Raw genomic sequence first — 72,089 nt, forward strand, 5'->3', positions numbered from 1 at the left:
CATGTAGCTCCATTGTTATTTCTACTATGTTGTTTAGATCCAATTATGTGGATCTTGTGTGTGTTTCACTTCTGTGATATTGTACACTGGGGTATGCCCTAGTTTGTGTTCTATACAAATGTTTTCTTTCTATCTATTCATATATTTCTTACTTAAATATATATATATATATAGTGGTTTGGCTAACCAAGCCTAATCCATTCCCTTAGCTCCTCATTAAGGATTTGAAGCAATTCACTAAAACCTCCTACCACACTTGGTAGACCCTCTAGCAATAAAAGCTAGGAAAACAGAGAAAGATACAATAAAGATGATCTAAAAGTAGACACTCTTATTTACAAGATCTTTCAAAATAAACACAAAAATTAAACAAAATGATAATCAAAGCCTTTAGAGAGAAAAATGAAGAACAAATGAGTATATGAAAGATAGAGCACTTGGAAGCTTGTAATGAATTCTCTTACCTACTTGAATGAACTTTCATCTCTCTATTTATAGAGCTTCACGAGAGCTTTCAAAAATATAACCGTTTATAGCCATTAGAGCTTGCAAAACTAGCCGTTGGAAGTCTCTGCCAGAGAAACAATTGACAAATTCAAAGAATCAGTTTACAGGTTAGTTCAAATTTGAAAAACGGTAAACATCCTAAGAAGAACGGTAAACATTTCTTGATGCAAGCTTTCTGTCAATCGACAGATTATAAAAATTAGTCGACAATTTGCTAAAGGAAAAAAAACTATTGTAGTAATAGTCAAAAAAAATTTGAAAAAGATATTTTTATATAATTTTTTTAATCAAATAAAAAGCATAATATTCCAAATTCCATCAAAAAAATTTATCATAAGATATTGTTAGTATTGGATTGTATGATGAAATTAATTTTCATTTTTGTGTTTAATAAAACATATAAAAGTAATATGGAGCACCAAATTAATAACAATTAACAAAATAATTTCATCATCAAAATACAATTATTTTTCATCATCAAAACCATATCAAAGGCAAAACATCAATCTCCCACTTTTTGATGATGACAAAATTACTATCAAAAACCCAAAAAATCTCCCCTTTTGTCATTAATCAAAAAGGATATATTTGAAAGAATTTTACAAACTCCCCCTTAATAGCATATATCAAAGATTTGAAAATCATTTTGACACTATAACTCCCCTTAATTTTTAGAGACAAATATGATTGAAATTTTGGATAGAAATTTGCATCAAAATCATAAAGGCAAACTTATAGCTCAAAAACATCAAAACTTGTAAACATATAGAGTTTAGGGAATATACCACCAAGGATCAAATTTAAAGATCTTTTACTCTTGGTTGGTAAAATGAGGGATGATATTTTTCTTCACCTTCCTCTTTTCTTCATGCTTGATACATCCATAAAAATTTTGACTTTGAAATCTCATTTGGATGTCAAGCACAACCTACAAAAATAAATTATTCACAAGCTTTTAGTGCCCAAACCACTTTGGGTTCACCATTGTTAGCATAGATATCCTCCTTAGGAACCCAAATTTACTTAAAACCTAAGTGGATTGTTTCATTTAAAACATTTGTTTATAGAATGCCCATATTAACCACAATAATAACACATGATTCTAGAATGTGAGACAAAATTTTGTTTTCTTTTCACAAAGCCACCTTGCCCTTTTCTTTTATGAAAATATTTTCTTTGTATTTCAAGGGCATTTTTTAAATCTTTTTTTCTTTTTTTTTTCTTTTTCATGATATAGTTTTAAACATTTGTTTTTCTCCAGAAGATCATCATTTTGAGATTTTAAAATTTTCTTCTCCTTATTCCAACAATCTTTTTCTTCTTTTGATGACCTCACTTTTTCTTCTAAAGATTTTAATTTATTTTTCAAAACAATATTGTTTTTCAAACGTACTTTTTCAAAGTCACTCATCACATCATTAAATGCTTCATATAATTCATCAAGAGTGAAAAATCACTGTAGCAACGGTCAAACAAAATTTGGAAAAATATTTTTATATAAATCTTTTAATCAAATAAAAAATATAATATTCCAAATGCTATCAAGAAATTTATCACAAGATTTTTGGCATTGGATTGCATGATAAAATTAATTTTTATTTTGGTGCTTAATAGAACATATAAAAGTAATTTGGAACACCAAGTTAATAACTCTTAACAAAATAATTTTATCATCTAAATATAATTTTTTTTCATCATTAAAACCATATCAAAGGCAAAACATCACCCAACAGTCCACCCAGAGCATTTTCCATTACCTGATATTGACTTAAGCATTGGAGAGTCTACATAGGTGAGATATCCCTTCATGCCTTCTAACTTGTTTCAGTGTCCACAATCCATTTAGAGCAATTGAATTTCCTCCTAGAAGCCCTTCTTTCCCGGAACAATCTCATTCCTCCCAGAAGCCCTTTTCTTCCCGGAGTAATCTCATTCCTCCTAGAAGCCATTCTATTCCAAGAGCAAGCATTCCTCCCAAAGCCATATTTCCTTTAGGAGCAAGCTTTCATCTTGGAGGACCTTTTCTCCTAGAGCAACGTCATTCCTCCTGGAGAAATTTCCAATCAAAGCGTTCCTCCCGAAGCAATCTACTAGACACACAGTGAATTGTCAGGTCGAAGCCAAGTGGATACTACACGTCAATGCCACATTACAAATTACAATTGTTATATTTTGGCAACAACACCGATCAAACACCTTGGCTTATTATGAGAAACTCTTCATTTCCTCAAAGTGCCCCAAAATTTCTTGAGTGACATCTAGCATAGTTTTAAAATGATCCTAATGTCATTGAAGTCAAATTTCAAGTGAGTCTTTTAGGGCTTTCGATTACCATGTACTATAATCCTTCCACTGACTAACATCCCGGTCGAGTGAGAGCCATGAACTGATCAAACTCAGAGGACTTGGTAACTATACAAGGATCTAGTTTAGAATGATTGGGATAACACATTGAAACTCCTTTCCATATCAGAAACTCATTTTTGATCATGTATACCTTAGCCAAGGGTTCATATAATCATTATATAACTATGGTTGTAATACCCAGTGTTACCGGTGTTAAGAGAATAAGAAAGGAAGTGTGAAATTTTCAAAAAAAAAAAAAAATACCCTTGAGAAGGTGATGGATCCTTGAGAACGAGGGTGCCCTATGAGAAGGGCATTTTGGTAATTTGGATAGTGAAATCCAATAAAGAGTATTTTGGTAAATTGGAAATAATTCCTATGTGGAATTAGGTAAGTAAGTGAATTAAATCCCACTTTTTTATTTATGTGGAGATATATGGGATTAATAATTCACAAAGGGTATTTTGGCAATTTTGGAATTAATTTCATAAAGGAATTTAATTATGAAAAATAGGGAAAATGATAAATATTCAATTATTTGAGAGAGAGTAATTAATTTTTCCTAAAATAATGGATTAATGTGGTGATGCCACATGGATGGTGGAGATGGAAGCTTGGAAGCCAAGGTTAATGTCTAAAGGTGACACTTGGCAAAGTCTTGTTCAAGTATAAATGGGATGATTTAATTAAATGCAAAAGAAATGCTAATTGGTCTTTCAAGCATTTAATGAGAGGCATGATTATATGGATTAAAGAAAATCCAAAAGAAAATGGTAAATGGTCACCATTAATGCCTTGGAAAATATGAGATTTAATTAAATGTGAAAGGGAATGGAAATTCAAGATGACCCAAGGGTGGAGGATTATTCTTGAAAAATGAAGTAATCTAATGGATGAGATAAAATCCTTCAAGTTAGCATGGATTGCCAACTCAATTATGGAATCTCTCTTTAAAATTGATTTTTGAATGGTGGAGGCCATTAGTTAAAAAGGATGGAAGGCTAGGATTAAATCCTAGCAAAGCACTTAGATTGTACTTTAAATTGAAGGTTGAGATCTTCTCTTGAAAGGAGAAGAAAATCCAAAAAAAAAAAAAAAGAAATGAGAAATTGGGAGATGGTGGTTAGTGACACATGGCATAATCTTGTGAAGCAAGAATAAGCATTTAAATGAAATTCAAATTGGTGAATTAATGGTCTTTCAAGTGTTAAATGCAAGCCATGATGTTGTTGCCTAGAAAGAAAATGAAAAATAAAAGAAATTAGTCATCCATTAATGGTGTGAAATTGGAGAGAATTTCTTTAATGGAAAAGAAAGTGATTATGTCTTTCAAGGCTTGTCTTGAAATTAGTCCAAATTAAATAAATAGAAAAGAAATCTATTTATGGGACTTGATCCAATGGTGGTGGATGGCTCTTGAAAATCCAAAGGCTTGGATTTAAAAAGAAAGGAGCACATGGATTGTGCTTTCTTGTGTTTTCTCCAAGAGAAGGGATCGGTTTATTTGAAATGGATGGTTGAGATTAAGTCTCCCTTAAACACAAGGATTGTGTTTTTTGTGAATGGCCTAGATTTATTCTTGAAATATGGAGGCCTAGTATAAAATGGCAAGTAAGGAAGTCTTGTCTTCCTTTGGCCATTTGGAGAAAGAAATGAAGAAGGAAAGAGAGATAAGAAAGTCTCCCATGGAAGAAAAAGTGAAGAAGAAGAAAAGGAATCAAGGCAAGTTATACTTTCTTCTCTTTATTTTTTTGTATGCTTGTATGCAAAAATTAAGTGGCTTGTTGGAATGCCATCTTAGATAAGAGAAGATGAAGATGGAAGCTCTCTTGAGAAAAGGATTTCAAGCTTCAAAGAGAAGAAAAGAGGTAAGGGATAGCCCCATGGGAGGGTGGCCTTGCAATGTGTTGTAAGTATGTATCATAAATGTATATGTTGCATTTGGCATGTTCTTTTATGTTCATGAGACTTATGGCCATAGGTTAGTTTGGGAACATGGTTGAAATGGTGGGTTGATGCCTCTAACATTGGAGGGTTGTGAGGGTAAAGAAACCTAGCCACACTTGCATGCATTTGGCATCATATAATCTTGTTATGTTCATATTTATTTGGCATTGCACCCTTATTGAGCTTAATAGCTCATGAGGTTTTTACCCTCACATGTAGGTTGTGAAAGCATGGTAAAGTAAAGGCAATGGTGGAATGGCATGTGGAAGCATGGAAAGAAGATTCAAGTGTATATTATGGCTTATGGAAGCTTATGTGTTTAATCTATAAGATGTAAATTTAGTTGGTTGGTAATGGCATGTAAAGCCTAAACCATGGGTGTAATTCCTTTTGTAGTGTTTGATTTTGAATTGAAATGAGATTATGGCTTATGGCATGTTGAAGCCTAAGTGTTGGTGAAGTCTTATTTTTTGAATGTTATGGAAGCATTAAGAGTATGGTTTAAGCCTTAATTTTGGAGAAAAAGAGGCAACAATGGAAGGAAAGTGAAGTATTTTTATTTAATTTATTTTCTGGAAAGTTTGGGTTAGGAAGGCCCAAGAAGAAAAAAAAAAATTGAAGTTGCAGTAGGTGGCAGCAGCCCCGCGCCCGCGGCCAAGCGCACAGGCCGGCACGCAGGCGCACGGCTGCGCGTAACATGCCCTGCCATTCCGCGTGGCCAGCGTACCGCGGGGCCCTACGTGGGCCTTGGGAGCGCCAGCAGGCCCTGCCGGCCAATTTTTTTTTCAAAAATTTGGAAATTTTGGGGATTTTGGGGCATTTCTTAATTGATTTTGGGCCTTGGAGGAATTTTCAAAATAAAGGGATTTTTCGAGCATTTTTGGAGAAAATGTCAAAATTTTGGAAAAATTGAAAATTTGAGTTTTTCCTCCAAATTTGGTAATCAATCAATGGATTGATTTTAATGGTGATTTATGGAGACCGGTAAAATTTTTGGATGGAAAAGAACTAAATATGAATAAGAAAATGCTGGTTGGGCATCTTCATGAGCTTTCTTTTTAACCGAATGCAGTGTGGTTGAAGCCCAATTCTGCTAGTGAATCCTGGAGTTGAGGGAAGGGAAGGATGAGCCTAGATCCCACCTAGGGCGTTTCGTCTTGAAACATGGTCCACCCTTCACTAAAGGCCGAGCATGTAGACAATTCGGGTAATTGTTCACGAGTAACACCCGTAAGTGGGAGCGGGGCGTTACGATGGTCGCATAGGATGTTCACCTCACGTCAACGGTAAATAGATCCCATTAGCAATCACATGTCTCCTTACATTAGCAAAACAAAAACTACCTAAAGAACATTACCACCTCTCAATTGGGCAGTTTTGCTCAACAGTGAATCCCTAACAACAACATACAAGATAACCATGTTGCCTTAAGTCCAAGGATTAGTTACACCATCAAAAACTAGTAACAAATCATTCATCCTCTTAGACATGTGATTTGTTACATGAGTCACATTCAGAAAATGTTTAACCAATACCTACTCACTTGTCTATCATTTACATCTCATGTAAGATGACACGTGACTCATCATCTTTTATCATTAGCATCTCATACTAATAAAAGGTAGTAGTCCATATGCTAGTCCATGATTAATTAATCATAATCCCCTTCTGAGAAATCTTAGGACTAGGAATCACTTTAAGAAATCTCATATTATAGATTTTTGTCACATATTCTTAACAACTTAAAAATAAGACCATCAAAATATCTAGCTAGGGACTCATTCACATACAATTGGAGAGCTATGAATTAAGATATGACCATTTAATTAATTGAAAGATTATTCATATGCCCAATAGATGTCATCCAAATCTAGCATTGGGGCATATCACTAATAGAAACAACATTTTGGAAAACCATGCAGGCTCAAAAGAAATCAATGTTATAGTTGTGGAAAAGGTCACATGTCTAGTGAATGCCTTAAATGGTTGACATGCTACAATTGTAAGTAACCTGGACACATCTGAAGTGATTGCTTAAAATTGAAAGAGGCAAAGCAACCCAAGGAACATAGCGAAAACCAAGAACCTTGGCATGGTTGAATCTTTAACATGACAAAAGAGGATGCTAATTCCAATCTTACAGTCATTCAAGGTACAATGTTTGTTAATAAGATACCTATGTATGCACTAGTAGACCTTGGGTCTATGCATTTGTTCATGTCATATGCATTAGCACTCAACCTAGGATTGAAACTTGAGAACCTTCGATATCAAATGGTTATAGCCATTTCTTAGGGAAAAATGATAAAAACATCATAGGATACAAAGATGGAAAGGTTACTATAGGATTAACCATTCGTCTGGGGTGATAAACAGTTCTAAGATTAAGTTGCATCCTCGATTCTTCTTGCACAATCCTCCAAAATTTTGATAAAAGTCAAGAATTTCGATTAGATACAATACTCACTAGAATTCCATGCAAATGAGCAATCTCTTGAATATAAAGGCAAGTAAGTTTTTCAGCAACCATGTTACTTCTCATAAGTATGAAATGTGATGATTTTGTCAATTAATCTACAACCGCCCAAATAGTAACAGTTTTCTTGGAGTTTAAGGTAGTCCCACGACAAAGTTTACTGTTATATCTTCCCATTTCCATTCAAGAATATCTAAAGGTTGTAGTCTTCCTGGTGGTTTCTGATGTTCTACTTTCACTCCTTGGCAAATATCACATTTTCATACAAATTCATCCATACTTTTTTTCATTCCTAGCCTCAGTACATTTCTCAAAGATCTCGATACATTTTAGTGGCTCAAAAGTGCACCGTATATGGCGTACAATGTGCTTTACTCAGAATTTTCTATTGTAGCTCATCATCATCAAGTATGTACACCGTTCCATTCATTCAGAGTATTCCATTACAAAAATAAAATTCAAGTTCCTTAGGTTGTCTATTCTCGTCCCATAGTTTCAGACTACTATCCTTAGTCATAGCCAGCTTAATTTTTTCCCATAAGTTAACCTACAATCTCATTTGTGTCACTACTGTTGTGTTCTCGCTTGGTTTTACCTTAATAGCTAACTTTGAAAATTCCTGAATTAAGGTTTGCCAATGAGCAACTAGTCAAACTCCTGTCATGACATTCTTTCAACTTAGAGTTTATGCTACAACTTTTTCCCATCTAGGATGGTATTAGATGGAACAATCATAATCCTTTAGAAACTCCATCCACCATTGTTGGCAAAGATTTAAGTCTCATTGGGAGAAAAGATATTTCAAACTCTAATGGTTTGTATATATATATACACACACCCTAGCTACTAGTTCCAAATTGTGCATTGGATAATTCTTTTTATGGGGTTGCAGCTATTGACACTTGTATTTCCCATGCTTCATTAATACACATCCCAAACCTATTCCTAAGGCATCCATATAGACCTTGTATCCATCAGAATTTGTGGGTATCACCAACACTGGAGTCAACAATAATCAATGTTTAAGTTCTTTGAAAACTCCATTCACAAGTGTCGCTCCCAAAAAAAATTGACCCCCTTTCAAGTTAGCTGAGTAACAGGGCCAACAAGCCTTCAAAAACCCTCAACAAATTTCTTGTAATAACCTGTTAATACAAGAAAACTTCTTATCTTTGTAATAGTAGTAGGTCGTGGCCATTCTTTCACCACTTTAATCTTGGTAGGATCCATAGAAATCCCTTGCTCTAAAACTATGTTATTAAGGAAAGTTATTTCTTTCAACCAAAAGTCACATTTACTGAACTTAGCATATAGCCTATAGTCTCTCAATTTTGGACAAGGTTATCCTCAGATGCTCTTAATGAGTCTCTTCACTAGACGGGTATATTAATATATTGCCAATGAAAATGATGATGAATTTGTCCAAGTACGATTGGAATATTCAATTCATAAGATCCATAAATGTAGTTGGTGCATTGGTCAGACCAAAAGGCATCATCAAATACTCACAATGACCATATCATGACCTAAATTCCATCCTGGGAATGTCTTCTTCCCTTATCTTCAATTGATAATATCCTGATCGCAAATTGATTTTGGAAAATATTTGAGTTTTCTGCAGCTAATTGAACAAGTCATCAATCTGAGGTAAGGGATAATTATTCTTTATGGTGACTTTATTTAAAGCACGATAGTATATGCACATTCCTAAACTTCTCTTTTTCTTTTGCTCAAATAATACACGAGCACCCCAAGGTGACACACTAGAGCGAATAAAACATTTATCTAGCAAATCTTACAGTTGCATTTAAGCTCTCGTTACTCAACTAGAGCCATTCTATAAGGTGGAATGGATATAGGATGGAATTGTGCCCCTAGTAAAAGGTCATCGTGATCCTTCAAAGTCTCCCAAGTGATCCTCTCCTCTAAAGTCACACCCTCAGGAATATATATAAGAAGGTTGTAGAACAAGACATTGCCTATATGTTCCATACCGAGCACTATCTTAAGGTTTCGAAACTAGTTAGAAAAGTTTGGGGCAGTGAGCCTATTGGTGTCTAGAATACGAGATAACGGATTAAGACTTGCAATTTTATTTGAATAAAATAAATAGATATATTAGTATTGTATCTTTGTAAAAATACCATTTTATTAAGAACTTTCAACTAATGGCTACTCCCACTAAATTTTTTGAGTCTTGCATTTCCTAAGCAGAAAATGTGATCCTTCTAAAGGATCCAATAGTAGGTGGTCAAATTCTCGATCATACTAATACCCCTCACATTTTAGTTTTTAGAATACTCACATAATTGAGTAGGCAACACTAGCCACCACATCATATGTGGAGTTCGACCATTGGCTTCTAACCCACCATAAACCTCATATTTTAGTTTTTGGCTTGACGAACTAGTTAGATCCCACCTACTGTCTAGCTAAGTGTAATGAGTTAAACATCACCATTCCTCACATTTTAGCTTTTGGTTGGGTGAGACCCGTTGAACACTTCCCCATCACATGGTTAATAAGAGAAATCAAACAATCTTTCATGAAGTGCACCCTCACATTTTAGTTATTGAACACACCTAATCAGATTGATGAACCCCTACAACAATGGAAAGCCAAGATGAATCAAATTCACCTCTTAAATCTAATATTGGTTTGCACATGGGAAGATTTTTGGAGCTTCTATCCTAACGATCTCATTGTTAAACATTCATCTCATCATACATCTCATGCATAATAGAATGAACAACATATAGATAAAATAAGCAATAAATAACCAGATTGACCATAGGCTTGTACACAGAATAAACCTGAGCCTCCAAGATTTAAACCATGCCACACATCACATCCAACTGTTGGTCCCTTAGGGTATGGCTACTCAAGAGGGGGGGTGAATTGAGTAATTAAATTTTTTCTTTCTTTTAATAAATATTCTTGATTAATGATTTTATTTAAGAATATATATTTGATAAATATTATAAATTATGTTTGAGAATAATAATTAATATAAGCCAAAAGATATAACAAAAATTAAATACAATGAGGCACAACACAATTTATAATAGTTCGGTGTCTCCACACACACCTAGTCCACTCTCCCAAGGTCTAACCACCATTTGGGTCCCACTAAATTAAATCACCAAGGTTTTCACACTAACTCACATTGGAAACTAGATACATACCTAGATTACAATAGATTCTAGACAACCACTACACCAAGGTTTCCACCCTAGCTTACCTTTAAAACTAGATACACTTAGATTTTAATGGTTCTAAGAAACCTATACAATCCTTTAAATGTTTACAAATAATTTGTCCACACTTGGACACAAATAAAAAATTAAGCACAAAAATATACAAGGTAATAATAATGATTAAATAAATAAATTTGGTGACCTAGGAGAAATTTGGAGTAGACATGAAAATCTTTTCTCCTCTTGCCTTGTGGCTCTTCGGTTGATGTGCAATAATACTTTGTGAGCCTTGGATTGCTTAGATGAAAGCTTGAGAGCGTTTGGGATCTTTCGACTGCTTTGCATTTGCAATAGAAACAATTAATTATCTCAAAAATGAGATTGAGGGTGTATTTGTAGGCTTTGGGGGCACTATTCCAAATGGTTATATTTCTGACTGTTAGCCAAGGGTCGACCTTTGCTTGAAATTTGCAACGGTAAAAAATATGACCGTTGGGCTAAGGGTCGACCTTCTATGCACCGAGGGTTGGCCTTCAAGGATTCAAAGGTTGACTTTATGACACCCAGAGAGTCAACTTTCAAGACTTCAAGGGTTGAATTTTTGGTCCAGTTTTTGAAAAAAATTATTTTTATGTAAAAAAAAATTTTGAAAATAATTTCAATGTAAAATAATATTTATGCTGATACATGTACTATGAAAAAATATTTTATAAATTAATCAAAAATAATTCAATACTATAAATAGTATTTTCAAGGAAAATACCCTTTTTGTTAATCACCAAAAATACTATAATTTATATATTGAAAATTCTCTTTTTGTTAATCATCAAAACTTAATTAATATGAGTAAGTTGGCTCAACACCAACTTGGCATGACAAATTGCTTTGCTTCACCGCATATTTCTTGAGGAACCATCAACTCCTTGATGTTGTCTTCATTATAACATTTGTAAAACAAAGACTAAAAGAAGCTACTCAAGGCTTATGCCTCAGTACATAACTAAATAAATAAAATATTACATATTTGATTGAACAGTACAAAGCTCCTGTAATAGTCATTCATTCACATCAAACCCATGTTTATCCTGAACATACATTCATTCTACTTTTTCAAAATAATTTTGAAAATATTTTAACTTGCATATTTTAAATAATACAACCGGGCATACGTACATACATACATAACACCCATGTGTGGATGTCCAATGTGAATTACCACACAACCATCTTCATCATGGAATGTAGAGCATGTTGTCTAAGCGTTATAGTCAGCAGGAGTCGACTACACCTTCAGGGGAGTCTATTGCAGTTGCTTGTATGCAGACTCGACTATGTTCTTTTGAGAGTCAACTCCCTTCATGGGGCAGTCGACTCTCTTGAGATGAAAAACAAAAATTAATACCTATGCAACCATTAAATGCCAACCAAATTGCTATATTTGACACATACAACCACGTATATGCATTAAATACTAAGATAAGGCTCTAATACCACTGAAAGAATTCACGTGTGATGGTGCGGGTAAAATTAAAAATTTTATGTGCATTAGACATACACAACGGAAGTATTAAATATACACAGCTTGGATATTTAAGAAATATGTTATTCATCATATGAAATACAATAAATGAATACTTAAAGTCTAATGTCAGGTTGGATACATAAACTGTTTCTATATCGAGACTGAATCTACCTCGTGTTATGGTGGTCCTAGTTTGTCCACACCTAGTATGCTATCCGATATCACTCTGTGCACCTCTTCTCATGCTAGTCGAAGGATTATGTACCACTAGCACTCATGTGTCTATCATGCGTAACAATCATGCACTTGTAATTTTTAAAAAAAGTAGAGCTGCAGAAAATAAAAAAAAGCAAAGGAAGCAGAAAAAGCCAAGTAGCAACCACTATCTGTAATTCTTCAAGTCCATTTTCTCCTATACGACCACCCCCACCTTCTACTCTAATTGGTTGCCATGTGGACCGCACTAAGGAGGCTGAGGCGATACCGGGAGTTGACTGACAACTGTCGGTAGTCTACTGCTGCAACAATCGACTCTCATGCTAAATCTAGAAGATTCTGAAACTTGATTCACTAACTCTTAGCAAACTGGATACCCGAGACACATTGGATACATAGTGTTGATATTAGATGCAACACTATATGGTGTGTGAGTTTCTAGGTTCATTGCTTGCTAGCAAACAAATAACACTGAAACCCGTTTGGCATTGATCAACCCCTTGACCCATCATATGAATCTCTCCATATCCCAGTGTTGATCCGAGAGATACTGAGAAGCGCCTAGTAGCGGTTCAAGACAATGTAGAAGACAATGAATTTTCACTTAAAGTGAACCTATATATTATAGTTAACAATTACCATGTGCTATAATCCTTCCATCACTTAACGTCCCGACCGAGTAACTCATAGAATGATAAACTCACAAACTCGGTAACTATGTGTTAGATCTTATTAGAATGACTAGATGACACCTCGGGAAATACATTTCCTAATAATCAATCTTCCCTAGCCAAGGAATGTCCTATCACACTAGCAGTATACCACATAAGACTTTTACCCTATTAATAACAACGAGGGTGACGAATCTTATCCCTAAACACCTGTCTCCATATACCAGTTATACGAAACCACATAGAGGAGCTTCTCCACCTCGTAATTAGATGGTTCGCTCCATTAGTAAATCCTGCACATTAAAACACAAAACAACTGGGTTAGTTCAAGTATAAGGATCAACTACACTATTATTTGCTATGCCATGTGGTCAGTCATCAACGTCACATTCAGTGCGTTGTTCTCCATCAACCATCCACATGTTTACTAGAGACATCTCTATGTCATATGGCATGTGACTCACCACCCTTACCATCAATAACTCATACTGATCAATATAGTAAACTCTGTGTTAGTTCATACTCGACTAATTCGAGTCCCCATTCGATTAATAGAAGGACCAGAAATTATTTAAGAAGTCCTATCACCAGAAAATCTCATTACATATTCTTAACACTTTAAGAATAAGATTCTCAAACAGAAGATATAGGGACTCATTCATATAACAAACTGGAGAGTTTATAAATGAATATAAACTTGCATTTTTATTAATATCTACAAAGATACAAAGCAATGTATTTATTACAAGCCCACTAGACGCCATTTAAATCTAGCATTAAGGCATACTACACTAACATCATATGTATTGGCAGCTAACCTAGGATTGAAACTTGAGCCACTTCTTTAGGAAAAATGATAAACAAACACAATAGGATACAAAGATGGAAAGGTTATTATAAGCAAGTCTAAATTTACTATTAATTAATATATTTAGAGATTCAAGATTTCAACTTAATTTTGGGGATGAATTTCTTATTTAGTTATGATGCTAAGATTGATTCTCAAGCCAAAACAATAAGCTTACAATGGGATGCAAGAATTTGACAAAATTTTGGAGAGAGGGTAACCTTAGAGAAAGAAAGTGGATAACCACCATCAAAATTGTTAAACCACTAGAGAATGAACCCCATGAGTTTTTGACATGTGTCCAAGAAAAGGAAAAGGCAAAGGTAAGACTCGGTAAAGTACGGGTAGTTAATGAGTTATCTAATGTCTTCCCTAAAGAATTACTCAAACTACACACACATTGAGAGATTGAGTTTCAAATAGAAGCATGTTAGGAACAAGCTCTATTTTGATACCCCTATATAAGACAACTCCATAATCCCTTAGGCTAGTGTAGATGGTCCTCCGCACATGTTCAGGAGTTTGAGTGCTGCAAGGTTGTGGGTTCAAGTTTGGATCCATGTGGGCAGTGTATTATCTGCATCTATCCAATGGGCTAGGGCCCGGGTTTCGACTCAGATTTACTCATCTTACCCATTCTACCCATGGTTTATAGGGACGGTGTGACGATCGAGGCTGAAGGCTGCTATGTATCGAGGACCCCTCAATTTTCACGTTACTAAAAAAAAAAAAAAAAGATGGCTCCAATAAAGCTGCGAGAATTGAAGGGACAATTACAGTACCTACTAGAAAAAGGATTCATCTAACTTATTATTTTTGGGGAGCATCGATGTTATTTGTGAAGAAAAATGATGGAAATCTGAGAATGTGTATCTTATAATTGAATAAAGTTAAAATAAAAAATAAATATCCAATCCCTAGAATTGAGAAATTAATTGGTCAACTATAAGGTGCTAAGGTCTTTTCTAAGACTGATTTGAGGACATACTATCGAATGAGGATTAAGGTGTCTTTTCTAAGACTGATTTGAGGACATACTATCAAATGAGGATTAAGGTTGAAAACGTGCCTAAAATTGCATTTAGGTCTCACTATACATTATGAACATATGGCATTGTAGTTTGGTTAACTAATGCACTTGCAACCTTCACAAATTTAATAAATAGAGTTTTTGATCCACACCTAGCTAGATAGATTTGTAATTGTGTTCATCAATGATATTCTCATATAATCGGTCAACTAAGGAGAACACAAACAACATATAATGAATGCATTAGAGACCCTTCAAAGCAAAGAAACTATAGGCCAAATTTTAAAATGTGAGTTTTGGCTATTTTAAGTAGCTTTTCTAAGTCATGTGATATCTGTTGAGGAGATAGTTGCAATCCTTTTATGGTGGAGCTCGTAAAGAAATTGGAAACAAGCCAAGACAATTACTAGAGATATGAAGTTTTATGGTCTAGCCGGATATTGCAAAATATATAATATCCATAATTGAATATATAATTTCAAATATTCAACAAAAATATATATAGATAATATATATTACACACACATTAGGATACATAATTGATTAAGTAGAAAATGAATAAAAATAAAATAATAAAAACTAATCTTTTAAGTTTGTACAGTTTTTTAAGAATCCTGTCCATTGTAAATTTTTGTGAATGATACAAGATAATCATTTTATTTTTAAATTGTGCAACGAAAAAGATCCATCACAAATATTTTTTGAGAAATTAAATATTATTTTTTAAATTTTACGACAAACAAAATCTATTGCAAAATCTAACACAAATTTTGTTAATCGTTAAAAATAACATTTAGTTTCTTAATTTTTGACTGAAAAAATTAAACCATCGCAAATTTTTTAATGATTTAAAAATAATTATTTATTTAAAAAAAAAATATTTTACTTTGCCACAAATTCTTCAATCTGGAAACCTATGACAAATTGCAATCAATGCATGCCCCTCACATAATCCGTCACACTGTATCATCCTTTGACAATGGACCATCTAGATGAGGACTTTAACCAAATACACATACATATATATCAACCAAATTGAGAGGCCACTAGAATCCAAATATATGATCATATGTCTGCCTATATATATATATATATATATATATGCAGAGCATAACATTTTAGTTGTCTTTGGAGTCTTTTGATACATGATCTGCAGGAATCATTCTCTGAATCATTTCGCTAGTTTCAGCCTCAGACATTCGGCCTTCTTTGGTTTGAGATTGGAAGTAGGCCTGGAAGAACTCCTTGTTCTCTTTCTCCAACTCATTCCACACTGCATGGGGAGAATTCCTTTTTCAAACCCAAAAAAGGTCATTCCAACAGATAATTAGGGCTTTCTTTATTAATTTTCTCGGGTGAGTTTACTTTCTGCACAAGTTTTCTTTGGTTCTAATTAGGTTGAGTATCTGTGCATGTGCATGAATAGTATGTATGTATAGAGGATTGGAAACGAAACCTGTGGAAGTGATGACTGGATCGATACTTGCATGTTTAGAAAGGCTTTCCATGCAATCCTCTTTGCCCATGTGGAAGGTCAGGCACTTCTCTATCAAGTGTTGCACCTGCATACACACACACACACACAGATATATATAATCCAGTTTGTTGTATATATATATAACCAGAAACGGTTAACAGTGTTAAAACCCCAGTAGAAAGAACATTAAGTTCATATATGGCCAACGATGAAAAATAAATTTATTGAATGAATAAAAAAAAACATCAAATTGAGATACTATACACTCGAATTGAGATCTCTTTCAATTACCATATGTATATACGAATTAGCAGAGGAGTCCCCCATGATGCATACACTACCACTGATCGATCTTAGTTAATGAGATACTATACACACAAATTGAGATCAAACGAACTGAGATCCAAAGATCTTGTTGAAGAAGAGTTTGTGCAATAACATACAGAATGGATCACGATTTATAGGGTAGAGAGGATGGGAAAGAACAAACTAGAGTCGGAAAGAAAAGAACCAGTGAAGGGGTGGACCAAAGAGTCCACGTGAGGGATGGAAGATAATTGGTGGAGAAGGGATCAGAGGAGACCTTGTGAATGACCCTGTCTTTACTTGACCAAAAAACAGAAACAAAGAATGACCATGGCTTTGTCTTCTAGGGTATGTTGATTGGCCTGTTCTCCACGTTATGATTCGGGTACCCTTCTAAATAGATAAATGCAAAACAAATTAACAGATACGACACCCTGAATTATAAACCAAATTAACTCCCCAAGAACAAAAGATGTGGAAAAGTAACAAGAAAAAGAGAAGGTAAATTTAGTATAATTTTTCACGTAATTCAACTTTATTATTAGATAATATGCAAATCTATAATTTTGTATTATATTGATGTGTATATGAACTATCAAGGCATAGTCAAATAATTTCAATAGGAGACCTAGAGGGAAATGTTGAGGAAAGGCCAGAGGGAGACCCTAATGGAAAAATTATTTGAGGTAAAAGGATCCACTCAATAAACACTCACTAACCCAATCACAGAGCCCACAAGGACAAGCCTTATAAAGTAAAGCATAAGGGCCAAAAAAAGAGTGTCACATGGAAAGGCCTTGGGAGACCTTTTCGGCTACGGGGTCCTCGGTAGAGTCTTGGCAAACTCTTGAAAAAAAAGTTATGGGAGAGTAATGAGTCCCCCAGAAGAGTTTCCCGAATAAAGATGTTAGTGTTAGGGCCTTAATGTTATATTTAGATGGCATCTAGCAATTGTAATTGTGAGACTAATAATATAATTCTTGCAAATATAATAAAATATATTTTCATATTTTAAGGTCATATCTTCATTCACACCTCTCCAATTTATATATATGAATGAGTGTCTAGATTTCCTGATAAAGCTCTTATTCTTAAATGTTAAGAATATGTGACAATGATTTTTGGATTAAATATATCTTAAGGTCATTCTCAATCCTTAAACTTCTCAGAAGATGACTATAATTAGTCAATTATAAACTAGCACATAGGTTACTAACTTTGATTTTTATAAGATACTAATGATAAATGATGGTGAGTCACATGTCATAATCCATGAGATAGATATAATAGACATGTGAGTAGATGTTAATGGAACATCTCCTAAATGTGACGCAAGTGATAGATCACATGGCTTAGAGAATTTATGATTTGTCACTGCCTTTGATTGTGTAGCTGGTCCCTAGACTGGAGACAACACAATTGTTTTGTATGTTGGTGCCTGAGATTTGCCATTACTAAGAACCATCCGGTTACCGGATGGGAGATGCATTATGTGGTCTTTATGCAGTAACGTATGGAGGCAGGTGATTGCTAATGAGATCGATCGACCTCCAGCATGAGGTGAACATCCTCTTGTTGCCCAAAATACAAAAATTAGAATTTTTTGAAGTGGGAGGTCTACAGATGTCGATAAGGGATGCAACTGATGCTTGGCTACTGAAATAGAGGCTTTCCGAAGGGTCTTCCCAAAGTGTGCTCCCGAAGGGTCTTCCTATAGGACATTTCCGAATGATTCTTTTGAAGGATACTTTCCAAGAGAATGAAGGCACACAAGAGACGATCTTTCCCAAGGAACAAACAAGGTCTTCCCAAAGGAACTTGATCTCCTCCCGCAAGCTGTCTTTTCGAAGGAACAGGTTCGATGTTTCCAAATAAGCTGTAAATGGAAAACAAGGGTTAGAAGGCTTGCGGGGTTTTCTTCTTGCAGAGACCCTCAGATGCTTAAGTCAGTAATGGAAGGAAAATAATCTTATAGAAAAAAAAGTAGGCTAAATTTCGAAAGAAAGGTGGAAGTGGTATACCAATGTCTTGATCCTTTTCTGAGAACTGTAGCTTTTATAGGGCTCAAGCCTCGAGAATGGTCATGGGGGACACATGTCACTGATTTAGAAAGACACATTGCCTTGAAGTGCTTTGTTTCAGAAGACCGAATGGTTGTTTCTGAAGGCTCCTCTCGAAGCCTTTTTTCCGAAGGAGGCTGCTACTCGCGAATGGGAGGAGGATGCCTTGTTGTGCAATGAGGTGTCTGAAGGCTTCTTTCGAATGAGCCTTCCAAAGAGTCCCTCTGAAGTAAGCAGTTGTTCATGATAGTGAGGTTGCTGCTTTGTCACGCGAAGGGACTTCTGAAGCTTCATTTTGAAGATTCCTTCCGAAGCCTTCTTCATTCTCATCTTGCTATGTTTCCTTTTTTCGATTATTGGGGGTATAACGCATCCTTTACAATCAATAGTGGTTGTGATTGCTCGAACCCCTAGCCAGGGTACATATGATTGGAAAGGTGTTTTCAATGTCGGAAGGAGTTCTAATGTGTCATCTTGATCACACTGCACTAGATCTTGGCATAGCTATCAAGTTAGTGAGTTTGATCTATCCATGACTCTCACTCGATTGGGATGTTAGTTGATAGAGGCATTATAGTACATGAGAATCAAGAGCCCAAATAGGTTTTCTTTCAAGTATGACTTTATTACTAGTAGGATCACCTTGACATAATGCTAGTTGTCACTCAGGATTTTTTAGGGTACATCGACGAGTTGGAGAAATCCTATTGTAGACCAAAGTATTTGGTCAATGTCAAAGTGTTTGATGTGTCTCGATTGTTACTTAATAGTGAACCTAAAAGGTCACACTCATATCCGGGTGTAGTGGTTAACTAAGTGATGAAAGTTGTAATTATCATTAAGAGTTAATGATGACACCATTAGGAGTTAACGAATAGGGTTCAATGATTAAATTAATAAGGAGAAATTCTCAAGAGTTGACAGGTATGTCGTTAAGAGTTAACAGAGGCCTTAGTTTCATCATGAGATGATGAAAGGGTTATTAAGAGTTAATAGTGGGCTAGATGCAATTTACAGAAAGTTATTTTAAAGGGACAGAACCAGTCGACCAGCCTTATAGGCATTCGATTGGATCAAGGCTAAAATTGGTCAACAGGTTGAGAACTGGTCAACTGGCTCTTGCCAAACGATCGATAGTTGCTTTAAAATGATCGACCATTTTTGTCATAGAGGGTCGTGATTTGCACTATCATTTTGTCATTTCTATAACGAATTCGTATGGACACTTGGAGGAAGATGATGATAGTGAGAACAACATGCCTGGGGGAAGCCTCTCCCTTCTCAGCCTTATCTCCTCTCTCTCTCTTGGTAGTTTATCCGATTGGGGACAATTTGTAGGCACCTAGGGTTTCTCAAGAGGGATATGTAAGCTGTAATGAAGAAGAAGGAAAAAGGCCTCTCATTTCTCAACCATTATAGTTCTTCTTCTTCCAGAGCTTAGAAACTAATTCCTCCATTGCTCCCATTTGCTCCTCTATTTTATTGTTTCTAGAGTAGCGACTTCAATCCAATAGTGTGACTATTGGAATTTGGAGAATACCTCTTGAACCCAATATCAGTTTACATCTCCCACACTCAATTTAGCAATCACATAGATTGAGTTGTGGGATTCATCCACTTCTAGGAGCGTGGACCGACTAGGACCTTAGTAATTTCAGAGGTCAGATTAGTCATCCAAATGTGTGTTTGGGAGCTGCTCGGGAGCAAGTTGTTGTTGCCATAAGGAGGATTCCAGCCTCTACATCAGCTTTGAAACCACTTGTGAGGTATTTATTCTCACCTCCTATGGCATGGTTTGATTTGTTATACATATGGTCATTTGATAATGAGTTTTGCAAGGTGATTCTCACTTTTATTTTTGCTATGTTTTATTTTTGTTTTCAAAAAGGTTTTGAAAACAGTGAAAACCCTTGCATGATACACCAAATGTTGGTGTTTCTCTTCAAAAGAAAAAGCCAACACTTGGTGGATCATGTAAGGAATGAGACGGGTTTTCAAAATATTTTCAAAAACACAACATACAAGTAGCAAAAGCATAAGGAAAGACCCTTGCAAGACTCAGTATATAGCAACCATATGCATATAAAACACATCCAACCATAGGAGGTTAGGTATCATATACCTCAATGGATGAAAAAGCTACCAGTTGTTTGGGTTGTCTTTAACTTGAATCTCTCATGAACAACCTCGAACAACTCCTGAACCCTACTTACTTGGATAACCAATCCTTCCTCACAAGTGTAAGGCACTAAGTCAGTCCACGCTTACGCTGCACTGGAACCCTTCGTCAAATATGTGCTTACTCTTTTAGATGGAAACTGGTTATCACAAGACCAAGGGTCAACAAAAAGAACAAGAGAGCAAGGAGAAAATGGTAGATGGTTTCTGGAGCAAGAAGAAGGAGAAAAACAAGGGGAAAAAGAAAAAGCTCTGGCTGATAGCTTATGTGAGAGAATGATTCTCTCTTTTCTCTTCCTTTTAATCTCCTTCCCATCTTTCCTCATTTAATGCTCTATAAAAAGCATAATTAAAGTAGAAACATAGTATTAAATACTCTGTTATTGAAAGCAATAGAAAATAGAAGTACACAGATGAAATACCACTCACAAGATTTTTGATCGTTGTAGGAACTGGCTAACCATTTTGGCCCACTTGGGCAAAAAGGTCAACCACCAAAAAGAAATGGTCGACTCTTTTGTGACTTCCATTGTAACTTTTGGTTTATTACTTCAAGGCCCGTCATTAACTTTTAATAATCATTCCAGTACCAACTCTTAATGGAAGCAAGACCTCTTGTTAACTCTTAACGAAATTTCCATTAACTCTTAGCATTTCCATTAACTCTTAACAATGATGGATCACTAATCCAATGCATTGCCTAATATGAATGTGATCTTCTATGTTCACAACCATACAACAATCAGGACACATCAAATTTTTTGATGCCAATCGAACACTTCAATCTACTATCAAGATCTCTCCATTTTCTCAAAGCACCCTAAAAGGTCTTGAGTGTCATCTAGCATAGATTGAGGATGATCCTAATGGCAATGAAGTCCATACTTCTTGTAAACCTATCTAAGCTTTTGATTATTGTGTACTATAATCCTTCCACTAACTAACATCTTGACCGAGTGAAAGCCATGGATTAATTAAACTCATAGTATTAGATAACTATGCCAAGATCTAATGTGGTGTGATTGAGATGATACATCATAACTCCTTCCAACATGGGAAACTCCTTTTCGATCATACACACCTTGGCCAAGTTTAGACAATCACAAGTGAACTATGATCTTATAAGATGCTCATCTCACACCAAAGGTCAATGGATTCCATCAACAACCACCTACCTCTTTACACTATTGCACAAAGACCACACAGAGAGCATTCTCACCTCACTTTGGATGGTTCTGGTTAACAACAAATCTCTGATACCAATATACAAGACAACTATGTTGCCTTTGGTATGAGGACTAGTTACATAATTGAAAACAAGTAACAAATCATTAATCCTCTCAACCATATAATTTATTACAAGTGTCACATTCAATAGACATTCAATTAACATCTACCTACATGTCTACCATCTACATTTCATGTGACTCACCATCCATTATCATTAGCATCTCATACTAATCAATGGTAGTAGCCCATGTGTCAATCTATAATCGATTAATCATATTCCCCTTTTAAAAAATCTAAAGACCAGGAATCACTTTAAGAAATTTATCAACTAAAGATCTTTGTCACATATTTTTAACAACTTAAGAATAAGATCTTTATCAGGATATCTAGGGACTCATTCGTATAAAAAAATGAGAGTTATGAATAAAGATATGACCATTTATTAATTTGTAAGAACACATCATTAGTCCCTATTACACATACTAGATGTCATCTAAATCTAGCATTAAGGCACTAACACTAATAATCTCCCACTTACTCTAATGCTAACTTACAAGCTACTATTGCATTGTTATCTGGTATCTAATATCCATCTTCTTAAGATGGCGATCCAGTTGTGCATGTGTCAGTGCTTTAGACTGTGGGTCCACGATATTCTCCAATGACGCAATCTTCTACAGTTACACGTCTCCACATGCCATAATCTCTCTAATGAGGTGGAAGCGACGTCGATATGTATAGACTTCTGGTGAGAACTGGGTTTCGTGTTTTATGCAATAGCTCCATTGTTGTCGCAATACAAAGGTATCAACAACTCAACAACGGAACCACATTGAGTTTAGCAATGAACTTCTTCATCCAAATAGCTTCTTTTGCAACAACATATTCAACTTCCATGATGGAATCTGTAGTTATTTCCTGCTCAGAACTCTTCTAGCTAATTGCTCCACCATTACAAACAAACATGAACCCTGATGTAGACTTTATATATCATCAATATCAAATTGGAAGTTTGAATTTGTGAACCTGTCAACACGGAGATCACTACCTCTATGAACCAGAACCATATCCTTAGTTCTTTGCAAGTAGTTTAGGATATGTTTCATGGCTATCTAGTGTTCCAAACATGGACTAGACTAATACCTGCTAGTGACACTAACAACATAAGCGATATCAGGCCTAAAACATAGCATTTCATACAACAGACTCCCAATAATTAAAGCACATGGAATCTTCTACATACTCTCTCTCTCTCTCTCTCTCTTGGATTCTTAGGAGACATCTCTTTAGAAAGATGAATTCCATGTCAGATGGGTATAAGGCCCTTCTCGAAATTCTCCATACTAAACTTCTTTAGCATCTTTTCTATGTATAGGCTTTGGGATAAACCTATCAATTTCCTTGCTCCATCTCTATAAAATGTGGATTCCTAAGATGTAGGTCACCTCTCGCAAATCTTTCATGGAGAATTTATTGGACAATCATACTTTAATTGACATCAACATGTTAATGTCGTTCCCCAAAAGGAGAATGTCATCGACATACAAGATAAGAAAGACTCTCACACTTCCACTTATCTTCTTATACACACAGGGTTCATTTAAATTGTAATGAAACCAAACTTTTTTATCTCATTATAAAACTGGATATTCCAAGACCTAGAAGCTTGCTTAAGACCATAAATGGATCTCTTAAGTACACTTTATTACTATCTATGGATTCAAAGCCCCGCAGTTGTTCCATGAAAATATCTTCCTTAAGATATCCATTCAATAATGGAGTCTTGACCTCCATTTACCAAATTTCATAATCGTAGTGTACGGCAATAACTAGCATAATCCTGATAAATTTAAGCATAGTGATCGACAAGAATGTCTCTTCATAATCAACACCTCACTTGTGATGATACCCTTTCACCATAACTCTTGCTTTGAAGGTTTAAACCTTCCCATCAGCATCGGTCTTTCTCTTGTAAATCCATTTACAATCTATAGGAACTAGTTCTTCAAACAAATCCACTAGGTTCCAAACTTAGTTGGAATACATAAATTACATTTCAAACTACATAGCTTATTATCATTTCTTGGAGTCAATATCTAATATCATTTCTTCATAGGTAGTAGGATCAACCAGTTGATCATTATCTCCATATAAGAACACTTCCTATATTGTTTTGGTGGACGAGATTCTCTATTTAACCCATGAAGTTCTAGTAGGATGACATTAGATGGATTGACTAGCTCAATATTAGGTTCTTGACTAGGTTGGATTTGTAACTCTGAGGACACTTCCTCAAATTCTACTTTTATTCCCACACCACCTTCCTAAATAAGTTATTTTTCTAAGAATATGGCATCTTTAGCTATCAATACTCTTTGATCATTGGGAAAGTATAAATAGTACTCGTAACAATCCTTAGGATACCCCACAAATTTTCCTTTGTAAGATCAGGACTCTAAGTTGTTTGTTTTTGAGCTTTTTAACAAAAACAAGGAAACCCCAAATCTTAACATACTGAAGACTAGGTCGTCTCCCAACCTATATCTCATATGGTGTCGTCTCGACAGATTTTTTTGATGCCCTATTTAAGAGATAAATAGCAACGAAAAGAGCATATCCCCATAGTGATATGGGCAAATTAGTATAAGCCATCAAAGAGTTTACCATGTCTAACTAGGCACAATATCTATGCTCAGATACCCCATTCAACTGTGGTGTGGAAGGAGGAGTTAATTGAGATATAATGCCACAAGCCTTAAAGTAATCACTAAATTCAATACTCAAGTATTCACCACCTCGATTTTATTAAAGTACTTTGATACTCTTTCTTGTTTGGTTCTCTACTTTTTCCTTGAACTCTTTGAACTTTTAAAGGCCTCAAACCTGTACTTCATCAAGTACACATAACCATACCTTAAGAGGATAACGATAAAGGTTATGAAGTAGCTATAACCATCTCATGCCATAACGGAAAATGGTCCACAAACATCAACGTGGATCAATCCCAGCAATTCACTAGCCCTCCAACTTTGTTCAATAAAAGGTAGGACTCATAAGTTGGCCTGGGTTTAAAACCCACTGGATCACTTAGTCCATTTTTGGCTAACTCACTAACCCTCATCTCATTAATATGACCGAGTCTTAAGTGCCATAATTTCTTAGGATCAATACTGTCATTCTGAGAATGCTTCCCATTGCTAGTGGCTGTAACATTTATATTTCTTTCTTGCATTGATTCATGCAACTCCAAAATATAAAGACCATTCACAAGAGTATCCTTAAATACACATTCATTACAATAATGAATATAGCACATATTTTCAGCAAAAGAAAACTCATAACTTTCATTTACAAGTCTCAGAATGGACACTATATTCCAAATAGCATCGAGTACAAATAAGTAGTCTTTAAGTTTCAGTACATGCCTGGTAAACAAAAGTACAAAAGATGTCCCTATAGTTAATGGATCAACAGTTGCTCTATTTCCTACTTTAAAGACAACTTCCCGCTTCTAAAATGGTCTACTAGGCTCAAGATCCTGCATGCAAACACATATATGAGATGTAGCACTAGAATCTAAAATACAAGAATTGGGAGATCGACCAATTGTATTGGTTATCTCAATAAAAAAACAAGGAAGAAGTACCTATGCCTTGAGACTTGGACTACTTGACCTTCAAGATCTTCAAGTACTCTAGGCAATTCTTCTTCCAGTGCTTGTCTTGCTTGCAATGAAAACACTTTCCTTTAGTTGCTTTCACTTTTAGCTTATCCTTGGAAATCTCCTTCTTTGGCCCTATCTTCTTTTTCTTCTTAATGAAACCATTCTTTTTAGAAGATTTTGAAGAGGTGGTAATGACAAGAACACTTTCTTTTCTTTTCCCCTTCATCTAGGCCTGAGTCGTCCTCAACATATTGAGTTGAGGACAACATCAAGCTTTGGGAAATGCAATTTTTAGAAATCTCTCGAAAAGATTTGTCATAAGAGATCTTAGAGTAGTCGACACAAACTACACCTGTTGGCCTCCAAATTGTATAAACCTCTAATAGAAAGAATTTGCAATTTTTGTCCAAAAACTTGATAACCTCTTTCTACACTTTGCAAAATTTGTTTTGTTTGCTTCCTAAAAGAAGAATCATTTTCATCATTATCATTTTGAGTCTTCAATCATGGTGTTTTTGTCTTATGATTTACTTAATATTATAGGTAAATGAAGACAATGAAGACAAAGATTGAAGACTCAAATTGATAATGATGAAATTAAGTCTTCCATTATGAAGCGAGTATAACAAGTTTTGTAGATTGTATAAAAGAAATTCCCAAGTTTTAGAAAATATTGTACTTCACTCAAATGCCACTATGAGATTTTAGATTATAAGTACAGATTTTTTATGGTAGAACATTACACAATTTGTAGGGCAGAGAGAGTAGTTGGTTTTAACACCCTAACTTCTCTTGAGGTAGATTTTTTATGAGAGATTTATGAAGTTTGTATTTCCCAAAGCATGACACCCTTGTCACTTTGGTGGCTGAATAGGGGGAAGTGTATAAAACAAGTTATTTAGTAAATAGGCATGGATTGAGTACAAGATGAAAGGCTTTTGCGTTGGCTAATAGATTAGTTCAAGGATATATTTTTGGTATTCTATTTGATGAAACCTTTAAGATTAAAGGTGTTATATTTTTTATAGTTTTTGAGATTCTTGTGATCCTCATACTAATAATATTATTGTTCAAATGTTGCAACTATAATTTTATTGAACAAGAGGAAGACATTTATTTTGTTACAAATGATGATGATGTTGAATTGGTTAGCATCATCAATCACCAACCTGTGGCATAGAAGGAAGATTGTGAAGTTAGAATAATCAATATAGTTAATCAAATAGAATTATTTTCCTTCCTTTAAGGTTATTGCAAGCAATCAACTTGCTTTTCTAAGAATATCTTTTGTCTCCTTTGTTAAAGGTTTGCCTCAAGTAAAGTCTAGGATTCAAGAGAAAGTAATCAAGTGTCAAGCATCTTATACTAGATAGGCGATTTTTTTTTATTCCATTGTAATTTTTATTAAGTTGAGGGATAAAATTGGTAATATCAAACCTGGTCATTTGTATTGGGTTGTCCGCCCACTTAGTCTATAAATAAGGGGCAGGCGGTAGGCGCTTGACACACATATCATTCTATGAGTGCATTCTGTTCAATTGAGAGAAAAGGCTAGAATTTGTGTAATCATTTGTAATCTCGGGTGAAAGGAAAGATTGTACTTGGGTAGGCTGTGTACTGATCATTTTCAATAAAATAAGACTGCTCTTAGTGGGTGTTTGAAGGCTAGATGTAGGCTTATTCCAAGAATGAACTGAATCAGGATAAAGAATTGTGTTCTTGTGTGGTTTGATTTCTGTTCTTATTACTTTCACTTATGCTATTGTTCTTGTAATTTCTGTTTTGCTTATTCATTCGTGTAACGCCCCGCTCCCACTTACGGGTGTTACTCGTGAACAATCACCCGAATTGTCCACCTGCTCGGCCCTTGGCGAAGGGTGGGCCATGTTTCAAGACGAAACACCCTAGGTGGGAACTAGGCTCGACCTTCCCTTCGTGGAATCCCAGGATTCGCTAGCAGAATTGGGCTTTAGCCACACTGCATTGGCTATAAGGAAAATCTCCTTCAGGCGCCCAATCGCCATTTTCTAGTTAATTCTTTTTCATCGAAGAATTTTACCGGGCTCCAAAAAAATCACCATTTAAACCAATCCATTGATGGATCACCAATTTTGGAGGAAAAACTCATCATTTTCAATTTTCAAATTTTCAGTGTTTTCTCCAAAAATGCCCGAAAATCCATTTGCTTTGAAAATTCCTCCGGGGCCCAAAATCGATTTAGAAATGCCCCAATTTCTCCCAAAATTCCAATTTTTTAAAAAAAATTGGCCGGCGGGGCCCACTGTCACGCCCGGGGCCCGCGCGGGGCCCCGCTGGGCGCTGGTTGCGCGGGCTGGCCGCGCATGCCGGGCGGCCGCCCACGCGCGCCAGCACGCGGGCGCGGCCGCCTGCTCGCGCACGCAGCAGCGGCAGCCCGCGCGCGCGCGGCCGCCCATGCGGCCCAGCCCGCGCGCAGGCTGTAGCCTGCTGCTACTGATTTCCAGCAGCTTCCAGCTGCTGGTTTCCCTCCTTTTCTCTTCTTTTTTTTTTTTTTCTTTTCTTTGGGCTATAAAACCCCAAATTTTCCAGAAATTCCACTCCAAAAAAATGCATTGAAAATTTCCACATTTCCAATTTCCAAGCCTATTTTTTACAACAAAAATTCTTTTCTCCAAACTCACAATTTATTCCAAAATAAATTACATTCATGGTTCTAGGCCTTCACAAGCCCTTGCAACCCTTAACATACATCACATGAAGCACTTACCAATAATAGGCTTCCCTAAGCCATTAAACCACAAATTGAACACCACAAACCTAGGCTTCTCAAGCCATAACCTTAGCTTTACAACAAAAATAAAATGATACACCATGAGCTTCAACCACAAGCTTCCAACACATTCCCTTTTCTTCTTTGGCATAAGAACAACCTACAAGGGGAGGATAAAACCTCATGAGCTCAAAAGCTCAGTAAGGGTGCATATGCAAAGTAAATACAAGCATAACAAGTCCATGTAATAACAAATGCATGCAAGTATGGTTAGGTCATTCCATCCTCACAACCTAACATGGTTTGAGGCATCAACCTACCACTTCTTTCCCACCCCCCATGGCCATAGGTCTCATGAACAAGTAAAGCATGCAAAAAGATACATAAAGATTTATGCAACCTACTTACAATGCAATGCAAGGCCTCCACCACTTGGGGCCATCCCTTACCTTAACAATCTTCTCTTTGAAGCTTTAAATCTTCTTCTCAAGAGAGCTTCCTCATTCTCTTCTCCCATCTAGGATGGCATTAAAACAAAAACTCACTTTCCTTGCATATAAGATCACTAAGTAGAGAAGAGAAGAATGGAACTTACCTTGATTTGATCTTCCTTTCTTCTCCATTCTTTCATTTTCTCCCTTTCTTCTCCTTGGAAGACAACTCTTCCTTCCTCTCATTTTCTTTCTCTCTTTGAAATGGCAAAACTTGAGACAAGGGCTTACTTTCCCTTTAAATACTACTCTTGTCTTGAAATCTCAATTTCAAGACTTGATCTTAGCCCATGATTTCCATTTGCTTTTTGAAAGAAAATCCCAACCACACAAGAAAGCACAATCCATGTGCTTTGGTCTTGATTACTCTCATCCATTGGATTTTATTCACTTTATAAGAGAAGATCTCAACCTTCAATTTAAAGCACAATCCAAGTGCTTTTGAAAGATTTAATCTCAACCACTCATCTCTTAATATTTGGCAATCCATGTCATTTCTTCTCTTTGAATCCTCACCTTTGGATTCATTCTACTTCTCAAGAATGCATCTAAGCCCTTAGATCACTTGCATTTTTCATTTATTTCTCATTTACTTAAATGAGACTATTTTCATAACCATCACATGAGAGACCACTTGAAAGACATAATACTTTCTTTCTCATTTAAATAAATCCCTCATATTTTCCAAGGCATTAATGGTGACCATTTACCATTTTCTTTTGGATTTACTTTAATCCATATAATTATGCCTCTCATTAAATGCTTACAAGACCAATTATCATAACTTTTGCATTTATTTAATTCACCCAATTATACTTGAACCACAAAATGCCAAGTGTCACAACAAGACACTAACCTTGGCTTCCAAGTTTAATCTCATCTCTCCAAGTGGCATTACCACATTAATTCACAACTTAGGGAAAATATAATTATTCTCCTCAAATAATTTAATATCCACCATTTTCCCTATTTCAAAATTAAATTTCCTTTATGGAATTAAATTCCAAAATTCCCAATTACTCTTTGTGAATTTATTAATCCCATATATCTCCACATAAATACCAAATTGGGATTTTTATTCACTTACACACCTAATTCTTCATAGGAATTATTTTTAATTTACCAAAATACCCCTTTATTGGATTTCTCTATCCAAATTACCGAAATACCCTTCTCATGGGCATTCTCAATCTCAAGGATCATCACTTCCTCAAGGGCATTTTTGGAAGTATACTTACTTCTTTTCCTATTCTCTTAACACCGGTTACACCGGGTGTTACAATTCGTGAGTGGGTGCAAGTATGAGAGATTTTTTATTCATCTAAAGAATGAATTCCAATGCTCCTTGGTTAACGTCCTTGTCTTGAAATGGTGGTGGGGGTATAGGTGTAAGATGTATGATAGCTCGTTATCTTTACGATAAAAAAATTTATTGCTTGGAAATCGTATACTCGAATAGATGTATGTGAATGTAATTGCAATATTTTTCTTAGCAAGGATCCCTGTGGTGATTGTTATTTGGAGGGTTTTAAGAATTTTTGTTCTGGGGATCCATGCTAAGATAAAAATTCCGATTGCATGAACTTGCATGCTTTTAGGAATTACAGTTTTTGGATAATAGCATTCTCCAATTCTCCATGCACATGGTTTCATTTTTTTTTTTTTTTTTTGTAATAGAACTAGCTTTTTTCTATATTACACAGCATTCCCATACCTTTTCAAGACAAGTAGCCAAAAAGATATTTGTAGACAAAGCAAGCTAATTGCTAGCCAATCAATTCAAAGCAAAACAAATAATTTATGTTATTCAGGTGCATAATCCTTGTGAATATAACCTCCTTCCTTAGCCAAAGGTTGGTAATCTATACTAGTTATTTTACCATTGTTATCATTTCTAATAGATTGCATACCTCCCTCCTATTCAATTGAATTGTAGTTGAGGCACTTCAATAGGTAATATCTGAGCATAATCATGATAAGAATTTCAAGAAATGTTTAAAATAAAAAGAAGTTACCTTCAATGTTAAAGGGGTTATGAAATAAAATACCAACAATATCCCCTTAAACTAGTTTGTGAGCTAACACAAGTAGAACAAGTCTTCTGCTATGAAACTAAGAGTCCCCTTAAACTAAGTCTTTTGCTATGAAACAAGTAGAACAAGTTTTGTAAAGTGTATAAAAGAAATTTTCAAGGTTTGAGTGTGGTTATACTTCACTTGAATGCCACTAAGAGATGTTAGATGATAAGTACATATTCTTTATAGTAGAGCTTTACACAATTTATAAGGCAAAGAGAATAGTTGGTGTTGACAACCCTAACTTCTTAAGTCAGATTCTTATGAGGGATTTATGCAATTTTTATTTTCCAAAGCATGACACCCTATCACTTTGGTGGATGAATGGGACGAAGCATACAAAACAAGTTATTTGGTAAAAAGGCACGGATTGAGTGCAGGGGTTAAGGCTTTTGCATTGGCTAATAGACTAGTTCAATGAGATATTTTCATATTCTATTTTATGAAACCTTTATGATTAGAGGTATTTTTTTTTTTTTTTTTGCAGTTCTTAAGATTCTTGTTATGCTCATACTAATAATATTATCGTTCAAGCGTTGCAACTATAATTTGATTGAACAAGAGAAAGACATTTAATTTGCTACAAATAATGATGTTGTTGAATTGGTTAGTATCGACCACCAACCTGTGGCACAGGTGGAAGTTGTGAAGTTAGAAAAATCAGTATGGTTTAATCAAATTGAAATAACGTTCCTATGGGTTGTCCATGTATATGATATAAATTATTTTCCTACCTTTAAGCTTATTGCTAGCAATCAACTAACAAGCTTTTCTAAGAATATCTTTTTCCTCCCTGTGTTGAAATGGTGGGGGCATGTGGTGTAAGACGTATAATATCTAGTTATGTTTTTCTAAGAATATCACCATGTTCATGTAATTGTAAATTTTTCATGGTAGGGATCACCATAGTGTTCGTGTAACTATAAAATTTTTTGAGTGTGATGTGTATCTCTCACTAGGTTAGTGGACATATATCTCACATTGGGAAATTGATGAGGTTTGTGTGTCTAATGCGGAGGAACAAGCCCTTGCATTCCTGGAACATTACGATTGTTGGTGTTCGAAGAAATAGGCGTAACTTTTGCATACGGTGTTAGTTTTGGGCCCACGACCCCATTCCGGAAAGTTCTCAACGAGACAAATTAGACTCACAAATTTGTTGTAAACTATGATAGATTTTGGCCATTTGAGATCATTTACAGTGTTAAAAATGCGTTTTTGTGTTTTTAGTTCATTATTTTAAATGTTTCTTTTTTTTGTTTTGAAAAGCCTAGCCCGTTAGGGGATTGTTGGATGTTAGTTTAAAATATGAAAGAACAATTCTGCAGACTGAGATTTCTTCTAATAAGAAGGGAGAGATATACGGGAATTCAATACCATTTCAAAAGTAAAAGTTTGCATACAATATAAAGACTGAAAAATTAACCAAATAACCGAGAATCATGCGGCACTACTAGATATAACAAAATAACCAAATCCTATAAACTAGGAACATAAACTTGACTGATTAAAAAGATAATATGTGGACAATAGAATGAGTTGCTGATCCTGATGCACATAACCAACACTCCTCCTTGCATTAGGAGCTACAAACTCCAAGTCTTTACCAAAGAAGCTCAAATTTGTTTGTTGGTAACGGCTTTGTGAAAATGTCCACAAGCTGCTCTTCTGAACTACAATAAACCAAACTCACATCCCTTTCTTTCTGCAGTTCTCTTAAAAAGAATAGCTTAATCTTAAAATGTTTAGTTTTTCCATGAAAAACTAGATTATGAGATATTGTAATTGCGGCTTGATTGTCCACAAATACCTTTGTATCATTCAATTACTTCATATGTAAATCACATAACAGCTTCCTCAGCTACAATGTTTGATTTACTACTGCTGTAGTAGCAACAAATTCAGCTTCTGAGGTAGACTATGCCACGACTTCTTGCTTCTTAGAACACCAAGAAAGCACACCTGATCCTAGATTGAAGTAGTACCTAGATGTACTCTTCATATCATCCACGGAATCCACCCCAATCACTGTTAGAAAATCCCAATAACTTGAAGTTTTGACACTTCTTGAATTTTATACCAAAGTTAACAGTCCCTTTGATGTATCTAATGACCCTTTTTGCTGCTTTAAGATGCATTTCACTAGCACAATGCATAAAATGAGAGAGAATGCTTACAACAAAGAGAATATCTGGCCTGGTTGTAGTTAGATACATTAAACATCCAACTATGCTTCTAAAATAGCCTTCATCGATTTTATCAGTGCCATCCTTCTTACACAAACTTTCCTTCTGACTCATTGGTGTAGTCATTGCTTTGCATTCCCCCATGCAGAATTTTTTAAGTATCTCCTTAGCATACTTTTTCTAACAAATGAAAACCTTATTTTCATATTGTTTGATCTCCATGCCAAGGAAATATGTCTTAAACCAAGATCTATCATGTCAAAAACCAGCATCATCTCTTATTTGAATTCATTAACAGTCTTGGCACTGTTACCTATTACCAACAAATCATCCACATACAATGACACAATAAGGAAGTCATTCTCTTTTTTCTTAACATAGAAAGTAACTTCTGATAGACTTCTTGTAAAACCCAAGCTCAATAAGTGTTCATCTATCCTATTATACCAGGCTTCAGGTGCTTGATTTAAGCTATAGAGAGCCTTTTTTTAGTAGGTAAACTTTGTCTTCATGGAATTCTTCAATGAATCCTTCTGGTTGCTCAACAAAGATCTCCTCCTATAGTAGACCATTTAAGAAGGAAAATTTTACATCTAATTAGAACACTTTCCAATCATTTTGGGTTGCCACATCTAGTACCAGTCGAATGGTGTCCAATCTAGCAACTGGAGCAAACGTATTTGAGTAATCAATTCCAAAAACTTGAGCATACCCCTTAACAACAAGCCTTGCTTTGTGTTTATTAATGGAACCATCAGCATTGAGCTTGGTTCTAAACACCCATTTTACTCTAATAATTTTTCTATCCTTTGGTCTATCAACTAACTCCCAAGTCTTGTGCCTTTTGATCATTGACAACTCCTCCTCCATTGCCTTCTTCCATTTCTGATCGGCTTTTTCATAACTTGTAGGTTCACAAATAGCCACATTGCATTTTTGATAGATGTCATGGAGTGGTCATGTGCACGGATTGGTAGATCTTCTTCCAATTCTTCTTGCAACTGTTCAGGAGCGTGCTCATCTATTGTTTGGAAAGAAGAACTTGATTTTTTCTTGATTGTGGATATCTCTTGTATCTGGTCCCAATTCCACTTTTCATCCTCATTGAAGGACACATCTCTACTAATAATTAACTTTCCTGTTTCAGGTTGATACACCTTGTAGGCTTTAGAAGAAGCATTATAACCTACAAAGATACCTGATTCTGATCTTTTGTCAAGTTTATCATGCTTGACCTATGGAACATGAGAAAAACAAACACAACCAAACACTCTAAGGAAATTGAGTGAAGATTTATAGCCATACCATACCTCAAATGGAGTTTTATCTTTCAATGCCTTGGTAGGCAATCTATTCTGCAAGAAAACTGCAGTACTTGCCGCCTCAGCCCAAAATTTCTTTGGCAACTCTTTGTCATGAAGCATGCATCTGGTCATCTCCATTATGTATCTATTTCTCCTTTCACTCACTCCATTTTTTTTGCGGACTATATGGAGTAGTGAGCGGATGTTCAATGCCTACTTCCCCACAAAATGAATTAAATTCTTTTGAGGTGTATTCCTTTCCATCATCTAATCTTAGAATTTGAATTTTGCAGCCACTTTGGTTTTCCACCATTTTCTTGAACTTCCAAAATACACCAGCCACTTCTGATTTGAATTTTAAGAAAAAAAAAATCCAGCACAATCTTGTAAAATCATTTATGAAAGTAATGTAATACCTGCTTCCAGCTAATGAAGGAGTTCTTTGAGGATCAGATATGTCTATGTGTTAGCTACAACTTTTGAGTGGCCCTCTAGGTTGATTTTGGAAATGGTTTTCTGTTTTGCTTACCATATTGATAAGCATTATAGTTTGGTAAGTGATCTCCAAAGGCTGGTAACCCAGCTGTGAGCACCTTTCTTTCAAGAGCTGCATGCTTTGCAAGTGACAATGACTGTAATACCCTATGTTGCAAAGTGTCAAGTAAGTTCAAGGAACTGAAAATCAGTTTGAGAATTTAGTCAAGTAATTGCCGAATCGATGGAAGAGAGTACACTAGAATGTAAATATCTAAAGAAAAAGGTATGTCATTGACAAGTGTCTTGAGACATGATTTATGACATTTAAAGAAATCAGAACAAATATAATTTCTCTGTATGACTAATTTTAGTTTGAAAAATCGAATGATCATAAGGGATGTAATACTTGAGATTTTTTTAGATTTAAATACTTGATGAAATAGGATATTTTAAGGGATTGTGGATGTTTGGAGATAAAAGTTCAATTTCTGAGCCAGGGGCAAAATTATAATATTTTAGGTTCAGGTAAAAGTGTAATTTACCTAAAAATCAGGGATATTATCATAATTAACCCATTCTTCAGGGACTAAAATGCAATTAAAAATTAGCCCAGGGACCATGTTGTAAAGGGTTTAAGTGCAATTACCCAAAAGTTTGAGCCAAAGTGTAATTCTTGAAACCTTTTTACTAAGGGCATTTGGGAGATTCAGGAAAAGCCTTATAAATGACTTTAGAGATAAGGATAAAGTCTCATGATGACATTAGAGATAAAATGAAGTCTCATGATGACGTTAGAGATAAGATGAAGGCTCATGATGATTTTAAGAATAAGATTTGGATAATTTGATAGAGATTTGATTGGATAAGATAAGATTTGGATAAGATTTGATTGCATAAGATTTTGTTGGATATGATTTGATTTGGATAAAGATTCAATTTGAATAAGATTTGATTCGGATAACAATGATTGCATAAAATCTTAGAATATTTGGAATGATTGGAAAAGATTTTGGAAGATTTGAAATGATTGTAGAATATGCATTTCTTGGTGGCTAAGTTTCCAAAACCTATAAATAGAGGGTTCATGGCTAAGGATTCTCTCATTCAAAGTTGTGATAAATTCGTGCTAGACAAGAGTGCTTCAGGTTTAGTGGATAGAGGGCTTTTAAAGCATACACGAGGCATCACACGCGCAGAGCACTTGGGCAACGCGTGAGGCATGTAAGGAGCTGGTTTGGTCAAAATACTTAAGGAGTTGCACAAAAGTCGAGGTTGGACACAAGATTCAAGGTGTTCTGAGTTTCATTCGAGGTGAGTGTTCGCCCCCAAAACTTGATTCACTGTGAGTGGTTCTATCTCAAAAGTTGGTTTTAAGTTGTGAGTGTTCTGACTGGAAAACTTGACTTGCTCATACAAATGGTTTTGTTGCATGCAAATGGTAACCGATGACGGTTGGTTTTATGAGGAAGGTTCGTCCCTAAACGTTTTGTACTCGTGCATTGCATTTTATATAACTGTTGTTTATATTATGCTTTGAATTGTGAAATGTGGCATTATCTTGGGTTTTTGTGTGTACGTATGGAATGTCAGCCTAAGATGTTGTCTAGATAGTATAGCCATAATTCTCCAAGGGAGTGACAGAATAATAGGGGTATCTGATACTGGTGTGCATGTCAGGATAGTCGCCTTGGTTTTCGTGCCAGATCGTTTGGTCAGGGAAGTTACACTAGGACTAGGCGGTCCATACTGTGTTGTTCATGTAAGATGTCAGCCTAAGATGTTGTCTGGATAGTGTAGCCGTAATTCTCCAAGGGCGTGACGAAATAATAGGGGTATCTGATACTGATGTGCATGTCAGGATAGCTGCCTTGGTTTCCGTGCTAAGCCATTTGGCCAGGGAAGTTGCACTAGGATAACTAGGTGGTCCATTGAAATTTTGGAGTTGGGATTGTATAGTGGTTCTCGAATGCTTAGAGTGGAAGCGTAATCTGGAGAGATGTGTTGGCTTGCCCCTCTTAAGCTAGAATTGCGTCGTGTCATTGAGTCAGTATGGTAGCATAGCTTTTAGAGAGATTGTTCTTTTCCCGTGGTAGGGTTTAGCGCGTGGGATTCTCTTAGGCTAGGGCTTACTGAGTGTATTGGCTTATTTCATGTCTTGCATTCATTCATGAAAAATGTAATTTTGAACTCTCACTTAGATGATTCATCATCTAATTTGGACTATGTCCCTAGAATATTCAAACGTTCCAAGTGAAGGTAGAGGTGCGAAGGGAAAAGGAATTGCCGAGGAGTGACGGCAATTAGAGGATGTTTTATATTATGTCCTTTCAGTTATGTTGTTTATTTTGAGAACGTCATGTAAACGTTGGTTGACTTTATAATATGAATAAAGTGGTTTCAGTTATGACCTGTTAAGGTTTCGATCTAGCTTCCACATTTGAGTTGATGAACCTATCTTAGTTTATTGATGGTTCATAGTTGATATACTGAGAAGGTGTAAAAGGATCTTCGGGGAACGGTTTATGTTGAGTTTTCATTGTTTATTTAGAAAAAAATATCCCCGAAATCTTACATTACCTAACGCTCCAGAGAAGTGGGGTGTTACAATGACCAAGTCTCTTATGCCACATCTCAGTATTGCTAGTTTCAATGGGAAATGCAGCAGGTTCTTCTTTGATGGGATCAAAAGAAAAACTTTTTCCCTTCATTTTCACTTTGAGAATTTCCTTACTAGTGACATCAAAAATATAACAGAAGCTGTCTTCAAAAATCACTTTAAAACCTTTTTAATCAATTGACCTACACTCAACAAGTTTTGGTCAATTTTTGGTACATAGAGAACATCGGGAATTTTCTTTGGGCCTGCATTGCTGGATATGGTGATTGTCATTTTCCCTTTGACAGAGATATAATCACCAATACCAATTCTTACTTTAACAATGTTAGTTGGCCTCAAATCTTTGAAGAGTTCTTTGTCATTGGTCATGTGGTTGGTGCAGGCACTATCAATTAGCCAACTCTTAGTCAAACTACTTCTTGCAAAGCAAGATGCCACAAACAGTTGATCTTCATCCTCTTGGTTTGCTACTTGGGCATCAACTTCCTTCTACTGCGCCTTTTCTTTGCAAATTACTACTTCATGTCCAAGTTGGTTGCACTTTGAATACTGAGCATCAGGTCTTCTCCAACATCTAAATGGAGGATGACCCTTCTTTCCACAGTGCTTGCAAGGTGGATAGGATTTCTTCTGATTCCCATTCTTTCCTTTTGTTGTACTTGCTCCACTTCCTTCAAAATCGTTCTGATGCTTGGCTATCAACACTCCCTTGATTGTTTTATCCTTCCTCAGCAGTCTTCTTTGCTCTTGTGGTTGCAATGCATTAATCAATTCTGCTAAGGAAATTTTTGACAAATCCTTGGTATTCTCCAAGGTAGTGATTGTAGCTTCATATCTTTTTGGTACTGTAACAAGAATTTTTTCTACAATTCTTGAATCAGTAAAGTCAAATCCAAGAAGCCTAACCTTGTTTGCAATGCTAAGAAGCCTATCTGAGTAGTCTTTAATCATCTCCGAGTCCTTCATTCTTTGAAGTTCAAATTCCCTGATCAAGTTCAGGACTTTCATCCCTTTGATTCTTTAATCTCCTTCGTATTCGGTCTTGAGATAATCCCAGATCTCCTTTACTGACTTTAGAAACATGATACGAGTAAAGATGGTGGATGAGACTGTAGCAAACAAGCAGGCCTTTTCCTTTGATTTCTTTGTCTTTTTTTCCTTCTAAGATTTGATCTGTGCCATGGTGGGATTGTTTGGAAGTGCAGGGACTTCATAGTCTACTTCCACTGCTTCCCAAAGATCCAAATCATCCAAGTATGTCTTCGTGCGTACAGCCCAAATCTGGTAGTTATCTCTGTCGAACACCGGCGGAGCAATTGAGGAGAAATTGGCTTCGGCTTCCATGACGCGTCAAACTATCACACAGATCCCTTAAGAAGAGAGCTCTGATACCAATTGTTAGTTTAAAAGATGAAAGAACAATTCTGTAGACTCAAATTTCTTCTGATAAGAAAGGAGAGATATACAAGAATTCAATACCATTTCAAAAGTAAAAGTTTGCATACAATATAAAGACTGAAAAATTAACCAAATAACCGAGAATCATGTGGCACTACTAGATATAACAAAATAACCAAATCCTATAAACTAGGAATAGAAACTTGACTGATTAAAAAGATAATATGTGGACAATAGAGTGAGTTGCTGATCCTGATACACATAACCAACATTGGCCCAATAGGTTTTCAGTTTTCTCCTATTTAAGACATTTATTCGCATTGTAGGGTTTTTGGTTGCTTATGAAATAAGAATGATATTCGTTTTCTTAGTGCAATCTGTACTCGAATGTGTACGTTGTAGGTGAGCCTACATCAGAAATTTTTTTATTACCCTTCCATCAAGAACTGATATGTTGGGATCCCTGATACTTTGGTGGATGAATGGGACAAAGTGTACAAGACAAGTTATTGGGTAAATAGGCATGAACTGAGTGCAGGGTTGAAGGCTTTTGCGTTGGTTAACAGACTAGTTCAAGGAGACATTCTGGTTAGTATTAATCACAAGGTTTTTTTTTTTTTTTTTTTTACAGTTCTTGAGATTCTTGTGTTGCTCATAGTCATTATATCATCGTTCAAGTGCCCAACCACAATTTGAATGAATAGGGGAAAGGCATTCAGTCTATTGGAAACCTTGATCCTACTTAACTGGTTAGTATTTATCACCAACCCATGGCGTAGGAGGAAAAGAGACAGTGTAGGTAGAATAATCATTATAGTTAATCAAATAGAAATCATGTTCCCAAGGGTTGTGCAGGTGTTTGATATAAATTGTTTTCCATACTTTAGGCTGATTGCTAGTAATTAGTTTGCTTTCCTACATATATCTTTTTTGCTATTTGTCCTTATAAGGTTTCGGGATGAGTTGCAAGACAAAATAGCTAGTTCTATTCCCAAAAAATGAAATTGCATGCATGTGGAGAACTTGAAAATGTCATTGTCCTAAAATTGTAAGGCTTAAATGGTTTCTTGTTTGAAACTGTAACGCCCCGCTCCCACTTACGGGTGTTACTCGTGAACAATCGCCCGAATTGTCCACCTGCCCGGCCTGTAGCGAAGGGTGGACCATGTTTCAAGATGAAACGCTCTAGGTGGGAAGTAGGCTCGTCCTTCCCTTCGCTAAATCCCAGGATTCACTAACAGAATTGGGCTTTAGCCACATCGCATTGGCTATAAAGAAAATCTCCTTCAGGCGCCCAATCGCCATTTTCTCATTTTATTTAATTCTTTTCCATTCAAGAATTTTCACCGGGCTCCATAAAATCACCATTTAAGAATCAATCCATTGATTGATTACCAAATTTGGAGGAAAAACTCATATTTTCAATTTTCCAAATTTTCAGCATTTTCTCTTAAAATACCCGAAAAATCCCTTTATTTTTGAAATTTCCTCCAAGGCCCAAAATCAATAAAGAAATGCTCCAATTTCTCCCAAAATTCTAATTTTTTTAAAAAATTTGGCCGGCGGGGCCCGCTGGCACGCCCGGCCCGCGCGGGGCCCCGCTGGGCGCAGGCTGCGCCCGCGCGCGGTCGCCTGCCCGCCCGCGCGCTGGCCGCGCCCACGCGCTGGCACAGCCGCCCGCCCGCCCGCAGGCCGCCTGCCCGCACGCAGGCCGCAGGCTACTGATTTCCAGCAGCCTCCAGCTGCTGCTTCCCTCCTTTTCTCTTCTTTTTTTTTTTCTTTTCTTTGGGCTATAAAACCCCAAATTTTCCAGAAATTCCACTCCAAAAAAATGCATTGAAAATTTCCACATTTCCAATTTCCAAGCCTATTTTTACAACAAAAATTCTTTTCTCCAAACTCATAATTTATTCCAAATAAATTACATTCATGGTTCTAGGCCTTCACAAGCCCTTGCAAACCCTTAACATACATCACATGAAGCACTTACCAACAATAGGCTTCCCTAAGCCATTAAACCACAAATTAAACACCACAAACCTAGGCTTCTCAAGCCATAACCTTAGCTTTACAACAAAAATAAATAAACACCATGAGCTTCCACCCACAAGCTTGCCACTTTTTCTTCTCTCTTTTGACATAAGAACAACCTACAAGGGGAGGATAAAACCTCATGAGCTCAAAAGCTCAGTAAGGGTGCATATGCAAAGTAAATACAAGCATAACAAGTCTATGTAATGCAAATGCATGCAAGCATGGTTAGGTCATTTCATCCTCACAACCCAACATGGTTTGAGGCATCAACCTACCATTTCTTTCCCACCCCCATGGCCATAGGTCTCATGAACAAATAAAGCATGCAAAGAGATACATAAAAGTCTATGCAACCTACTTACAATGCAATGCAAGGCCACCTCCACATGGGGCCATCCCTTACCTTAACAATCTTCTCTTTGAAGCTTTAATTCTTCTTCTCAAGAGAGCTTCCCTCTTCATTTGCTCCCATCTAAAATGGTATTTCAACAAGCCACTAAGTTTTTGCATACAAGCATACCAAAAATGAAGAGAAGAAAGCATACTTACTTGATTTCTTCATTATCTTCTCTCTTTCTCCACTCTTCCCTCCATGGAAGACTTCTTTCTCTTTCTTTCTTTCCTTCCTTCTTCATTTCTACAAATGGCCAAAAGGGAGACAAGTCTCCCACACTTGCCTTTTTATACTATCCTTTCCCGTTTTCAAGAATGGATCTCCACCATCCATTCGAAGCACAATCCATGTGCTTAAGGAGAATTAAATCTCCACCACTCATTTCAAATAAACAAGTTTCCTCTCTTGGAGAAAACACAATCCATGCTCTTCATCTTGATTAACCTCATCCATTGGATCATTTGGCCTTTTCAAGATTTAATCTCCACCATTTAAAGAAAGCACACTTTAAGGAGTTGGCAATCCATGCCAATCTCAAGCTTTCATCCACCACCATTGGATCACAATCCATTTAAAAGATTAATCCCAACCATTGGATCATTTGGACATTTCTTTTTGTTTCTCATTTACTTTAATGAGACAATTATATGCCATTTTCAAGACTTAATCCAAGCCATTGGATATATTTCACCCTTTTTAAGACTTGATCCTAACCCTTGTATCACTTGGAGATTTCTATTTATTTCTTATTTAAATAAATTCTCCCATTTTCACTCATAAATGAGTGACTAATTTTTATTTTTTTCCCATTTAAATTAATGGGACTAATTTCACATCCATCACACTTGAGAGACATAATTCCTTTCTTTCCCATTTTAATTAATGGGACTAATTTCCAACGTCACATTTGAGAGACATAAATACTTTCTTTCTCATTTAAATAAATCTCACAATTTTCCAAGCATTAATGGGTGACCATTTTCCCATTTTTCATTAGATTTATTTAAATCTCATATTTTCCAAGGCATTAATGGTGACCATTTACCATTTTCTTTCGGATTTACTTTAATCCATATAATTATGCCTCTCATTAAATGCTTACGAGACCAATTATCATATCTTTTGCATTTAATTAATTCCTTCTCCAACTCATAAATCCACATATATAATTTCTCTTAAATTTTCAAGATTATGCCAAGTGTCACTCTAAGACACAAATTTGGCTTCCAATTCTTTATCTTGGTCCTCCATGTGGCATTACCACATTAATTCACCAATTTAGGAAAAAATAATTATTCTCCTCAATAATTTAATATCCACCATTTTCCTTATTTTCCATAATTAATTTCCCTTATGGAATCACTCCAAATCACCAAAATTCTCATTTCATGAATTATTAATCCCATATCTCCACATAAACACAAATTTGGGATTTAATTCACTTACTCACCTAATTCCACATAAGAATTATTTCCAAGTTGCCAAAATACCCTTTTTATTGGATTTTCCTATCCAAATTACCAAAATACCCTTCTCATGGGCATTCTCAATCTCAAGGATCATCACTTTCTCAAGGGCATTTTTGGAAGTTTACTTACTTCCTTTCCTGTTCTCTTAACACCGGTTACACCGGGTGTTACATTCCACCCTCCTTAAAAGAATTTCGTCCTCGAAATTCACCTTACCATAATCTCCTGCCTAAGATAATCGCATTCTCAGGCTACATGGCAAATTCTCGTGCTCGAGAACCTCATAGCCTATTCATTTCTCACATTTATCTTGGGTTACACCTACCTCGAGGCTTTGCTTTAGGCCTTTGATCCTCCGACTCTCGAGGACCTTCACTGATCGAATACCGCTTTGGCCTTCCACCAAACCGCACCTTTGGTCGCTGGTCTCACTTATTGCAACGCTGTCCATCTACAGATGGATCTTTCTCTGCCGCGAAGCATCACTTTGCTGACCACTTCCCATTTTCCATCAATCAAACAACTTTCACTAACATTGCTTCACTGATCAGTCTACCACGGTTTTACGCCGATCACACACGGCAACGTTTCACACTGTCAAATCACATGGCCACGATTTTACGCTGCTCCAACCAGCAACGTTTTAGCACTGATCATCCACCGCAATGCCTCTTTTAGTGCCCACAAGACACTCTGACACCCATTCATCATGGCATACCACCATTTTCACACGCACGCATAGCTTAAGTTGATCCTCATGGCAACCTCTCATTACCGATCAACTTATCGTGCTAGTACTACACAAGAAGCACCCATTTGGCCTACCTTGCCAACTTCGCCCATTTCATACATGGCCTTCTACCTTGACCAGCCGACCCTCAATTTCGATATGATTACGCAAAATCAACTTACCTAACACCATGCCAGGTAATTACACAGTGCAACCATACGTGCATTACCCGAGTCCAACTCGAGCTTGGCGATGCACGCACCATTACAATCTCACCTCGAGCTTAACCATGCTCGGGCCACATCCTTCTCCCAACCAGGAGTTCTTGGCATTTAAGCACACAAGGTACTTACTAGCCGATATCACATGCTAGTAGGGGTCTCTTACCCATACAAGGGAACTCTTCACTGAGCAACCCCTCTTCAATACCTTACCCAATTCAACTTTTACAATTATGTCCCCATGCTAGGCCTTACCTTGGCTATTTACCCTACCACGAGTCCAGGATCCTACCATTGCGCTTTAGGTCGCAGGACTGTTAATTGGCCCTCGTCATCACCCACGGTGCGTGGCACAAGTGAATGGCTTGTTACCATCTCCACAATCACTTATGCATCGCACCTGTAGGATGACTCGTGCCTTTGGTCCACACCACAACAAGCTATCATGGTTACATCCCCACTCTTGTAGCGATCTTTAGCCAAATTCACTCACACAGCCTCAATTTCATTGGGACTTACAAACCTCACCATTTCTCAATAGAGCCTCTTACTCTTGAGGTATGACACTTCCAGTTTTCCTAAATCAGGTTCGTTTTCAATTCGCCATTGATTTCAACCATTCATAATGGTTCCCTTTTGTCCTCCTCAGTAAGGACAACACCACGACAGCAACGAATTTCTCCCCCATGGTCGTTGCATCTCAAACTTCACAAGCATTAGCCTTCATAGCAATTCACACTCGGCCTTGAGGTCCTACCATGCACAATGGCTACTTTTGACCTTCCTAACAACATCTTTTCCCTAATCGCGTCGATGACACCACCATGTCATCTCAACGACTCGCTGCTCCATGAATCTCACTGGTCATCGCAATTAACACGACGCCCCTCTTAGGTCGCCTTTCTCATATCACTTTCTATACTTATAGCTGCTATCTAAATCCCTGAGAGACTCTGGCTTTTCTCGGATTTCTTATACACTTTGTTACACCCAGCTCACACCACTCGGCAAGCGACCACATGGCTCTAATACCTCAACAGCTTCACTAGCCGATTTCCTTTCACAACCGTTAACCTTAGACACAAGGTTAACTCTCATCGATTGCCCACACACTAAGGCATCCCTTTAGCTGCATCACTCACAGCCATTAGGTGATTTCATCACCTCAACACTACTACTAGAAACCAATCTCGTCCCATAAGCTCTTTCTTCGAGCTTTCTTTACTCATTGGCGACATCTTAAATTCGCCACAACTTCCATCTAACCAACTTGATTAGTTCTAGCCGGACCGCCCGGCTCACAGCCAACACAACCTTCCTCTAGGCACTACTCTTGCAACCATCGACTACCTCTTCGATATAAACTACACCCACTGGAAATCACCCCAACTACTCCTGTGGAATTCACGCTTCCACTTGGTGCCGTAGGACTCACCTTCCTACTCAGGCACTCGCCATTTCACTAGCTTTTCCCCGGGTGATCTTTCCTGATGAAGTTGTAGCGCTTTAAGAAGTTCCTCCCACACTATTACCTCATGCGCAACTTTTCTTGGGAGAACATCTCAAGTTCTACCCAGGTCACATTTTAACACTACCACTTATAGTCCTTATTACGGAGCAACATTCCTTTAAGCAACACAATTCTGCCCTGTCCAACCATCTTTTGTCACCTCAGATCTCTTTCTCAAAATTCACCTAGTCTAATCACCAGGAACCGCTGAACCTTTATGTTGCATACACGACAACCAACAAGGCCTTACCTCATAGTCCTTGAGCTTCACGCTCCCAATCATTGCCATCAAGTGCTACCACCTGGCAACTGACCATGTGTCGTCAACTGGAAACCTTCCAGTGCCACATGAGGACACTTCCTCATTTCACATCGACACGACCCGAACTGACACCAGTCTGTGCAATTGCGCACCTTCACAGATTTCAAACCGTGCCTTAGCTACATGTTCAGCCTACCACAACTCACTTCACTGGGTTAGAGATCCCTTTATTCGAAGCCTTCACGCGCTTCAATAATCCCAACTTATGGTTAGCTTCCAACTCGTAAGTCCTTCCCTCCACAACACTTACGTAATATTCTCGAGCCATTTACCGACTCCACCAATCGATCCTTCTTCTTGCATCACCGCAAGGTCTCGCAGGGTTCATCATCTCGATTTACCCGATCAACTTCGATTAAATTAACCACCACCGCGTTAGCATCCTTTAATAAGGAGCATCACCACACATCTTGTTATCACACCACAAGATATCACCCCCCTCAATTCACAAACCTTCTTGCTGCTTTGACACCAAAGCACTACCACCATACTTCAACCCTTACGGAATTTTAGGTCTAGCTCAAGCATAACCTACAGCATACCCCAGGTCTTCGGTGTCTAATCGCCTCCACCACAGACGTGTTATTCCACGTAGAGGGCTGCAGTCCCTCCTGTGGACTAATCGTCTGCATCCAGTGGTCCCTAGCATTAAACCCGTTAACGATAGGCATCAACCGTAGCATTATTCCTTGGCTAGACCCGTTTCCTTTCCCCGGGTTTCTTTCTCAACCATCTCATAGATCTTCAGTCCTTAGCCATCTGCATAGTCACTGTGTTGTCCTGTGCTTCAGGCGCACCAACACCTGGTCACCATCGTCGTGTCACTCCCATACACTGGCCCAACACTGGTTCCCCATCGTATTGCCCTGTGCTTCGGAGAGTCAACACCCAATCACGTGTCACTCCCCTACACTGGCCCAACACTGGTTCCCCATCGTATTGCCCTGTGCTTCGGAGAGTCAACACCTAATCATTATTACCGTGTTGTCCCTTACACTGGCCCAATAACAGTTTCCTACAGCATGGCTCAAGTCCCACTCTGATCTGTTTCGCATCCCGTAGTGTGACTTTCAGTCTTCCAGTCACACTTCTGATATCGAACCCTGCATGACTACCTTGCCACGCTCGCAGCCACTATCCTTACCAGGCTTCCTACTCGACAACAAATCTATCAGATCCCTAACGCATTTCGCGATTCCTCCTTAGGACTACTCTAAATATCGTATCCTTTACAGGAGATTCTCGGTCTCACCTAACCAATTTTTCCTAAGGTGCTGCTCTAGATCTTCGACATCCGACCGTCACCTGCAGTTCACTAAATCGCTCAGGCCCACGGGCCACTTGCCCTCAACACGAGCCAACTCATTAGTCCTCTGCCACATGGTCCATAGTATCAGATCCGTCACACTGAGCTTTACACCCATAGCATCAAAGCTATTTAAAGCCTCCTGAGCTACGATGGTTCCACTACCATCTTACCCGAGCCATCTCACTTGGTTATCCTTGCCTTGATAACCTCAAGCTCGTACCATAAGCCTCGCTCCTCAAGACTCTATATCTCTTTTCACCTAAGAGACTCTCCGACCACTTCGCATTTTGAGGCCTCATGATCTTACCCCACAAGATCAAATCTCACGGCTCTCATTCAACATTTGGAAGCTCCAACTTTCCATGACAATGAACTCAAACCATCATGATTTATTTCATCACCTAGCTCATCCCAAAAGCTTGGTTATCAATGATCTCTCAGTCCACAACCGACACGCTGAGCCTACCTCAAGCTCCTACACCCATAACCATGGAGTGCCTTGCATTACCCTCTAGGTAAATTGAGACCTCTCGTCTCTCCTTGCACACTCACGTATATATTCAGTCACTACGCCCGGCCTGGCCTTCCACACTCCTCGCTCGGGCTTCCTTGACATGGAATTAAAATTCCTAGGCTTTCACCTTGCTCACATGCCCCTACCCACTTGGCATCTGAAGTTGGCATTTCTTATGCGCGCATAACCCACGGATGTCCTGTTGCCAATATTTACTACCCTCGGCCCACTCACCGTTCATACCCTTCACTGGGCGACCTCCACGTCTCCCATCAAGGGTCTCATTGTTGGAAATGTATGCCCTAAAGACACGTTTTGTTTAATTTATGGTAATGATGTTTCTTTTATTCAGTTTATGGCACATATATTATTTGCATTTAATTATTGGAAAGGTGTCCATGCTATTAAGTAAGTGATTCATGTGATGGGTCGTTCTTCACAGTTAGGCATGAATCATGGGTACTTAATAAGCAAGAAAATGTAACTCTTGATCTTTTGATAGAACTGGGCATTCTATCATGATAAGATCATTGTGCAATAGATCCTAATGGAGGATGGCTTGCCTTAGCCAGTAAACAGTCCGTTTACTCTAATTGTACAAGCGCATTTGGAATGCGTAGAGTGGACCTGTGATAGAAGCTAATGACAAAGTACTAATTATCATGGAGCTAGTCTATCACTGCTACTACGTGGACGAGTACTCTAATACTTGAGTATTAGTTGGTGGTCTAGTGAACCTAGAGCTATATTCTTAGATTCATTGTAGGTGAGGTCTATCAAAGATCAATATCCTTTTGAGTTGGGAGTATGGTTTCTAATTAGCTAAGACAGACTAATACAAGATAGTTTCTGTGATTCACCCCCTAGTGATTGTCCAAGAATAATCGAATAATCCAGGGCCCTGGGAACGTGACTTAAAAGTGTGTGCTTCTGGGTAGCTCCCAGTGATAAGCAAGTACATTCGAGTAGTCACGGATTATTGGACTAGTGATCTAAGGATGGTAGAAGTCATTTAGAAAGGTGTTAGTACATTATTCCTTTCTAAATGATGGGTGTTACGCAGAGGGGTATTTTCGTCATTACACTAGTAGGTCAAAGACATAGCATATGCAAAATTATTCGTGGGGTCAGTGTTACCATATGGTGATAGTTGGAACACTTAGAATGACAAAATATAGCTACTAGGTAGCAGGGATATTTTGGTCATTTTAGTAGCCGTGAATAATTTGTCTTTTGGTCCCCGGGGTAGCTCGATGTAACTCATGTATTTTTTAATACATTTGGCTTGTTGGATGAATTACATTGAGAGAGAATTATTTTATTCAGAATGGTCCATTGGGCTAGAATAAAATAATAGTTCATTAGGGTTTTTAATTAATTAATTGGGCTAACCCAATTAGAAAATTAATTAAAAGATCTTGGCCCATTAGGGTTTGGCCCACTAGGGTTTTAACCCTAGGGTTCTCCCTATATATATCTCTCTTTAGTTATTTTTTCATCTAAGTCGTTTTTCATTCTTCTTCACCGAAGAGAGGCCACGAGTTCGAGTCATACTCCGGAAGATCGAAAGGGTGCGTTTGAGTTCTGATGCGACGGAGCCGAAGGCTAGCAGGACAGCCGTCGTCTCCACAACGCGAAGAAGCTCCCATCGCTCCATTCCGTCCGGTAATCCGCCGCAAAAGTAAGTCTCCTAGATTCTTATCAATACGAGGAACGTTTTTTGATTTTAAAACGCTTCTGTTGCATGCTTTGTTTCCTCGTTCATGATCCTTCACTCATAACCTTAGGCGTCATCTCGACCCCAGGCATCATAATGAGGGTCTATTCACCTCTCATCTCCCAACCTTAGGCGTCTCGCCTGACCCCAAGCGTCAATGAGAGTTTTAATTGGCCCCTCATCCATCATTCACATGAACGGTCACTTGGCCTTTCATAATTAGGACTCCTAATCCCATGGCTCCCACGCGCATATCTACACATGCCCAACTCCTTTATCCCAATTCTGGATTCCCTTGGATTCCAACTCGACTCACTTGGGATTTCCATTTCGCACAAACACCCATTAGGGTCCATTTGCCACACACCTATCCTTTCTTAGGATATATACTGTTTCTTCATGAAACCAACTAGGGTCCCCTCACACCCTAGGCACGTCCCATCCAGGATCTCCATAACCATACGATCACTTCGGACCATATGCATCCCTCATGCATAACACACACCTGACTCCTCTCAGAGTCTTTTTGCAAGCCATCAACGTCACGCCTACTCTGGCCATGACTAGCAAATACCTCACATGCTTGCTTCCCTTAGAGCCTCTTTACAAGCAACTTTAGCTTACTCCCTTCCCGGAGCTCGTCACACAACCTGTTGACGACTTCTTTGTTTGGGCTTCGAGCTAATCTCAGCCTTAGCTCACCCTAATTCAAGCACACAACCCTTAGCTCACCACCCATACGGGAACAACTCCATTCCCTTACACATGCTTGACCATATCCCCATCATAGGGATATTCCGCTAACCCATTTACGGATTAGATATACCTTGAGCCCTCCAGGCCCTTTCATGACTCTTGTCATGATTTGGCTTCGTGTCCCCACACGAGTCTCAACACTTCACTCACAAGGAAATCTTATCCTTAAAACGCTTCATGAACCCCCAAATTTCTACATTCGGGTCCTCGAAACCAATCCCACACTTGGGCATTTGACTCTTCTTTGCTCCACCCGTATATCTCTTACGGTATATCATCTCAACCCATGATATTTTCCTATTCCTATCGCAGGAATATCCGAGCACTCATTTCACATAGCCACCAGCTTTAATGTCCCGACCCAACTCCTAGGGTCCTCGGTCACTTGTGGTTCTACCTCCAAGGCTTTCTGATCAACCTTCAACCACATTTCTCCAAGCATCTTCTACTTGATGCTCCAACCATGCTCTGATACCAAACTGTAACGCCCCGCTCCCACTTACGGGTGTTACTCGTGAACAATCGCCCGAATTGTCCACCTACCCGGCCTGTAGCGAAGGGTGGACCATGTTTTAAGATGAAACGCTCTAGGTGGGAACTAGGCTCGTCCTTCCCTTCGCTGAATCCCAGGATTCACTAACAGAATTAGGCTTTAGCCACATCGCATTGGCTATAAAGAAAATCTCCTTCAGGCGCCCAATCGCCATTTTCTCATTTTATTTAATTCTTTTCCATTCAAGAATTTTCACCGGGCTCCATAAAATCACCATTTAAAAATCAATCCATTGATTGATTACCAAATTTGGAGGAAAAACTCATATTTTCAATTTTCCAAATTTTCAGCATTTTCTCTTAAAATGCCCGAAAAATCCCTTTATTTTTGAAATTTCCTCCGGGGCCCAAAATCAATAAAGAAATGCCCCAATTTCTCCCAAAATTCCAAATTTTTTTAAAAATTTGGCCGGCGGGGCCCGCTGGCACGCCGGGGCCCGCGCGGGGCCCTGCTGGGCGTTAGCCGCACGGGCTGGCCGCGCCCGCGCTGGCACGGCCGCCCACGCGCGGTTGCCTACCCGCCCGTGCCCGCACTGGCACGGCCGCCTGCGCGTGGTTGCCTGCCCGCGCGCGGCCGCCTGCTCGCGCGCGCCCGCGCGCGGCCGCCTGCCCGCACGCAGGCCGCAGGCTACTGATTTCCAGCAGCCTCCAGCTGCTGCTTCCCTCCTTTTCTCTTCTTCTTTTTTTTTCTTTTCTTTGGGCTATAAAACCCCAAATTTTCCAGAAATTCCACTCCAAAAAAATGCATTAAAAATTTCCACATTTCCAATTTCCAAGCCTATTTTTACAACAAAAATTCTTTTCTCCAAACTCATAATTTATTCTAAATAAATTACATTCATGGTTCTAGGCCTTCACAAGCCCTTGCAAACCCTTAACATACATCACATGAAGCACTTACCAACAATAGGCTTCCCTAAGCCATTAAACCACAAATTAAACACCACAAACCTAGGCTTCTCAAGCCATAACCTTAGCTTTACAACAAAAATAAATAAACACCATGAGCTTCCACCCACAAGCTTGCCACTTTTTCTTCTCTCTTTTGACATAAGAACAACCTACAAGGGGAGGATAAAACCTCATGAGCTCAAAAGCTCAGTAAGGGTGCATATGCAAAGTAAATACAAGCATAACAAGTCTATGTAATGCAAATGCATGCAAGCATGGTTAGGTCATTTCATCCTCACAACCCAACATGGTTTGAGGCATCAACCTACCATTTCTTTCCCACCTCCATGGCCATAGGTCTCATGAACAAATAAAGCATGCAAAGAGATACATAAAAGTCTATGCAACCTACTTACAATGCAATGCAAGGCCACCTCCACATGGGGCCATCCCTTACCTTAACAATCTTCTCTTTGAAGCTTTAATTCTTCTTCTCAAGAGAGCTTCCCTCTTCATTTGCTCCCATCTAAAATGGTATTTCAACAAGCCACTAAGTTTTTGCATACAAGCATACCAAAAATGAAGAGAAGAAAGCATACTTACTTGATTTCTTCATTATCTTCTCTCTTTCTCCACTCTTCCCTCCATGGAAGACTTCTTTCTCTTTCTTTCTTTCCTTCCTTCTTCATTTCTACAAATGGCCAAAAGGGAGACAAGTCTCCCACACTTGCCTTTTTATACTATCCTTTCCCGTTTTCAAGAATGGATCTCCACCATCCATTCGAAGCACAATCCATGTGCTTAAGGAGAATTAAATCTCCACCACTCATTTCAAATAAACAAGTTTCCTCTCTTGGAGAAAACACAATCCATGCTCTTCATCTTGATTAACCTCATCCATTGGATCATTTGGCCTTTTCAAGATTTAATCTCCACCATTTAAAGAAAGCACACTTTAAGGAGTTGGCAATCCATGCCAATCTCAAGCTTTCATCCACCACCATTGGATCACAATCCATTTAAAAGATTAATCCCAACCATTGGATCATTTGGACATTTCTTTTTGTTTCTCATTTACTTTAATGAGACAATTATATGCCATTTTCAAGACTTAATCCAAGCCATTGGATATATTTCACCCTTTTTAAGACTTGATCCTAACCCTTGTATCACTTGGAGATTTCTATTTATTTCTTATTTAAATAAATTCTCCCATTTTCACTCATAAATGAGTGACTAATTTTTATTTTTTTCCCATTTAAATTAATGGGACTAATTTCACATCCATCACACTTGAGAGACATAATTCCTTTCTTTCCCATTTTAATTAATGGGACTAATTTCCAACGTCACATTTGAGAGACATAAATACTTTCTTTCTCATTTAAATAAATCCCACAATTTTCCAAGTATTAATGGGTGACCATTTTCCCATTTTTCATTAGATTTATTTAAATCTCATATTTTCCAAGGCATTAATGGTGACCATTTACCATTTTCTTTCGGATTTACTTTAATCCATATAATTATGCCTCTCATTAAATGCTTACGAGACCAATTATCATATCTTTTGCATTTAATTAATTCCTTCTCCAACTCATAAATCCACATATATAATTTCTCTTAAATTTTCAAGATTATGCCAAGTGTCACTCTAAGACACAAATTTGGCTTCCAATTCTTTATCTTGGTCCTCCATGTGGCATTACCACATTAATTCACCAATTTAGGAAAAAATAATTATTCTCCTCAATAATTTAATATCCACCATTTTCCCTATTTTTCATAATTAATTTCCTTTATGAATCACTCCAAATCACCAAAATTCTCATTTCATGAATTATTAATCTCATATCTCCACATAAACACAAATTTGGGATTTAATTCACTTACTCACCTAATTCCACATAGGAATTATTTCCAATTTGCCAAAAACCCTTTTTATTGGATTTTCCTATCCAAATTACCAAAATACCCTTCTCATGGGCATTCTCAATCTCAAGGATCATCACTTTCTCAAGGGCATTTTTGGAAGTTTACTTACTTCCTTTCCTGTTCTCTTAACACCGGTTACACCGGGTGTTACAGAAACCCATTAAAAAAAACTTCTTCATGATGAATGTGTTGTATCGAAATAGTTATGTTGCCCCCAACGCGGGGAATTCAGAGAGGAGGTGTTGGTGCGTGAGCCCCAACCCCCAATGCACACCCTTATATGCCTACATCAATCAAACCTAACACTAGCAACAAAACAAATATTTATGTTGTATAACTTTTGCTAGTTTACTATTTCTTCTAGAGGTTTACAAAATTCGGAGGGAAAACAAAAGTGTTCATGTTGACAACCTTAACTATTCTTGTGGGAGATTTATCCTAAGAGATTTTTGCTATTTGCATTTTTCAAATCATGATACCTCTATCACTCTAGTGGATGAATAGAGGGAAGTTGAAAAACAAAGTTATTTGGTAAATAGGAACAAATTGAGTGCAAAAAGAAAGGGTTTAGCACTGGCTCGTATATTGGCTCATATATTGGTTGTGTTCAAGCCTAAAGAGTTCTGTAAAAATAACACGCGGTATGGTGATGGCAGAGATGGTGTATGAGTAATCGAAAAACTGAATCAGAATTAGCTTTATTTTTTTTTTTTTTATGTCTATATATATACATCACACAGATATATATATCAAACAGATATATCCCTTTTAAAAATCAAAACATGGAGGGATTAGAAAATAATTTATCAAATTCAAATTTCAACCACCCCATTACTTGCCCACTAAGAAACTTATAACCGCAAAGTTTAACAAAACCTTTAAGATCGGAGGTAATTTTTTTTTCTTTTACATTTCTTGAAATTCTTAGGATGCTAGTGCTCATAGTTGAAGTGCCTCAACTACAATTTAAATGAAAAGGGAGGGGGGCGGATGGGAGCATTCAATCTGTTACAAATGATGATGTTGGTAAAATGGTTAGTATAGCAAAAAAAAAAAAAAGAACTGCATGCGTGGAGAAGTAGAAAATGTCATTATCCAGAAATTCTAAGGCTTGAAAGGTTGCGTGTCGGTCTAACCCAAATACTTTCCTTCATATGGGGATCATAACAGTAATTCTTGTTGGAAGGGCATTAAAATTATTTCCCATGTGATGTAGGACAATGGGAAGATAAGAGATTTAAGAAGAAGAAGGAGCCAGAGAAGCAAGAACAAGGAAAAGCCTCAAGAGATAGAGAGAGAGAGATCCATCATATCATTCAATCACCCAAAACTGAATAAATGGTTACATTATGTTACCTATCAGATTTGTTCTCTTCCCGACGCAGATAGGGGGGGGGGGGGGGGGGGGGGGGGGGGAGCACACCCCTCCGTTCTCATTTTGTCACAAACGTTATATTATTTGATGCGAGTAATATAATTTTCTTGTGTTACCTATTTATAAGCAATTAAAAGAAAACAACTAATCATTATACTCTCTAAAATCAAATATAACTCTTATTTAATCTCTAAATCAAATCAAAACAAAACAAGATAAAACCTAATCTTAAGTCTTATTTTTAAAGTCAAAGTAGAAACATATCCCTATCAAATGTGATGTACCTCTTTTGCTAGTTTATTGGATGTTATTTTGTGTGTGTGAATACAGTCAGGCATTTTCAGCTGGCTGCCACTGAGAATGGTAATGCAGAGGGAGAATATGAACATATTACACGTATTACAACAATTTCAGAAATCAGCGATTTCTTTCTCTTTTGGATGGCTACTGATTAGTATGTAAATTGTACAGGTGGGATTTGCTTCATGGGGATCTCTGCTCCTCACCTTTGTTGCTTCCCTTAATTTTCTACGAAAAGGAGACCACATCATGTGCTTAGACATATAGCTGGGGTTGTCTCTGTCTGTTTCTTTTCCACATTTGTCACTTCCTTAAATTTCAAAATTGGGAGTAGGGAATGGTTAATAATACATATTTAAAGATTAACTTCATTGCTTCAAGTTTAGGGAAAATGAGGCTTTTTGGTAACAGGATTTGGCAATTATACCACATTTAACTAGATTTGAACAGAACGGTGAACTGAAGATGAAGATCAACAAAGTATGAACATGGCAGAGGAAGACGAAGAAAGAAGAAGAAAAAATGGCCAATGCCTATCGTCTTCTCCAAACTCAATCCATGTGAGACGCTTTCCCCGTAATCTCTCTCTTTCCACTCTTGATCATTCTATTCATAGCGTGCGAGTTTAGGTGTGTATGAACTTGTTTGTTTGGTGATACATGAAGCAGAGGAAACAGATGGAGACCAAGAAATAGGCTTTCATATAGCCACTGCTTGACTAATCTGAGTGATATCATCCTCCCCAACGCACGACACTGCTGTGTTTACTGCTCTGTTAGCTTAGTTCTTTTGGCATACAAGAGAGACTGATTTGCTCACTTTATACCTCCATTGCCATGTACTGTGGTTGCTATGTGGTCACTTCTTTCTGCCTAATGAAGCTGCTTAATTTAGAGAAACCCCAGAGTCATTTCAACCATCAGCCTCTGACTGTCCACTAAAATTGCTTACAAAAAACTTGATCAATGTCTTAAGCGTTTCTGTTATCTCTTTGTAAATTGATTTAGTACCAATTGAGATTAGCAAAGTGCTTCATTTTGTAAAATCACTCTTCTTCATTATTTATGGGTTTATCTATATGTTCTAATTCTTCCTGCTTTATCTCGTAAGAAAATTTTGCTGAAAAAAGACCAGCAAGGTGAGCAGTGTGATAGGGCCCCCTGTTCGTCACACCTACCAGCGTTGTAAGTTGAAAGGTAAGCCAGGAGCAGCTAAGTCAAAAAGCACAAGGGCAGAAGAGTCACATTCGGTTGGAGGAGAATAACCAACTCACTTGGCTGCAAAAGACTAAGGAATCCATATAAAAGGCAGGGAAAAGGGAGAGAAAATGAGCTGGAGAATTCAGGAGCTGTGGGAGAGAAGACCCTCTCGAATAGGTCAATATTTGTTTCTTTTTTGCTCGTTCATAGCTTTGTAATAGGAGATTTCTATCGTTTTGATTGTGCGATTCTATCATTTTTGTGAGAATTCTATCACAGTGCTAGATCAACCCGGAGTTCCAATGTGAAAACTTAATAAGGGAAGATATTACGTTAGACAATCTTGACAAAAACAATTAAGAGTTCTTAAACCATTGTAGTGACAATACCTTCAGCATCCTTCTCAACCAGCACATGGGTATTACCTTTTTGTCACCCCTCTTTTGGCGAGTAGTATGATAGATTGTGGACTCCGGGCCAAAACTTAAAGAGGGACAAAATTCATCATCCGGTAAACTTAATCATTAAAACCAACATAACCAACATTAATATATATATATATATAAACTTCTTTTTCAAGATTACTTGGATAGCAATATTACAAGACGATTATAAATACTCTAATAGTCCTCCAATCCAAGTCCATTCCTAAGCATCTGAAACATATTAGGTGATGGGGTGAGCTTGACAACTCACCAAGGGCCATCTACATATTATAGTTCATATCCAACAAATATTTTCTTATTTGTAAACAATTAATCATTTTCCAAAGGGTGGTGATATCTACACACCCAACATGATAATAGCTGGTGGATCCACAATATACAAGGGTGCCACAGGATCATGTGGGTCCTATTCCACTAGTGCCAGATGGAGCTAGTCCCTTGACCATGCCTGGGTCCTATCCATAGGAATTAACTTTTCAAAGTATACTTACCGCAAAATAGCCATTCACCAAAATCCACCACCCACCATTATCCACGTCAACATGCATTGCGTAGGATGCCCCACTTCCCTTGCATGAACCTGATTCTAATTCAAGGATAAGGGTGATGCCATCAGCTACCCCAATGACGTCGAAGCAAGAAAGAGTTTCTTAACGACGGACAAAGATGATGATTAAGAGGCAGTTGCATACAAGGACAAGGGGATTGATGTCGAGGAATAGTAATTCATAGCTAAGTTCTATGATCAAATGAAGCTCCAAAGACATACAATTCAATGAAGCCTTCCGTAACTGCGCGTGTTGTTCATCGCCGATCGCTCCTTTCCTTTTTGCTTAATTTACCATCTTATGTAAATTGTGATGTTCTCATTTCTGAAACCAGATATATTGTTTTGGCAAAGAGGCAGCTTGGTCATTTGTGTAAACGCCACAGGTTTTGTTGAATCGAAAGTTGAGTGTTCAAGCTTCTACAATATAAAGCACAAAGCAAGTGAATCTGTTTATGTTTTTTTTTTTTTTTGGAACAAATGAAGGCGAATCCAATCCTTTTACGGTGCAATGAGATGGATTGGAGATACATGAAACCGAATGAATATATTTGAGTTTCAGAAACAGCGATGCATTGTGTTTTTCCCTTTTCTTTTCTTCATTTTTCGCGCCATGTGAGTTTTGCATCTAGCTTTCCCGGCCAAGTACTGGCATGTGAGAAGCCAAAGCCGAAGAATGATACATATGCCCAACTCACATGATCAGGTCAAAAGATCTGGTGAAGTACTTAGGAAAATTTACCCCAACCATCATAATCCTGAGAAGCAAGTTCTTATCTCTATGATGCATGCTTATCTGACAGGATTTTGTTGGCATAGACTCGTAGGATTATTAATATCACTTTCCTTGGAATTATAGTTACGGTTTTGCATCCAAGGTATAGGAATAGTCACTCTGGATTATCTTTTCCTGGTGTTTCTGTTCTGGAAACTAACTTTTTCATCCACTTGCTGCCAGGTCTACGGAGGGCTGAGCTTCGGTTCAGAGCAAGGAACATGACATAAAGCGTGAAAGATGTTACAAATTTGGACGGGGAAAATTCTATGTGAAAGATGTTACAGTGCTGGAGGACATTGGAACGGAGTATTCTAGCATCCATAGCCTCCAAATTCAAGAGTCTAAAACGGTTTGTCTTAGCCATTTTATAGAGCTCAACATAACTTTAATGGAGTTGCTTACTGAGGTTAGTATATGAAATATTTGTAGTCCAGAGGTAGAATCTGTAGGACTAGAAGTAGAATGATATATGAAAATCTTTGATTTCTTGAAGATTGATCCAATTGTCCAAACTCAACAGGTTCACTGATGGTTTGAACTAAGGGATTGGGGCATTGGTGCTACCCTTTATCTTATAGATAATTTTAGCTAATTAAGCCGGCAGGGGTGAGGAAGAAGTCACAGTCGATGGGTTTTGGTGCCTGCAAATACAAGGGATAGTAGTGGAATTTTTGTAGTTTAGAGATTATCCAGGAAAGTTTATGGAAGTTATACCATCTCTGGGGGGTTGAGTTTTGCTTTAGCAGAGACGTCCAATTCCGAGTGTTGGGTAGAGAACCAGCCCTCCTTGTGAGGCAAAAAAAAGTGTGCTGGAAATCGTGCTTGTGTTGTGAAAACATTTTTTGTTTTGATCTATATACTAAAATTTTATAATTACGCATAATTTCATAAAAAAAAAAAAAATCATGTTGGGTGTGCATCGCATGTATATGGGTATTTTTAGTCATTTTGTATGTACATATAAGAAAGTTTGTTTCATCCTAGCCCCAAATTGTTCCAACTTAATCACAGATTTCTAGTAAGGTAGGCGAGAACAATGGCTATAGGCTATAGCTCGATTAATATTGATGCATACATTTAGGAGTTTGTCTTGATCATCTTCATCCTTTAACCTAAATAGTTTGGCATCATTGATCCTGAATTTACAATAAGGATAAGGGGAATTTCGAACACTTCTAAAATGCTAGAAAAAAATCTCTTAAAAACGCTTGAAATTTCATTTTCAATTGGTTATTTTTCTTGTAGTGATTATTTTCTTTGTTCTTTGTGACGAGATTCCAAATTGGTTCAGTAGTGTGTTTTTGGAGGTGTTGTAACCTAGTCCTCGAGACAGTTTTCTTAAAGAAGTCCCCAAGAAGATGCTCAAAAAACGTGCCTGTGGCCAGATAAACGTTCGCCAAGACACCTCTTCTTGAAGCCAGAAGCAAAGTCAAAGCCAAAATAAAAGAAAAATGAGAGAAGGGCAAGGCACAGCGAGGCAGTGCTCGCCCCTATAAATAGGGGCGAGTGGCCTTGTTGCGGGGTTTTTTTCGTAAGCCCCTACAGCTGCATGCCCCGCACACGGAGGCCAACCTTCCGTGCGTGGAAGCCCATATGTGCCCACAGATGTGCGAAAGAGTCTCACGTAGCTGCCTAACCGCCAGCTTTATGTAGGACTTCCGCACACCCACGCGCTGGCACATCTGCACACTCGCATGGGGATCTTCAGAGTTATACTCGCCTCTACCACACCCTGTCTCCCATGACCCTACCACGCATACAACCAACCTCCCTGGCGCGAAAGCCATTTTGCATGCCCTAGTGCCCAAGCCTGCCACTTATGTCGCATGCCTACAACACATCCACTACACGCCGTTCGGTCGATGCACCCACATACCTCCTCATGCCACGTCGTGTGCCTCACCATGCCACATTCTGTCACCTACTCCTTTTTCATGAACACCCACGAATGGCCTTCCTGGGCATCCACACAAGCATCTAGTCAAGTCTTCGGTGACATTTTGGATCACCTAAAAACCCTTAAGATTTCAACCCTTGTCCCCTCGTGGCGATAAGGCCAGCTTCCGAAGGCTCGCCTTCCTCTTGGGGACCCTTCTCTGAGAAGGGGGGGTTCTCACCTAAATCCTCCATGCATGCCTAACCCTAGTACCAGTGGATGTAGCAAAAGAGTCATGTGCTCCCTACATCCATGTGTCACTTGCCAGTCATGTGTCTTAGTCAAGGTTGACCTCTATAAATACTAGTCAACCCCTCAACTTCAAACAAGCCATACCAACCACAGTGCTTATTTCTCTACCTTTCTCTGTCACTCTCCCAAAAGGTCCACCTACACATTTTGATAGAATTGAAATGCTATGGTACATATCAAGAGTGCGGTGAATTAGTATATAAAAATTATTTTTTCTTTTAAAAAAAAACTTTTGATAAAACAAATATGTTGTCTATGAAGACCACAGTTTCGTTAAATCTCAAGATCTTGAAAAGGCATGATGAAGTATCAATCGTACAAAGACAATCTTGTTTTAACAATGAAGAATACAAGATTGAAAAATATGAAATATTTTCTAATGTAAGGTTAACTATAAGGATCAAATGAGGAAGATAGAAATGCTCTTAAAAGACAAATAGACAGGGAACACAAGCACAAGAGACGATGATTTATAGTGGTTCGGCTTTCCAAGTCTAATCCACTACCTTAGCTTCCTACTAAAGATTTTGAAATAAATCCACTATCAACTCCATATTCAACCCGAGTAGGTCCTCTAGTTCACGATTAGGAAATTTACAAACCTCCACTCAAATGGGCCTTCTAATTTACACTAGGTAAAATTCAAGAAAAATGAATATGATTATCTAAGAGTACAACTCTTAGTTATAGGTTCTCTCCAACTGAAAAATAGAGGCCTAAAATGAATGTAACAGTGTAGATACAAAGTCTCAAAAAGATAAGTATAGAGAGATTAGAATTTAACGCTCGATGTAAACTTGAATACTCAATAGTTGAAGATATTAAATGTATTCAGCATCCCTCAATGATTCTTCAAGTCACCTATTTATAGATGATATATATAAAAATTCGACGATTGTGGTAGTTGAGCAAGTATTTAATACACCAAAAACTAGCTGTTACAACTGTCTGTGAAACAAACTGTCGACAGACTAAAGAAGTTAGTCGACTATATTTTTGAATAAAATTAAGGCATAGTCAACAGACATGTAAACATAGTCGACAGAGAACCAAGCAAATCTATTGATAGTAGACAAACACCTTCACATAGTTGACACACAAAAAATATGAAGAAAATTTCTACCATCATACGCACAAATAGTCGATAGAGAAATTTTAACTGTCGACAAATCTAACAAAATAGTCAACAGATCAAAATATAGTCGATAGAAGCTTAGGCATAGTCGATAGATGCACGGTAAATAGTCAACAGATGCTAGGCATAGTTGACAGATCAAGCATGCTTAGTCAGCTTTCCACTTGGAAAAACTTAACATTAAACTAATAACATGTAGAAGAACACTTGATTGATATAAGAGAGATTTCAAACACAAAACTCATAATCATTGAACTCTCTTAACTTTGTTTCTTTTGAAAGCAAGTTGAGATTATCAAAATGACATTGATTTTGAATTTAACTTTGTTTCTTTAGAAATCAAGATTGATTTTCATAACTGTGTGTCATTATCAAAACTATTTTAATTTTCAAGAGTAAAATATCACATTTCACTCTTATTACTCACCCGTGCACCTCTTCATAGTGAATTCTCGAATCCTATCCGTGCAACACACCTGGGCATATTACATTTGACTGCATCTTTACTTCTCCATGACACATACTGACTTAGGCATCAAAGAAATCCCCGCAAATCCCCACGTGCCTTCTGATTGTCTTCTATCTTGCAGACCTCCTAGAAAACTCATTCGCGAACTCTATAGGCACCTTCTAGAGACCCATTTGAGGCACCCCTACCTCTATAGTGCTCTCTCTCTCTACTCCCCCAGACAGCAAATCGAGCCCCCAATTGCTGGCCTTTTCCGACGACTCCTTGTTCTTTTGTAAAGGTTCCTCTACATACAAATTCAATTGTTGTAGTTTAGCAACAATAATTTTGTATTGTTTATGTGGGTGAGATGCATCGAACTATGCGAACAAAATATTCATATAAAAACTATATCATTGCGAATTTAGGTGAGATGCATCAAACTGTGAAAACAAAATATTCATGCAAGCATTGTATCATTCCGGACGTAAGTGGTGTATGCCAAACCACGTAAACAAAACACTCACATGTAATTGATAGGGCTTAACTATATATTTAATTTTTATATTAATCTTGTGTTATTTTTTTTTAAATATGTGTTATATGAATTTTATGTAATTTAAATCTATTTTTGTAGGAATCAAGTAGAGAAAATTAAGTTGAAGATTTGGACATAGAAATAAGATATTATAAATTAATTTATAATGTTAATTCTAAAATTAATATTATAATATAATTAAATAATTAAAATATAATAAAAGTGGAAGCGGCAATTGGAGATCTGGAAGAGACTTGAAACTGGAGAACAATTCCAAGAATTGGAGAGGTGTCATGCACCCAGGGCATGTGTATATTTATATAATAATATAAAGAGGCAGCAACGGATGGGAAAAAAGGAATGCACAACAGAAGAAATAAATTGTCAAATTGAAGATGGATTGGGGCGGCGCAGAACAAAGAAGACTGAAGCAAACTCAAGCACCACGTACCGCACTCACAACACGCAGGTGAAATTGCTACGTAGTTTAAAAAAATTTGAAGTTTATCTCAATTTCAGTGATTAGCGTAGCAACGTCGAAATCAAATTATTTACATAAAATTAAATCTAACATTAGATTTACGAGTCATTTATAGATTGAAGCTGTTCAAGCGTTCGACTTCTAACCCATGATACACGACACGTTCGTTAGCGAGGAGAACAGAATTGGAGTGCTAGCTCCCTCTCCTTTTTGCGGCTTGTGTATAAACGGAAAGAACTTTCTCATTTCTAATCGATACGAAAAGAAACGGGAGAGAGTGAATGGTAATATATTTTTTAACTCTTGAAAATAATAACAAAATCATTCATTGATTTGGACAACCCATAAAGGGGTATATATAGAGGAGCAAGGTCTCTTGGGATTTCTTAAACCCTAATGGATATAGACCGACTCATTTATCCTAATCCAACTAAAACCTTAATTAAATGGCTCAAATCTAATTATAAAAAATTTAAATAAAATATTTGATCCAAATATAATTTAGCCCAAATATTAATACTTGGCCCAAATACTTTATTTAATTAGCTTAGATATTTAATTTAAACCCAAATATATTTTATTCCTAATTGTCACTCTGTTATACACATTTCCCGCATCACTCCTTATGGGCCAAACCCAGTCCAACGGGTCGGCCCAATTGCCCGAAGTCTAGAAGGTCCAGGCAACCTCGTCGAAGAAAGTCCATACACCATCGAAATCCGAAGCTGATAAAGCAAACACCTTGTGAGCTCCTGGTAAAACCCCCCAGCGAGCTCTCAACGATCGACTAACGAGCTCCCAGTAAAACTCTCAGTTCGCTGGACCATCCAAATCGTTAGCCTAAAACCTCCAGCTTGCATAAGTGGCAAAGCTGCTAAGAAGTCAGAGGTATGGTCCATTTACTTTATCTGCAACAGCCCATGCTCTTCGTAATGAGGATCTCACTCCCGATTTTGTGTAAATGATAAGGGCCCCCATTATGTGATCTTTAGATTTTCATATGTTATCTAAATTGTAAAGGCCCCTCAATATAAATAGAAGTCAAACATATCATGAGGGGTACGGAAAGAATAATCAGACACCGCTATTCTAAAAGAATAATCAGAGTGCGGTCGTGGAGTAGGCATCATTCTGGCCAAACCACGTGAAAATTACTTGTATTGACTCATATCTAGGATATTTGTTTTTCTTCTTCTTGGCATTTTTGGACTCACTCACTGTGGCTCATAACGAATCACGGTCAGCTAAAATTGCACGTCGACATTTTGGCGCTAAAGGAAGGGGTCGCTCTGATCGATAGCCATGGCAAGAGGAAGGAATACTCAAAGTTCCGAGGCGGCGGTTAACCCATCGAAAAACCAGCGCGAACAACCGCGAGATTGTCCACAAAATGGAGGGCCCGTTGCTTCGACAATGGATATCCCTTTACTACCGCCAACCGGAGATGCCACCAACATACCACCACGATTTCTTGTTCAACCCACCGCCCAATCCGCTGGAACAGGGACGATTCGAGGCTGGCAACAACGCTAGGAAGCGTTAGAGAATACAGTGATGCAGCTCGCTGACGCGGTCAGAATTCTGGCCCAAACTCAAGTGCGGGCTGCCCACGATCCACCGGCTTCACCTCGAAGGATCCTCCAACCACGAGAAGAGAGACCTCCGCCTGCAGAAGATGATATTGGGCATAACTATCCATTCCTGAATCACCACTCTCCGGACCAAGAAAGAAGTAAGGGATCACAGGCCTATCAATCGGTAGGCCCGGACTCAACTGTGGAGGAGTTATATCAAAGAATTAGGCAGCTGAAAGAATGACAAGGAGTTCGCAGTCAGAATAATGGTCGTGGGGACAGAACACCGTTCAACAGAGAGATTGAGCTTGAACCTCTCCCCCGGAGATTTAAAGTCCCGAGTATGCCACAATACAATGGGGACGACGACCTCTACGATTACCTGGATCCGTACAACGTACAAATGAATTTACTGACAACCAGCTTGCTGGTTAAATGCCCCGCCTTCCCGACGGTCTTGGGTGATATTCCCCGAGCTCAGTTCAAAAGCCTTCCGCCTCGCAACATCAGCAGCTGGGAAGAATGCCAACAAAGATTCCTCAATCAATACAGGTCCCTAAGTAGGCAACTCGCACCACCATGTCACCTCGCCACAGTGTTCCAGAGAGCAAACTAGCCCTTGAGGGATTATATTGCCAAATTCAGACGCGAGGTGAGCAACGTCAAGGATCCCTCCGATGAAAGTATCCTGATGGGGATCTCCGTCGGCCTTCAAAAAGATGGGAAGCTTTATGAGAGCATCTATAGGATCCCAGTTAAAGACCTGGGGGAATTCTATGAATGAGCTTCTAAAGAGATCCGATGGGAGCACGCCTTTGGGTCAAAGAAACCCATCGGGCCGAAAGAAGAAGCTCGGGACTCCAACCAGAATAAGAGAAGGAATAACAAAGACGTTGGAAGGGAAGCTCGGGGGGAGCGCTCAAATAATGAAGTCTTCAAGCGAGCTCACAAGGCAGAGAGAGATGAGCGACCTCTGTGGTCGTAGCGCTTTAAAAGCTACTGTGCCCTATCTGACCCCCAAGAAAGGATCTTCGCCATGGAAAGAAATAAAGAGGAGTTCGAGAAGCCCAACCCGCTGAGAACTCCCAACAAATTCAGAAATAAGGAAAAATTCTATGCGTATCACAACGAGGCGGGCCACAACACCTCTGAATGTTGGGCCCTAAGAGACGCCATTGAGGACCTGATAAGAAGAGGTCAGTTGAAAGATTACATGGTACGACCAACCAATCAACCAAGCCAACCACCGGCACAACAACCGCCCCCTCAAATGATGAGCGCTCACCTACTATGCGAACTATCTACACGATTCATGGTGGGCCTCACCTCGCGGGATCTTTCCACAAATCTCGCAAGAAGTACGTGCGTGAAGCTAACTATGTCTTGTTGGCAAGATCAGACGAGCAGTTGGCACTTACAAAGCGAGCTAGGGGTGATCCGATTTTGGAAAAGATGGTCTTCTTGGAAGAGGAGACCAGAAGCATCCATTGGTCGCACAACGATGCGCTCGTTATACAGGCCTAGATCGACAATTCTGAAGTGCGAAGGATAATGGTGGACACGGGCAGTTCGGTAAATGTAATGTACAGAGCATGCTTCAATTAGATGGGTTTGGGACCAAAACAGTTGAGCTCGTCTCCAGAACGGCTCTATGAATTCACGGGTGATGCAGTGATCCCTATCGTGTGAATTAGCCTTCTCTTTACCATCAGGGATACGAATCGTTAGACTACCACTTTGGCGGAGTTCCTAATTATAGATTGCCCCTCGGCATATAACATTGTGCTCGGAAGGCCGGCAATGAACGACCTGGATCTGGTCATTTCAACCAGATTGTTAGCAGTGAAATTCCCGACCCCAATGGAATGGGATATGTACGAGGCGAGCAACACCTCACAAGACGTTGCTATGAAGATGCCTTGAAAATGGGGGCCAAATGATAGAAAGTAAATGTCATCGCAAAAGATAGCCCACGACCGATCAACCAAAAGGGGGCCAATCACGATCTGGATCCCCGCGAGGTCGACTGTGACGGGCCCACTGGTCCGATGGAAAAGCTCAAAGATATCTCAGTCAGCGAGGCGGATGGAGAAAGACACCTCAAGCTAGGAAAAAATCTAGCCCCCGAGGTAAAATCCCAACTTACCAATTTCCTTAAAGCTAACATCGATGTATTCGCATGGAACCACGAGGATATGGTAGGAATAGCCCCAGAGGTCATGTCGCACAGGCTTAACGTAGATCCCAGCTACAAGCCAATGCACCAGAAGATGAGGCCAATGACTCCTGAGCGTTACGCCACTCTCAAAGAAGAAGTGGACAAGCTCTTGGTGAACAAGTTTATTAAAGAAGCCTACTACCTGGTCTGGGTGGCTAACCCAGTCCTGGTTAAAAAGAAAAATGGGAAGTGGATGACCTGCGTCGACTTCACCGACCTAAACAAAGCTTGCCCTAAGGACAGCTTTCCTCTCCCAAGAATCGATCAGCTCGTGGATGCAACAGCTAGTCACTGATTAGTAGTCAATTTTGTAAAAATTTTGTTATAATTTCACCCTTATTTTGATCTTAAAATAGTTTAAATTGAATATTATTATGCATTTTGTGATTTTGTGCATGTTTAAAAATATTAATATAAAAATATACATAAATTATATAAAAAAAATAATAAATAATAAATATAATATATATAATATTATAATATTATAATATTATGAATTCCAAGCCCAACACAAAGAAAGCCCAAACCTAACACAAGGAAGGCCCAAACCCAACACAAGCAAGGCCCAAGCCCAAAAATATGAAAAGCCTAAGTCCCATAAATTGATGACATCATCGCTTACATCATGGGTTGAAATGACATCATCGTTTACATCATGTGTTAGATATTTTATTTATCTTTGTATTTTTAAATTAGGTATTTTATTTTTCTTTAGATATTTTGTATTATTAAATTATATAATTGAGTGGTCTCCTTTGCATCCTTTAGCCTATAAATAGAGCACTTGTAACCATTCAATTTTTCTATAATGAAAGTATAGTTGTGTTCTTGAGATTTCTCTCTCAAATTTTTCACTTTAGTTTCAATATAGTTTCGTTCTTAGAATTTCTCTCTTAAATCTTCAACCTTTGTTTCCATATAGTTGTATTATGTTATTCATATTGTCTTTTTATTATATACCGCCTATATGGTCAGTTGAATATTGTCTTTAAATATTATCTTTTCATTATATACCGCCTGTATGGTCGGTTAAAAAATAGTCTTTCAATTATTGTTTTTTCATTATATACCGCCTATATGGTCGATTAAAAAATAGTCTTTCAATTTTTGTCTTTTCATTATATACCGCCTATATGGTCAGTTAAAAAATAGTCTTTTAAATACTGTCTTTTAATTCTCGTCATTTAAATTCCCGCCAATTTATTTTAAAAATGAAGATGAGTAGCTAAATTCAATCTTGGGTTAAGGCAAGGACAGTGTCCAATGCCAATGATTTCCAAAGAAAGCTGCGCTTCAAATGTGTAATATTAATCTGATTTAATTTGAGTAGTGTGCGTATAGTGTATTTTTGAGTTTGGATTGGAGCATAAGCCTAACTTAGAACTTCCATGCCACGTATGGAGATTACTAGACCTAGAAATGTTTTCATACCCAATCCCAAATGATTAATCTGTACCTATAAATTCTGTCTGTGGGATATAATTCAATTTATGATAATTGCTTTAATTTAGAATTTTCATGCCATGTATGGAGATTGCTTAAACAAGAATTATCATTATCTTAAACTAAAATTACTGACAGATCTGCAAAACTTAATTAAGATGAATATTATTAACCTTTTCTATTAAATTGAGAATTAATTGGTTTTAACACTGAAATTATCTTAACCCAAGCTACTTATATTCATTGTTAATTTAGTTTTAATCATTTCCTTTAGATCATCTTAATAACCTCTTAAAACCAAATATTTAGTGATTTTTGTTTTCATCCAAAATAATCTCTCTATGAATCGACTCGGACTCACCGAATTATAAATTTAAAATTGTACTACACGCACACTCGCACACTGGCGAGTATAATCGCCCTATACCTGGTTTAACAAAAGGATTAATGTTTGATGAATTTGGTTGTCGTTTTGATAAATAAATGTGCAGGGTAGCGTAGCAGTCATTGACTGCTACGCTACCCTGCACATTTATTTATCAAAACTACAACTAAATTCATCAGACGTCAATCCTTTTATTAAAGTAGGTGTAGGGCGATTATACTCGCCAGTGTGCGAGTGTGCGTGTAGTACAATTTTAAATTTATATTTCGGTAAGTCCGAGTCGGTTCACAGGGAGATTATTTATGGTTGAAAGTAAAAATCATAAAATATTTGAGTTTAGGAGGTAATTAAGATGATCTAAAGACAATAATTAAAGCTAAACTAATACTGAATTTAAGTAGCTTGGGTCAAGATAATTTCAGTGTCAAAACCAATTAATTCCCAATTTGATAGAAAAGATCAGCAATATTCATCTGAATTAAGTTTTACAGCTCTGTTAGTAAATTTAGTTCAAGATAATGGTAATTCTTGTTTAAGCAATATCCATACATGGCATGGAAATTCTAAGTTAAGCAATTACCATAAATTGAACTATATTCCATAGACAGAATTTATAGATATAGATTAATCATTTAGGCTTGGGTATGAAAACGTTTTCAGATCTAGCAATCTCCATACGTGGCATGAAAATTCTAATTTAGGCTTATGCTCCAATCCAAACTTAAAGATACACTATACACACACTGCTCAAATTGAATCAGATTAATATTACATATTTTAAGCGCAGCTTTCTTTGGGAATCATTGGCGTTAGACATTGTCCTTGCCTTAACCTAAGAATGGATTTAGCTACTCATCTTCATTTTAAAATAAATTGGCAGGAATTTAAATAACGGGAATTAAAAGACAGTATTTAAAAGACTATTTTTTAACCGACCATATAGGCAGTATATAATGAAAAGACAATAATTGAAAGACTATTTTTTAACCGACCATATAGGCGGTATGTAATTGAAAGACAATAATTGAAAGACTATTTTGAACCGACCATATAGGCGGTATGTAATTGAAAGACAATAATTGAAAGACTATTTTGAACCGACCATATAGGCGGTATATAATAAAAAGACAATATGAATAACATAATACAACTATATGGAAACAAAGGTTAAAGATTTAAGAGAAAAATTCTAAGAACAAAACTATATAGAAACTAAAGTTGAAAATTTAAGAGAGAAATCTAAAGATCACAATTATACTTTCATTATAAGAAAATCCAATCCTTACAAATGCACCCTAAGTGCTCTATTTATAGGCTAGAAAATGTAATGGAAACTATTTAATTATATAATTTAATAATACAAAATATTTAATTAATGATGTAAGCGATGATGTAACTCCAACCCATGATGTAAGCGATGATGTCATCAATTTGTGGGACTTGGACTTTTCATGTTTTTGGGCTTGGGCCTTCCTTGTGTTGGGCTTGAGCTTGGGCTTGGTCCTTCATTGTGTTGGGCTTGAGCTTGGGCTTGGGCCCTCATTGTGTTGGGCTTGGGCCTGGGCTTTTCATATTTTTATATTATTATATTATTATATATATTATATTTATTTTTTTTATATTTTATATATTTTATATATATTTTTATATTAATATTTTAAACATGCACAAAATCACAAAATGCATAATAATATTCAATTTAAACTATTTTAAGATCAAAATAAGGGTGAAATTATAACAAAAATTTTACAAAATTGATCACTAATCAGTCAGTCACCAGTTCTTCAGTTTCATGGATGCCTATTCGGGCTACAACCAGATCCCCATGAACCCCACCGACCAAGAGCACACCTCGTTCATTACCGACCGGGGGCTTTATTGTTATAAGGTTATGCCTTTTGGGTTGAAGAATGCTGGTGCGACCTACCAAAGGCTAGTCAATACGATGTTCGAAGCGCTGATCGGCAGAACCATGGAAGTGTACGTTGACGACATGCTGGTAAAATCTGAGCAAGTAATGGACCATGTTTCCTATCTGAGAGAAATGTTTGGAGTCCTCCAGAGCTATCAGATGAAGCTCAATCCACTCAAGTGCGCCTTTGGGGTAGCCTCTGGAAAATTTTTCGAGTTTATGGTAAATAACAGAGGCATCGAAGCCAATCTGGACAAAATAAAGGCTTTGCTCGACATGAGATCGCCCGTAAGGAAGAAGGAGGTACAGAGCCTCAATGGACAGGTCGCGACTTTGATCCGTTTCATTTCTAAGGCAATTGATAAGTGTGCCTCGTTCTTCAAGCTTTCGAAAAAGGTGCAAGACTTCAAATAGATAGAAGAATGCGAGTCCGCGTTCCAGCAACTGAAGGAATACATGGGACGGGCCCCACTGCTCGCCAAACCCAAGGAGAGAGAGAAGTTGACCTTGTATTTGGGAGTATCCCAACAGGCTCTTAGTGCGGCCCTCGTCCGGGGGGAAAAAGGGGTGCAGCACCCCATATACTACATTTCCAAAAGCTTGATCGATGTAGAAACAAGGTACGCACCAATTGAAAAACTGGCTTACTGTTTAATAATGGCATCAAGGAAGCTATGACCTTATTTTCAAGCTCATGAGATCGAAGTCCTGACCAAGTACTCACTGAAGCAAATCTTGCAAAAGCTAGACACCTCGGGTCGTTTACTAAAGTGGTCTATCAAGCTCGCTCAGTTCAATATAAAGTACAAATCAAGGACGAAAATAAAGGGTCAGGCGTTGGCAGATTTCATTGTCGAGTTCATTGGACCGATTAACGAAGAAATTGAGAACTTAAAAGGGCCATCTTGGGAATTATATGTCGACGGGTCATCAAGTGAACAAGGAGCGGGAGCCGGGGTTATGTTAATAAGCCCCGAGGGTCACAAAATTCTCTGCGCCCTGAGGTTCGGGTTTCTGGCCACCAATAATGAATCCGAGTACGAGGCCCTCTTAGCAAGGCTCCGCCTGGCAAAGGAAATATGAGCTGAATCCTTAGAAATCTTCAATGACTCTTAACTGGTTGTCAATCAAGTACGGGGAGAATATCAGGCCAGGGATACAAAGATGGTGGCATACTTACAAAAGGTACGTGAACTCTTAGCCACTTTTGAAAAATATGAAATGCGCCAAATCCCCCGCTCCCAGAACTCTCATGCGGATGCGTTAGCTTACCTAGAAACTGCTCGGGATGCAAAATTCTTGGGGGACATACTTGTGAATTTTTTAGCTACCCCAAGCACAGAACAACGAGCTAAAACGTTGGTGATCATGGTGTCCCAAAACTCATGGATGATTCTCATTCTGGGGTATCTGCAAGATAGGAAACTGTCAGAAGACAAATTGGAAGCACGTCGGCTGTGAGCTTAAGCAGCTCGATATTGCATCTATGATGATAGACTGTATAAGAGGGGGTTCTTAGCCTCACACCTAAGGTACATTGACGGCACCGACTGCCAGACCGTGCTAGGAGAAAGTCGCGCAGGTCACTGCGGTAATCATGCCGGGGCAATTTCACTAGCACAAAAGGCACTCCGGCAAGGATTTTATTGGCCCACCATAAAGTAAGATGTCGTAGAGACAGTCAAGAAATGCGAAAAATGCTAAAGATTCGCCAAGATTCCGCAAGCTCCGCCAGCTTATCTATAGTAGATGAGCAGCCCATGGCCCTTTACTATTTGGGGCATGGATTTAATCGGA

At 37.7% G+C, this 72,089-nt stretch overlaps 2 protein-coding genes across 3 annotated transcripts; both read right to left on the bottom strand.

Annotated features, from left to right (window-relative positions):
• Window positions 1-12,696: 12,696 nt before the first annotated feature.
• On the bottom strand, window positions 12,697-16,786 carry LOC127810365 (uncharacterized). Of its 2 annotated transcripts, none has more exons than XM_052349804.1 (3): window positions 16,528-16,786; window positions 16,216-16,321; window positions 12,697-13,175 (listed from the first exon to the last, which is right to left on the bottom strand). In XM_052349804.1, exons 1-3 carry the CDS (start codon window positions 16,561-16,563, stop codon window positions 13,054-13,056), a joined length of 264 nt encoding a protein of 87 aa, XP_052205764.1. In that variant the 5' UTR covers window positions 16,564-16,786; the 3' UTR covers window positions 12,697-13,053. The 2 variants fall into 2 exon arrangements, with proteins under 2 accessions (XP_052205764.1, XP_052205763.1); XM_052349803.1 differs by lacking the exon at window positions 12,697-13,175 and adding an exon at window positions 15,640-16,032 and having other exon boundaries at window positions 16,528-16,765.
• A 21,276-nt stretch (window positions 16,787-38,062) lies between these two features.
• LOC127809339 (uncharacterized) lies at window positions 38,063-38,581 on the bottom strand. The gene has a single exon (XM_052348105.1). It carries the CDS (start codon window positions 38,579-38,581, stop codon window positions 38,063-38,065), a length of 519 nt encoding a protein of 172 aa, XP_052204065.1.
• Between the last annotated feature and the right edge of the window lie 33,508 nt (window positions 38,582-72,089).

This window comes from Diospyros lotus, chromosome 9 (genome assembly GCF_014633365.1).
Source record: "Diospyros lotus cultivar Yz01 chromosome 9, ASM1463336v1, whole genome shotgun sequence".
Taxonomy (NCBI): domain Eukaryota; kingdom Viridiplantae; phylum Streptophyta; class Magnoliopsida; order Ericales; family Ebenaceae; genus Diospyros; species Diospyros lotus.

What these genes read in the sequence shown, in the direction of transcription:
- LOC127810365 (XM_052349803.1), bottom strand. Translation starts at nt 16,563, where the DNA reads ATGGGGGACTCCTCTGCTAATTCGTATATACATATG. An exon ending in CTAATTCGTATATACATATG is followed by an intron (nt 16,322 to 16,527) that starts GTAATTGAAAGA and finishes GTGTGTATGCAG; the next exon opens with GTGCAACACTTGATAGAGAA. An exon ending in TCCAGTCATCACTTCCACAG is followed by an intron (nt 16,033 to 16,215) that starts GTTTCGTTTCCA and finishes CTCCCCATGCAG; the next exon opens with TGTGGAATGAGTTGGAGAAA.
- LOC127809339 (XM_052348105.1), bottom strand. Translation starts at nt 38,581, where the DNA reads ATGAAAGTCCTGAACTTGATCAGGGAATTTGAACTTCAAAGAATGAAG.